Source organism: Procambarus clarkii, chromosome 35, assembly GCF_040958095.1.
Source record: "Procambarus clarkii isolate CNS0578487 chromosome 35, FALCON_Pclarkii_2.0, whole genome shotgun sequence".
NCBI lineage: Eukaryota > Metazoa > Arthropoda > Malacostraca > Decapoda > Cambaridae > Procambarus > Procambarus clarkii.
In genome coordinates, this window is record NC_091184.1 from 2,361,943 (window position 1) to 2,434,031 (window position 72,089).

Genomic DNA, 72,089 nt, shown 5'->3' on the forward strand with positions numbered 1-72,089 from the left:
ATTTGATTAGAGGATTTATTGCCAAACAGAATATAGAAAGTTTTGTCAATGTTAAGGGTGAGTTTGTTGGCAGTTAGCCACAGATGGACTTTATTAAGCTCAGTATTTACTGTGGCATTTAGAGCAAGGGGATCAGGACTGGAGTAAATGAAGGTTGTGTCATCAGCAAATAGAATTGGTTTGAGGTGTTGGGAGGCATTTGGAAGGTCATTAATGTAGATGAGAAAGAGGAGAGGGCCAAGTATGCTGCCCTGGGGAACACCAATGTTGATGGGTAGTGTGGGAGAAATTGTATTATTCACAGAAACACATTGGAGCCTGTCAGTAAGGTAGGATTTGAGGTATTGTAGGGAGTGTCCTCTGACACCATAATGATGTAATTTAAGAAGAAGGTTTTGGTGGTTGACAGTATCGAAAGCTTTACGCAGGTCCACAAATAACCCAACAGGGAACTCATTTTGATCAAGAGCTGTATGAATCGAGTTAAGCATACTAATAAGTGCATCGTTAGTGCTTTTTTTGGGCCTGAAGCCATATTGGCAAGGGCTAAGTATATTGAGTTTGGCTAGATATGAGTAAAGCTGCTTATAGATTAGTTTTTCAAAAATTTTTGACAAGTTTGGCAGGATTGATATAGGTCTGTAGTTGTTAACATCTGTGAGATCACCACATTTGTGGACAGGCGTTACTCTCGCTTTTTTTAGAATATCTGGAAAGGTTTGGAGTTCAAGTGACTTGTTGAAGAGCAAAGCAATAGCAGGGGCTAAAGATCTGGAGGCTTTTTTGTAGATTAAAGTTGGTATCTCCTCAAGGGCACCAGACTTGGTTTTAAGGGAAAGGATTATCTCATTGACGTCAGTGGAATTAATAGGCTTTAGGTACAGAGACTGTGGATAGTTACCTGTAAGATAGTTAGCTTATTTAAAAGTAACACCAAAAGTACCTAATTTGATCTTCATAATTTTCTACCTAATGCTTCACACTCGCATTGTATCGTGTGCTGCCCCAAAATGTGTCTAAGCCTTATAACCTCACCGTTGTAATCACTGCCATTAACATATATCATTGTTGTTATGTTGAACGCAAGTTTTACTACAATGTACCTAGAAATAATCTTCAAATTATGCTACAATGTACCTAGAAATAATCCTCAAATTTTACTAAAATGTACCTACTAATTTTCTTAAAAATGTCTTACAATGTTCCTGTTAACTTTTCTCAATTTTACTACAATTTACCTACTTAAACACTTTCGCATTCCGGGCAGGCGCCCGGTTGACATAGGGGTCATGTGCCTCGGCGTGCGGGTAAGCGCGCGGTGACACCCATATGTGTATACTCGTTCCAGCTTTCTTGCCTTAATTCTCGTACTACGTCGCTCGTTTTGGTATCATTGTGTTCGCAATTAAATTCGCTACAGATGTGCATGAATATAATGTACAAAAGCCTGGAGTGCCTCCCTGCAGGAAAGCCTAAAGTTACCCGTGAACGAGCACCAATTTGTACACTGCAACCTAATGTGTATACTCGTTCAATTTGATAACATCAAATTTCGTGTTACGTCTTTCATTTTGGTATCAAATTGTTCGCAATAAAAAGGCGCGCATTTTAAAACTAGTCCCAAGATTATTTGACAATAAATAGAATTTTAACAAATAATTTAATATTTTGACCAAAAGCCTATTTATAATCTTTCAAGAGTTCGGACATAAAGTTTCGTGTTATATCTTTCATTTTGGTATCAAATTGTGTGCAATCTAAAGGCGCATATTTTAAAACCACTACCAGATTGATCTGATAAAATTTAAATTTTTAACAAATATTTTAATGAGTGATTCAGTGCTGCGTCGTTGGAACCTATTCAGTAGAAGATTGAGTGACAAGATAGTCAGTCAGTGGAACCCGAAAGTGTTTTAAAATTATCTGATTAAGGACCTGCCCGAAATGTTGTGTGTGCTAGTGGCTTTACAAGAATGTAAAAACATCAATGCTATGTACTCTCATAAACCCATTGCACCTTCTTGTATATATATAAATAAATAAACTCCTGTGTATATAAATAAAATTAAAAAGTCAGTTTCGGCAAAGATCAGTAACCAAAGAAAATGTACGGAGCAAGATGGCGTGCAAGCGAGCGAGTGACGTCATCACAACAAAAGCAAGCTGCTACACGAGGTGTAGACGACGACCCGTGAGATAACACTGCCGCGCCTCAACTGATAAAAATGTCGCCACTCAATCACCACCAACAACAAGATAACAACTCTGATAAGAAGAACTGCAGCTACCATCATGAAGAAGATAACACTGATGCTCCTCAGTCTTAGAGACGGTCTCCTGTGACCACAATACCCGCCAAATTGTCCCTCCCACAGTACTCTCAGGACACTTATGGCAGTGTAAGTGTGTGGTGAGGCCACACCACTGAAGACATTGAGGATATACCACGAGGGAGAGACAAAACTGTTGAAGGAAGGAGTCACTGGCTCCACCTGACCACCTTGTTCCTCGCACTCTCATCATCCACCGTAAGTACTGGAGTACTTTCTGCTCCACCATTGTCTTACACCCCAACATGCAATTGTTGGGGTGTGGAAATAGGCCTATGGAATTGTTGAGGTGTGGACGTAGGCCAATGGCATTGTTACACACCCTCACTGTTGCTCTCCCCCCCACTCCCTCACGGTTGCACCGCCCCCCCCCCCAGGAGACCGTTCTGGTAGGAGGCTCAGTAGACTGCCAGCCAGAGATAGTCTGGAGAATTTCCATCTAATACAAAAAAACAATCATCTTGAGAGGTTATCTTGAGATGATTTCGGGGCTTTAGTGTCCCCGCGGTCCGGTCCTCGACCAGGCCTCCACCCCCAAGAAGCAGCCCGTGACAGCTGACTAACTCCCAGGTACCTATTTTACTGCTAGGTAACAGGGGCATAGGATGAAAGAAACTTTGCCCATTGTTTCTTGCCGGCGCCCGGGATCGAACCCAGGACCACAGGATCACGTGTCCAGCGTGCTGTCCGCTCGGCCGACCGGCTTCATGAAATAAGTATTTATATAACTTTATATTATTCTAATAATATTACTAAACATGATCTGTAACGGAAAATATATATGATGATGTACATGTAGAATTTAAGAAACAAATCTGGCTAACGGGGGTCGACGTGTGATAGGGTTATCGGAGAGAGCCGGCCCCCCCCCCCCACCCCCGACACACCCCCCCCCCTACATCCCATATTCACTCTCCCTGCTTCAAGGTCACGTACTTCAACTGTCTGTAACTCATTAGTAAAAATGGATTTGTTTAATAAACTTCCCAGCCTCCCTCCCTTCTTCACCCCCTCCCCCCTGCCTGCCTGCCTCCCTGCCTGCCTGCCTGTCTGCCTGTCTCTCCCTGCCTCCCTGCCTCCCTCCATCCTTCCCCCACCTACCTGCCTCCCTGCCTGCCTGCCTGCCTCCCTGCCCACCTCCTAGCATCTCTCCCTCCCTCCCTCCTTCTCTCACTAATACTCCCACTCTCTCACTTACTGCCTCCCACCCCAGCACCGACCAGTCAGCCTTCACTGACACAACGTGTACATTAGGAGCGGACACGGTGCACGGAGGCCGGCGCCACGCAGCTTGGTGGACCGCCTCCGCCGCCCGAACTTAGTTCGTGTAGTATGACTCACTAACCCAATCGGGAAACTGGAACTTTTAGATAACTTAAGTTTACAAACCAAGTGGATGTCGTTAATTATATTATTATTATTATAATAATAATTGCTGTAATTAATAATTATTACTGCTCCTTCTGCTGGGTCATGAAGGAAGCCGGCCTCGGGTGAAAGTGGGCTGTGACGATCTCTGTCAGGAACCCGTAGGTGCGGGGCTGGGACGTCCACCTCCTGGGGGTCGTGCAGCCCCAGGCTCTGCTTCAAGAGGCTGGGGTCGTTCATACCCTCGCTGGGGTGGTTCTTCTCCGGCCCCGACCACGGCGGTCTCCGGGTCTGGAGTCCCTGTGCCTTCTTTTACCAACCTCGAGATTAACTCCGGAGCTTGAGCTCTCCCTCGGGCAGTTCGTCGTTGCCTTCATCCTTGTTCTGACAGTACCTGCAACAGCGCTGGAACCAATCGTATTTGCTTCTGTCTTTCCATTGAAGACTTTCAAAGAAAGAGGGGACTTTCAGAGAGAGAGTGGAGAGAGGGAACCCGCTGCTTGGGTAACAGCTTTTCCATATCGACCTACCCAGGCTTTGCTCCCGGAGAGGCCACTCCAGACCGACAACCAGAGCGCAACTCAATAGTCTCCTGAGACTGATGGATGCCTACTACTATGTAAATTATGTTATGTAAATGATGTCAATTATGAATGAATGGTAGAAAATGTTTAAAACATTTCCATTGGTCAAAGAGTTGCTACATTCTGTTTTCTAGTTTATTCTTTATGTGCTTTTGTCACTCATTTTTGTTACATTACACATTTATATAGATGTTTATACACTCATAAACACACATTTACACCATCAAATTACATCTTTAAATGCTAAATATATTGATGTTTAAGAATTGAAAGATTTGGTATATCCAACTTTCTGACATGAAGGAAATGTTTGAAATTATATGGAGAGAGAGAGAGAGAGAGAGAGAGAGAGAGAGAGAGAGAGAGAGAGAGAGAGAGAGAGAGAGAGACAGACAGACAGAGAGAGAGAGGGAAGGGAATTATCAGGGGGGAAAGCACCAAGCTATTACGACTATATAGTGCTGGGAAGGGGTCCGGATAAGGATTTGGGATGGAACGGGGGAGGGAAAGGAATAATGCCCAACCACTTGGATGGTCGGGGATTGAACGCCGACCTGCATGAAGCAAGACCGTCGCTGTATCGTCCAGCCCAAGTGGTTGGACAAAGAGAGAGGGAGAGGGAGGGAGAGAGGGAGAGAGGGAGAGAGAGGGAGGGAGAGAGGGAGGGAGGGAGAGAGAGAGAGGGGGAGAGGGGGAGAGAGAGAGAGAGGGTGTGTGTGTGTGTATTCACATAGTTGTATTCACCTAGTTGTGTTTGCGGGGGTTGATCTTTGCTCTTTCGGCCCGCCTCTCAACTGTCAATCAAGTGTTTACTAACTACTATTTTTTTCTCCACACCACACACACACAAACACCCCAGGGAGCAGCTCGTGACAGCTGACTAACTCCCAGGTACTTATTTACTCCTAGGTAACAGGAGCATTTAGGGTGAAAGAAACTTTGCCCATTTGTTTCTGCCTCGTGCGGGAATCGAACCCGCGCCACAGAATTTCGAGTCCTGCGCGCTATCCACCAGGCTACGAGGCCCCTTAATATGTATGTATGTGTGTGTGTGTGTGTGTATATATATATAAATGAATGAAGATGTATGAGAATCACTCCAGCAAAATTCAAGCTAACGTATGTCATTGTATTATTTGAAGGTAAAATGCATTTGAATTTCCAAGTGGTCAATGAATCACATTACAAGAGTCTTCTCTATACTTTATTTGTTAGGTTCATTCTATTTAAATTTGTGATTTCAAATATGTAAATTGTGGTGTTTTTCCGTCTACTGTAGAGTTAGCCACATTTTCTCATTACAGAATCCTATATATTTTCTCATAAGATATTTAATTATGAATACCTGAATGTCTTATAATAAATAACTAACACTGGATACCTAACTTGTGATCGCACTTCCCTCCGTTAATTACACCTCTGCCTCTTGCACACTATTACGTGGGTTCTCAATGGTTAAAATAATCTGGCATTATTATGAGTGTTTTCATATGGAAAGATCAGAAACCTTTCATTCAGTGAGTGTGGCCTGAGTAGGCGTGGCTGACTTATATAAAGTATTCCCAGACAAGAGGTTTAATAATATAAGTGTATGTATGCCTTGTTTTGGACTTGAAATGAAGTATTAGAATAGTTGTAAGCAAGGTTAGTTATTAGTGCTAAATAATATGTAAAAATGACCTGAATATGCTTGATAGAGGTCATATATCCTGGATAATATATTATATATACTGTATGAACTCGATTATCCAGGCAATATGGGAAGGACCCCTATCCAGTTAAGCCCGACACCCGTATTAGCTGAGTTTTACCGGGGAAGAAAAACATAACATTCACAATCTTTATGTATCACAGCCAACGTGATTTGATTTTCCACACACACTATAATTAGTGTGTGGTGCTGGGAGGGTGGTGAGCTGGGTGGGTTGCTGCCTGGCAGGAAGGTGGGCAGGGCAAGTGGGCGGGCAGACAGGTGGGTGAGCTGGGTGGGTAGCTGCCTGTCAGAAAGGTGGGCAGGGCAAGTGGGTGGGCAGATGGGTGGGTGAGCTGGGTGGGTAGCTGCCTGGCAGGAAGGTGGGCAGGGCAAGTGGGCGGGCAGACAGGTGGGTGAGCTGGGTGGGTAGCTGCCTGTCAGGAAGGTGGGCAGGGCAAGTGGGTGGGCAGATGGGTGGGTGAGCTGGGTGGGTAGCTGCCTGGCAGGAAGGTGGGCAGGGCAAGTGGGTGGGCAGATGGGTGGGTGAGCGGGTGGGCTGGATGGCTGGCAGGAAAGTGGGCTGGATGGATGGATGGCAGAAAGAAGGGTTTGATGGTTGGCAGATGGGTGGATGAGCAGGTTTGCAGGTGGGTGGACACCCATCACACCCGCTCCTATTACACCCACTCCAGCCTCCCTGCTTGCCTACCCACCCCTCCCCCCTACCAGCTTCCCCTGCTTGCCTACCCACCCCTCCCCCCCTACCAGCCTCCCTGCTTGCCTACCCACCCCTCCCCCCCTACCAGCCTCCCTGCATGCCTACCCACCCCTCCCCCCTACCAGCCTCCCTGCTTGCCTACCCACCCCTCCCCCCCTACCAGCCTCCCTGCTTGCCTACCCACCCCTCCCCCCCTACCAGCCTCCCTGCTTGCCTACCCACCCCTCCCCCCTACCAGCCTCCCTGCTTGCCTACCCACCCCTCCCCCCCTACCAGCCTCCCTGCTTGCCTACCCACCCCTCCCCCCTACCAGCCTCCCTGCTTGCCTACCCACCCCTCCCCCCTACCATCCTCCCTGCTTGCCTACCCACCCCTCCCCCCTACCAGCCTCCCTGCTTGCCTACCCACCCCTCCCCCCTACCAGCCTCCCTGCTTGCCTACCCACCCCTCCCCCCTACCAGCCTCCCTGCTTGCCTACCCACCCCTCCCCCCTACCAGCCTCCCTGCTTGCCTACCCACCCCTCCCCCCTACCAGCCTCCCTGCTTGCCTACCCACCCCTCCCCCCTACCAGCCTCCCTGCTTGCCTACCCACCCCTCCCCCCTACCAGCCTCCCTGCTTGCCTACCCACCCCTCTCCCCTACCAGCCCCCCTGCTTGCCTACCCACCCCTCCCCCCTACCAGCCTCCCTGCTTGCCTACCCACCCCTCCCCCCTACCAGCCTCCCTGCTTGCCTACCCACCCCTCCCCCCTACCAGCCTCCCTGCTTGCCTACCCACCCCTCCCCCCTACCAGCCTCCCTGCTTGCCTACCCACCCCTCCCCCCTACCAGCCTCCCTGCTTGCCTACCCACCCCTCCCCCCTACCAGCCTCCCTGCTTGCCTACCCACCCCTCCCCCCTACCAGCCTCCCTGCTTGCCTACCCACCCCTCCCCCCTACCAGCCTCCCTGCTTGCCTACCCACCCCTCCCCCCTACCAGCCTCCCTGCTTGCCTACCCACCCCTCCCCCCCCTACCAGCCTCCCTGCTTGCCTACCCACCCCTCCCCCTACCATCCTCCCTGCTAGACTCCCTCCTTCCATCCCTCTCTGCTAGACAGGGTCCCTCCTTGCCCTCCTTGCCTTCCTTACACCTGCCCACCCTCCTTACTCCTGCCCACCCTCCTTACTCCTACCCACCCTCCTTACTCCTGCCCACCCTCCTTACTCCTGCCCACCCTCCTTACTCCTGCCCACCTTCCTTACTCCTACCCACCCTCCTTACTCCTGCCCACCTTCCTTACTCCTGCCCACCCTCCTTACTCCTGCCCACCCTCCTTACTCCTGCCCACCCTCCTTACTCCTGCCCACCCCTCCTTACTCCTGCCCACCCTCCTTACTCCTGCCCACCCTCGTTACTCCTGCCCACCCTCCTTACTCCTGCCCACCCTCCTTACTCCTACCCGCCCTCCTTACTCCTACCCACCCTCCTTACTCCTGCCCACCCTCCTTACTCCTGCCCACCCTCCTTACTCCTGCCCACCCTCCTTACTCCTGCCCACCCTCCTTACTCCTGCCCACCCTCCTTACTCCTACCCACCCTCCTTACTCCTACCCGCCCTCCTTACTCCTACCCACCCTCCTTACTCCTGCCCACCCTCCTTACTCCTGCCCACCCTCCTTACTCCTGCCCACCTTCCTTACTCCTGCCCACCCTCCTTACTCCTGCCCACCCTCCTTACTCCTGCCCACCCTCCTTACTCCTGCCCACCCCTCCTTACTCCTGCCCACCCCTCCTTACTCCTGCCCACCCTCCTTACTCCTGCCCACCCTCCTTACTCCTGCCCACCCTCCTTACTCCTGCCCACCCCCCCTTACTCCTGCCCACCCTCCTTACTCCCGCCCACCCTCCTTACTCCTGCCCACCCTCCTTACTCCTGCCCACCCTCCTTACTCCCGCCCACCCTCCTTACTCCCGCCCACCTTCCTTACTCCTGCCCACCCTCCTTACTCCCGCCCACCCTCCTTACTCCTGCCCTCCCTCCTTACTCCCGCCCACCCTCCTTACTCCTGCCCACCTTCCTTACTCCTACCCACCCTCCTTACTCCTACCCACCCTCCTTACTCCTGCCCACCCTCCTTACTCCTGCCCACCCTCCTTACTCCTACCCACCCTCCTTACTCCTACCCACCCTCCTTACTCCTGCCCACCCTCCTTACTCCTGCCCACCCTCCTTACTCCTACCCACCCTCCTTACTCCTGCCCACCCTCCTTACTCCTGCCCACCCTCCTTACTCCTGCCCACCCTCCTTACTCCTGCCCACCCTCCTTACTCCTGCCCACCCTCCTTACTCCTGCCCACCCTCCTTACTCCTGCCCACCCTCCTTACTCCTGCCCACCCTCCTTACTCCTACCCACCCTCCTTACTCCTACCCACCCTCCTTACTCCTGCCCACCCTCCTTACTCCTGCCCACCCTCCTTACTCCTGCCCACCCTCCTTACTCCTGCCCACCCTCCTTACTCCTGCCCACCCTCCTTACTCCTACCCACCCTCCTTACTCCTACCCACCCTCCTTACTCCTGCCCACCCTCCTTACTCCTGCCCACCCTCCTTACTCCTGCCCACCCTCCTTACTCCTGCCCACCCTCGTTACTCCTGCCCACCCTCGTTACTCCTGCCCACCCTCCTTACTCCTGCCCACCCTCCTTACTCCTACCCACCCTCCTTACTCCCGCCCACCCTCCTTACTCCCGCCCACCCTCCTTACTCCTACCCACCCTCCTTACTCCCGCCCACCCTCCTTACTCCTACCAGCTCTTCTAAACTTGTTCACACTCTCAACTTCCGCTCAAAGCACAATACCTTAAATTTCGTTTTTAATTTTTCTAAACATTTACTATGTTTTGGTGGGAGAAATTTAGTCATAGAAACCTTAAATTTGTTTTATTTTGCCTTAATAGGTAATACTGCTTCCAGTCTCTGCTCGGCTACCCAGGACGATAGCAAACACAACTTCTGCCCATTAATGATGGTAAGGACAATTTTATTCTTACTGTACTACCAGTGTGTGTGTATCATGATATTGATGTCATTACCCAGTGATGGAGAGTGTATTAACCCTCTGAAATGTTATTATTTTCATTATATATATATAATATATATAATGCAATATATATAATATATATATATATAACTGAAAACTCACACCCCAGAAGTGACTCGAACCCATACTCCCAGGAGCAACGCAACTGGTATGTACAAGACGCCTTAATCTACTTGACCATCACGACCGGACATAATGAGGTGATAGCCGAAGCTATTTGAACCACCCCACCGCCGGCACTCGGATAGTAATCTTGGGCATAGCATTTTACCAAATCACCTCATTCTTTGGGGCACACGTGAGGAACACAAATGCGAACAAGCCTGAATGGTCCCCAGGACAATATGCAACTGAAAACTCACACCCCAGAAGTGACTCGAACCCATACTCCCAGGAGCAACGCAACTGGTATGTACAAGACGCCTTAATCCACTTGACCATCACGACCGGACATAATGAGGTGATAGCCGAAGCTATTTGAACCACCCCACCGCCGGCACTCAGATAGTAATCTTGGGCATAGCATTTTACCAAATCATTATGTCCGGTCGTGATGGTCAAGTGGATTAAGGCGTCTTGTACATACCAGTTGCGTTGCTTCTGGGAGTATGGGTTCGAGTCACTTCTGGGGTGTGAGTTTTCAGTTGCATATTGTCCTGGGGACCATTCAGGCTTGTTCGCATATATATATATATATATATATATATATATATATATATATATATATATATATATATATATATATATATATATATATATATATATATGCAATATATATAATATAACCCTCTGAACTGCACATAGCACCTTGACCCTTTAACAGCACAAATTGTTTGTATACACTTTTGGTCTAACTGCCTGCACATCGTACATTGTATATATACATGTTAAAGTACCGCGTAAGATTTAAAAGTATTAAACACAGGGTTCACGCAGCTACACAGGGTTCACGCGGCTACACAGGGTTCACGCGGCTACACAGGGTTCACGCAGCTACACAGGGTTCACACAGTTACACAGGGTTCACACAGCTACACAGGGTTCACGCAGCTACACAGGGTTCACGCGGCTACACAGGGTTCACGCAGCTACACAGGGTTCACGCAGCTACACAGGGTTCACACAGCTACACAGGGTTCACGCAGCTACACAGGGTTCACACAGTTACACAGGGTTCACGCAGCTACACAGGGTTCACACAGCTACACAGGGTTCACGCAGCTACACAGGGTTCACGCGGCTACACAGGGTTCACGCAGCTACACAGGGTTCACGCAGCTACACAGGGTTCACGCAGCTACACAGGGTTCACACAGTTACACAGGGTTCACGCAGCTACACAGGGTTCACGCAGCTACACAGGGTTCACGCAGCTACACAGGGTTCACGCAGCTACACAGGGTTCACGCAGCTACACAGGGTTCACACAGCTACACAGGGTTCACGCAGCTACACAGGGTTCACGCGGCTACACAGGGTTCACGCGGCTACACAGGGTTCACGCGGCTACACAGGGTTCACGCGGCTACACAGGGTTCACGCAGCTACACAGGGTTCACGCAGCTACACAGGGTTCACGCAGCTACACAGGGTTCACACAGCTACACAGGGTTCACGCAGCTACACAGGGTTCACACAGTTACACAGGGTTCACGCAGCTACACAGGGTTCACACAGCTACACAGGGTTCACGCAGCTACACAGGGTTCACACAGCTACACAGGGTTCACGCAGCTACACAGGGTTCACACAGCTACACAGGGTTCACACAGCTACACAGGGTTCACGCAGCTACACAGGGTTCACGCAGCTACACAGGGTTCACGCAGCTACACAGGGTTCACGCAGCTACACAGGGTTCACACAGTTACACAGGGTTCACGCAGCTACACAGGGTTCACGCAGCTACACAGGGTTCACACAGTTACACAGGGTTCACGCAGCTACACAGGGTTCACACAGCTACACAGGGTTCACGCAGCTACACAGGGTTCACACAGTTACACAGGGTTCACGCAGCTACACAGGGTTCACGCAGCTACACAGGGTTCACACAGCTACACAGGGTTCACACAGTTACACAGGGTTCACGCAGCTACACAGGGTTCACGCAGCTACACAGGGTTCACACAGCTACACAGGGTTCACGCAGCTACACAGGGTTCACACAGTTACACAGGGTTCACGCAGCTACACAGGGTTCACACAGCTACACAGGGTTCACACAGCTACACAGGGTTCACACAGTTACACAGGGTTCACGCAGCTACACAGGGTTCACACAGTTACACAGGGTTCACGCAGCTACACAGGGTTCACGCAGCTACACAGGGTTCACACAGCTACACAGGGTTCACACAGTTACACAGGGTTCACGCAGCTACACAGGGTTCACACAGCTACACAGGGTTCACGCAGCTACACAGGGTTCACACAGTTACACAGGGTTCACGCAGCTACACAGGGTTCACACAGCTACACAGGGTTCACGCAGCTACACAGGGTTCACACAGCTACACAGGGTTCACGCAGCTACACAGGGTTCACACAGTTACACAGGGTTCACGCAGCTACACAGGGTTCACACAGCTACACAGGGTTCACGCAGCTACACAGGGTTCACACAGTTACACAGGGTTCACGCAGCTACACAGGGTTCACGCAGCTACACAGGGTTCACACAGCTACACAGGGTTCACGCAGCTACACAGGGTTCACACAGTTACACAGGGTTCACGCAGCTACACAGGGTTCACACAGCTACACAGGGTTCACGCAGCTACACAGGGTTCACGCAGCTACACAGGGTTCACACAGCTACACAGGGTTCACACAGCTACACAGGGTTCACGCAGCTACACAGGGTTCACACAGTTACACAGGGTTCACACAGCTACACAGGGTTCACGCAGCTACACAGGGTTCACACAGCTACACAGGGTTCACACAGTTACACAGGGTTCACACAGCTACACAGGGTTCACACAGCTACACAGGGTTCACGCGGCTACACAGGGTTCACGCGGCTACACAGGGTTCACGCGGCTACACAGGGTTCACACAGCTACACAGGGTTCACACAGCTACACAGGGTTCACACAGCTACACAGGGTTCACGCGGCTACACATGGTTCACACAGCTACACAGGGTTCACGTGGTTACACAGGGTTCACGCGGCTACACAGGGTTCACACAGCTACACAGGGTTCACATCAGCTTCCTCAAGGCTCTAGTAAACAGACGCCATTTAAAAGAAAATCGTGGGTAACATTCCCAGGTGTGAGAGCCTCAGTACTGAGTGAGCCACCAAGGCTGGTGCACGCAGCATGAGTTAACAGCACTGCTGTTCAGCTTGTGACCACAGCATCAACTAAAAAAAATATATATGTAACTGCTATTATCTAGTGATGATGTATTCGTTATGGTGAACACAAATTCTTTTATATAACGTGTGCATATAGCATGATAACAGCAAAAATATTTTTGTATTGTTTAAGGCACTTGTAGGCGTATTATAGGATTCAAAGTTTGGGTACAAGAATGAGTCTTATGGACTCCAGTGAGCGTCTGCCAGGTTGCCAGATGGGCGGCCGTGGGCAGGCTCATGTTGAAGGTAACAACCATGTCAGACGTATCCACAGCAAGCTCCCAGTCCCCAGCCAGCTGTGTTGTTGAGAAAACACTTTCTGATGGTGACATACAGGGCATATTGCTGGAAGATAACCATGCCAGTGATATTGATAACACAAATCTGGACCAAGACCTATCACAGGTGTCTGATACTAGTGAATATGGATATTGAAGTGGACGATGTAGAGTGTGTGTACAGTACACAGCTCTCACCAGCCCTGCCCTGCCGACCGAGGTCAACACCATCATTCAACTGGAATACAAATAATTAGCCAAGTTAAGACTTAAATTAATATTGTAATAATTAGTATCATATGGTAATAATGCAAGCTGGGCAAGGATATGCAATGTAAACAGGCGAAAAAAAAGAAGAGAGAGGAGAACAAAGTGAGAATTAAACAAATAATTAAAATTATGAATAAATAAATGGATTCAGATTCATAATAGTTAATAAAATAGTATACATATAATTAATGAAATTAAAAATTCAGTAATCTCTTAAGATTGTAATACAGTAATATCATATGGTAATAAGACAAGTTGGATAAGGGTATGCAATAGAAACAAACACATATGGGCTGGAAACACTGATGTACTTAAAGCTTAAGAATCCATTAACAATACTGGAATATTAGACAACAAACAAGACTAGTAGCTAATATTAATGGGCAGATATATAAGTGAGAAATTAAATTATTAATTTTTAATTCACAAAGTAATGAATTAAAGATTCAGATAATTTGACAAATTAAGAGTTCAAGGTTTATAACATTTTGGGAAATTGAAGTGTTAGTAGTGACAGATACATGGATAAGTTGCCAATATTTTAAGCTAAGAATCAGATAACTAGACATATTAGGCACTCAAAGAATTATTACATTTTATAAAATTGAAGTGTTTGTAGTAACAGTTATAAGAGGGTAAATTACATGTAACTGAAGCGAATAATATAAAAAGGAAGCATTTAGTAACTTACAAATATAAAAAGTCTAAATATAAATATGGTTAAGGAAGGTAAGGCTTGGTCACTCGTGTGTTACTCTCAGTAAGGCTTGGTCACTCGTGTGTTACTCTCAGTAAGGCTTGGTCACTCATGTGTTACTCTCAGTAAGGCTTGGTCACTCATGTATTACTCTCAGTAAGGCTTGGTCACTCATGTGTTACTCTCAGTAAGGCTTGGCCACTCATGTGTTACTCTCAGTAAGGCTTAGTCACTCATGTGTTACTCTCAGTAAGGCTTGGTCACTCATGTGTTACTCTCAGTAAGGCTTGGTCACTCATGTGTTACTCTCAGTAAGGCTTAGTCACTCATGTGTTACTCTCAGTAAGGCTTGGCCACTCATGTGTTACTCTCAGTAAGGCTTAGTCACTCATGTGTTACTCTCAGTAAGGCTTAGTCACTCATGTGTTACTCTCAGTAAGGCTTAGTCACTCATGTGTTACTCTCAGTAAGGCTTAGTCACTCATGTGTTACTCTCAGTAAGGTTTGGTCACTCGTGTGTTACTCTCAGTAAGGCTTGGTCACTCATGTGTTACTCTCAGTAAGGCTTGGTCACTCATGTGTTACTCTCAACAATAACATTGGAAGTTTGCTGGCTTCCAGTTCTGTCACAATCAACAAAGAAAGCCAGTAATTGTTGGACACTTTTTATTTCATGTCTTTTGCCTGTTCTTTCTTAGCAATGACCGTTCCATTCCTGGTGTAGCACTGCTTGATAAGATTTGGGTTTTGTTTGTGAATATGAGGCCGTCTGTAGAGGAGGATCAACGCTGCTTGGTAAGGCACTCATTAATATAATATGAGGCCGTCTGTAGAGGAGGATCAACGCTGCTTGGTAAGGCACTCATTAATATAATATGAGGCCGTCTGTAGAGGAGGATCAACGCTGCTTGGTAAGGCACTCATTAATATAATATGATGCTGTCTGTAGAGGAGGATCAACGCTGCTTGGTAAGGCACTCATTAATATAATATGATGCTGTCTGTAGAGGAGGATCAACGCTGCTTGGTAAGGCACTCATTAATATAATATGATGCTGTCTGTAGAGGAGGATCAACGCTGCTTGGTAAGGCACTCATTAATATAATATGAGGCCGTCTGTAGAGGAGGATCAACGCTGCTTGGTAAGGCACTCATTAATATAATATGATGCTGTCTGTAGAGGAGGATCAACGCTGCTTGGTAAGGCACTCATTAATATAATATGAGGCCGTCTGTAGAGGAGGATCAACGCTGCTTGGTAAGGCACTCATTAATATAATATGATGCTGTCTGTAGAGGAGGATCAACGCTGCTTGGTAAGGCACTCATTAATATAATATGATGCAGTCTGTAGAGGAGGATCAACGCTGCTTGGTAAGGCACTCATTAATATAATATGATGCCGTCTGTAGAGGAGGATCAACGCTGCTTGGTAAGACACTCATTAATATTAAGATTGGTTTTATATTTGTAGCTGATTGAATGACGTCTTACTTATCATTGGGATGAGCTAGTTTAGTGAGCATCTGCCTGGTGCTGTGGTGATTGTTTTTATCTATTCTGATAGATTTAATAGTATCATTAAAGTTTATCTCTGATGTAATCAGTTGATGGGCAGTTTTGACCTTCTTGTTCTTCAGGCAGTTCAGTAGAGCTGATGATGAGCAAATCATGGAGTTTTTGTTAATACTGTTATCTGGAATGGATGGATGGATAAAGATTAAGCCAACCAAAAGGTGGTACGGGCATGAATAGCCCGTAAGTGGTGGCCCTTTGGAGCCATTACCAGTATCAAGAGCTGATACTGGAGATCTGTGGAGGTGCGACTGCACCCTGCGTGACGGGAGATGTCTCCCGTTGTTGTCTGGAGAGCCTGAAACACTTATAATTTCAGTACTACCTACCTAACTACACATGCTGTATTGCATATTAATGGGTTATAAGGCAGTCCAAACATGGTATAAGTATGGAATACTATAACTCTCATACTGGGTGGGGTGGATATTATGAGGGACTGGTGGCTCATAACAGTTGTCACTAACCTGTGTTGGTGAGTGTATTAATATACCTGAGTCTTGTCTGCCCTTACTCATAACCTTTGTGTACCTGAGTCTTGTCTGCCCTTACTCATAACCTTTGTGTACCTGAGTCTTGTCTGCCCTTACTCATAACCTTTGTGTACCTGAGTCTTGTCTGCCCTTACTCATAACCTTTGTGTACCTGAGTCTTGTCTCTTGTTGTCATCCTTAGCTGTTCATGTTCAAAAGTTTGTATGCTCAATACTGAGCTGCGGTGCTTTGTGATGTTTGTCAGCAAATTAACCCATAAACAACACTGCACTACTACTGGCACATCAAAGAAGACCGATGCAATCATATCCCAGACGTAACGATCTGAAATACGACAATATAACAACCAATCTTCAACTAACCTATCCCAACCAGACCTAACCTTATACACATGTTACTTAATGTACCGTAACTTACCCTACCCTAACCTCTCTGAATTGCGACTAACTCCAAACATACGTAGACTCACAAACTCGGTCTCCTGACAACACTACACACTTTTCATAGAGCAGCAACACTTCTCTACCACCATCAACACAACTCCTCATCTTTGCCATCCTGAGTCTGTTTCCACACATTTGTTAACTGTTATCTTTATCCTCACACAAACAGAAGACATCAGTAACTTCCAACCTCTGCCATATTATCAATATTGATGCGCCACTGTTAGTGACAAATAATAATAATAATAATAATAATAATAATAACAACAATAATAATAATAATAATAATAATAATAATAATAATAATAATAACAATAATAATAACAATAATAATAATAATAATAATAATTTATTCACAATAAGGTACAATGGGTATGTGAGATTACATAAGATTGGTATCTTTACATTCTCGGAAATCCAGTAGCACGCATAGTGTTTGGTGCAGGTCCTTGATCTAACACACCAGGTGGGATGATAAGATACACTGCAACATAGTGTTTCTGGCAGGTCCTTGATCTAACACACCAGGTGGGATGATAAGATACACTGCAACATAGTGTTTCTGGCAGGTCCTTGATCTAACACACCAGGTGGGATGATAAGATACACTGCAACATAGTGTTTCTGGCAGGTCCTTGATCTAACACACCAGGTGGGATGATAAGGTACACTGCAACAAAACTGAACATCAACATATAACTACAATATAAATTGAGAGCAGTGATTACACTGGTACAACAGTGTAATTATGACAATGATATATAAGTCTCAAGTACTAATATTGGGGAAGTGGGTAGTACATGATACAGTGCAACCTCGCTTCTCGTAATGTTTAGTACTCGTTGTTTGTCTCGGTGCTCGTTGTTTGTCTCGGTGCTCGTTGTTAGTCTCGGTGCTCGTTGTTAGTCTCGGTGCTCGTTGTTTGTCTCGGTGCTCGTTGTTAGTCTCGGTGCTCGTTGTTAGTCTCGGTGCTCGTTGTTTGTCTCGGTGCTCGTTGTTAGTCTCGGTGCTCGTTGTTAGTCTCGGTGCTCGTTGTTTGTCTCGGTGCTCGTTGTTTGTCTCTGTGCTCGTTGTTAGTCTCGGTACTCGTTGTTTGTCTCTGTGCTCGTTGTTTGTCTCGGTGCTCGTTGTTAGTCTCGGTACTCGTTGTTTGTCTCGGTACTCGTTGTTTGTCTCGGTGCTCGTTGTTAGTCTCGGTACTCGTTGTTTGTCTCGGTGCTCGTTGTTTGTCTCTGTGCTCGTTGTTTGTCTCGGTGCTCGTTGTTTGTCTCGGTACTCGTTGTTTGTCTCGGTGCTCGTTGTTTGTCTCGGTACTCGTTGTTTGTCTCGGTGCTCGTTGTTTGTCTCGGTGCTCGTTGTTTGTCTCGGTGCTCGTTGTTTGTCTCGTTGTTTGTCTCGGTGCTCGTTGTTTGTCTCGGTGCTCGTTGTTTGTCTCGGTGCTCGTTGTTTGTCTCGGTACTCGTTGTTTGTCTCGGTGCTCGTTGTTTGTCTCGGTACTCGTTGTTTGTCTCGGTGCTCGTTGTTAGTCTCGGTGCTCGTTGTTTGTCTCGGTGCTCGTTGTTTGTCTCGGTGCTCGTTGTTTGTCTCGGTGCTCGTTGTTAGTCTCGGTGCTCGTTGTTTGTCTCGTTGTTTGTCTCGGTACTCGTTGTTTGTCTCGGTGCTCGTTGTTTGTCTCGGTGCTCGTTGTTTGTCTCGGTGCTCGTTGTTTGTCTCGTTGTTTGTCTCGATGCTCGTTGTTTGTCTCGTTGTTTGTCTCGATGCTCGTTGTTTGTCTCGGTGCTCGTTGTTTGTCTCGGTGCTCGTTGTTTGTCTCGGTGCTCGTTGTTTGTCTCGTTGTTTGTCTCGGTACTCGTTGTTTGTCTCGGTACTCGTTGTTTGTCTCGGTGCTCGTTGTTTGTCTCGGTGCTCGTTGTTTGTCTCGGTACTCGTTGTTTTTCTCGGTGCTCGTTGTTTGTCTCGGTACTCGTTGTTTGTCTCGGTGCTCGTTGTTTGTCTCGGTGCTCGTTGTTTGTCTCGGTGCTCGTTGTTAGTCTCGGTGCTCGTTGTTTGTCTCGTTGTTTGTCTCGGTACTCGTTGTTTGTCTCGGTGCTCGTTGTTTGTCTCGGTGCTCGTTGTTTGTCTCGTTGTTTGTCTCGGTGCTCGTTGTTTGTCTCTGTGCTCGTTGTTAGTCTCGGTACTCGTTGTTTGTCTCTGTGCTCGTTGTTTGTCTCGGTGCTCGTTGTTAGTCTCGGTACTCGTTGTTTGTCTCGGTGCTCGTTGTTTGTCTCGGTGCTCGTTGTTAGTCTCGGTACTCGTTGTTTGTCTCGGTGCTCGTTGTTTGTCTCGGTGCTCGTTGTTTGTCTCGTTGTTTGTCTCGGTGCTCGTTGTTTGTCTCGGTGCTCGTTGTTTGTCTCGGTGCTCGTTGTTTGTCTCGGTGCTCGTTGTTTGTCTCGTTGTTTGGCTCGGTACTCGTTGTTTGTCTCGGTGCTCGTTGTTTGTCTCGGTGCTCGTTGTTTGTCTCGGTGCTCGTTGTTTGTCTCGGTGCTCGTTGTTTGTCTCGGTGCTCGTTGTTTGTCTCGGTGCTCGTTGTTAGTCTCGGTGCTCGTTGTTAGTCTCGGTGCTCGTTGTTTGTCTCAGTACTCGTTGTTTGTCTCGGTGCTCGTTGTTTGTCTCGGTGCTCGTTGTTTGTCTCGGTGCTCGTTGTTTGTCTCGGTACTCGTTGTTAGTCTCGGTACTCGTTGTTTGTCTCGGTGCTCGTTGTTTGTCTCGTTGTTTGTCTCGGTGCTCGTTGTTTGTCTCGTTGTTTGTCTCGGTGCTCGTTGTTTGTCTCGTTGTTTGTCTCGGTGCTCGTTGTTTGTCTCGTTGTTTGTCTCGGTGCTCGTTGTTTGTCTCGTTGTTTGTCTCGGTGCTCGTTGTTTGTCTCGTTGTTTGTCTCGGTGCTCGTTGTTTGTCTCGTTGTTTGTCTCGGTGCTCGTTGTTTGTCTCGGTGCTCGTTGTTTGTCTCGTTGTTTGTCTCGGTGCTCGTTGTTTGTCTCGTTGTTTGTCTCGGTGCTCGTTGTTTGTCTCGTTGTTTGTCTCGGTACTCGTTGTTTGTCTCGGTGCTCGTTGTTAGTCTCGGTGCTCGTTGTTTGTCTCGGTGCTCGTTGTTTGTCTCAGTACTCGTTGTTTGTCTCGGTGCTCGTTGTTTGTCTCGGTGCTCGTTGTTAGTCTCGGTGCTCGTTGTTTGTCTCGGTGCTCGTTGTTTGTCTCGGTGCTCGTTGTTTGTCTCGGTGCTCGTTGTTTGTCTCGTTGTTTGTCTCGGTACTCGTTGTTTGTCTCGGTGCTCGTTGTTAGTCTCGGTGCTCGTTGTTAGTCTCGGTGCTCGTTGTTTGTCTCAGTACTCGTTGTTTGTCTCGGTGCTCGTTGTTTGTCTCGGTGCTCGTTGTTAGTCTCGGTGCTCGTTGTTTGTCTCGGTGCTCGTTGTTAGTCTCGGTGCTCGTTGTTAGTCTCGGTGCTCGTTGTTCAGAATTCGTTTATGCTCGTCCAGGTCCACCAAGCACGTGGTTATGTTGTGCGGGACGAGGGGCCGGGACGAGGCGGGACGAGGCGCCGGGACGAGAGGCCGGGACGAGGGGCCGGGACGAGGGGCCGGGACGAGGGGCCGGGACGAGGCGGGACGAGGCGCCGGGACGAGGGGCCGGGACGAGGGGCCGGGACGAGGGGCCGGGACGAGGCGGGACGAGGCGCCGGGACGAGGGGCCGGGACGAGGGGCCGGGACGAGGCGCCGGGACGAGGCGGGACGAGGGGCCGGGACGAGGCGGGACGAGGCGCCGGGACGAGGGGCCGGGACGAGGGGCCGGGACGAGGGGCCGGGACGAGGGGCCGGGACGAGGCGCGCACAGTTTACCAAGGTCTCCCGCCCAGTGACCATCCCGCCTGACTATTGTATTTGGGAGGCCAACAGGATGGATGGTGGGGACTGGATGGATGGATGGTGTGGGGACTGGATGGACGGATAACAGAGGGGCGGGCGGCAAAGTAGGTGGATAGGCTGGCAGCAGCCTAGTGGACTGGCAGGTGTCAGTGTGCTGGCAGGCAGTAGTGAGATGGTTGGCAGGGCTAGTCACCCTCCCCACTACCTCCATCCCCCCATCCCATACCCTCCCCACTACCTCCACCCCCCCATCCCATACCCTCCCCACTACCTCCATCCCCCCATCCCATACCCTCCCCACTACCTCCATCCCCCCATCCCATACCCTCCCCACTACCTCCATCCCCCCATCCCATACCCTCCCCACTACCTCCATCCCCCCATCCCATACCCTCCCCACTACCTCCATCCCCCCATCCCATACCCTCCCCACTACCTCCACCCCCCCATCCCATACCCTCCCCACTACCTCCATCCCCCCATCCCATACCCTCCCCACTACCTCCATCCCCCCATCCCATACCCTCCCCACTACCTCCATCCCCCCATCCCATTCCCTCCCCACTACCTCCATCCCCCCATCCCATACCCTCCCCACTACCTCCATCCCCCCCTTCCCCCGCCCACTCCTACACCCTCCACCCCCTCATCCCCCACACCGGACTCTTCCAGCTGTATTCCTCCCAGCCAAATGGACGATATTCATTTTTTTATTAATACGTTGGTCTTCTTTTTTACCAGCTGAGGCAGACTTCCTGAGTGCCTGTCATTAAACTTTTATTTTTCACTGACTGGATGCTACTGTGAGTGCCTGATTGACTTTGAGTGGCTGATTGACTGTGAATGGTAGATGTTATGACCCCACGTAGCCTGGGTGGAACGAGTCTACCCTTGGAAGAGTTATTCTGCCTTCCAGACCTGATTGAGAGGTCAGAGGAAAGATGTATATATTGAATATTTAATAAACGTCTTTGAATGATTTATGAATACTAGCAGAGGACGAGCATTTAAATACGTGACATGAAATGAGATGTCGATACTTTGGTGACGTGAAGTGATACTAGCCGGACGTCATGACCTCACTTGAGTCACAGCAGTCGTCAGAGATGGTAGTACTTCGTTGATTCTCCTGAAGGAGGAATAATATAGTTCCCTGTGTCAGGGGTGAAGTGAAGGCTACTTGACTGCAAGTGTGAGGAAGCTGTTGGGGACTTGTACACCATTTCCCTGTGGTTTAGATAATTAAGAGGAGACCTGGGAGTGAGTGTTGGTCGTGCCTTTGTGGAACTCTGATGGTGTGGCTTCTTCAAGAGGAAGGAAGCAAGCAGGCGTTTCTGTGTGAAGCCTGAGCCTGAAGTCGCCCAGTTGGGTGACTTAGTGTACTCAAGTCAGGAGCAGAGGAGCTGTGAGGCAGTCTTAAAGAAACACTTTGTTGGATGTCTTAGAGGACGCCATCTTGGAGGGCCGCAGTTGAACGCCCTCGAGCTACGAATTTTGCGGTTTGTGTGGGAGAACTGCAACGTTTGTGTGGGAGAAAGGTAACGTTTGTGTGGGAGAAAGGTAACGTTTGTGTGGGAGAAAGGTAACGTTTGTGTGGGAGAACTGAAACGTTTGTGTGGGAGAACTGAAAAGTTTTATGTGGGAGAAGTTAGTGAAATTCGTACCGGAGGAGGAGTATAAGCTGAACTGCAAGATGGTATAGGACTTCGAGTTGAGGAGTGGAACTCGAGTGACATAGTGAAACTTCAAGGAGTGTTGGGAGCTACACGTATCTTGTGTGAAGCCGGTGGAGGAGCTTTACTGACATTCAAAGAGGACTTCATGTGCAGCTGATTGGAGGAACTGCGAGAGTACCTTGTGAGATATTATGAGGACCCAGATTGATGATTGTACTTGGAGACTGTGAGTAAAGGAACAGAGGATCTTATGGACGTGTTGATGTTTAAGGGAGTGCGTGATTGCGTTTTGGCATGAAAGGCGCAGTGCAAGGTGAGAGATTGATGCTTTACGAAGAGTAGGAAATATGTGAATATTTAATGTGCCATGTATTGCAGTAAAGGGAGCGATATTGGAGGTAAAAGTAAAGATTTATTGTTATTGGAAGTAAAGATAAGGCGATATTGAAGTGTTATCAGTTGGTAGCAGCCTCGGAGATTGCATTGTTTTATAACTATATACGTATGTATATTGTGTATGTTCTTATGTATTAAATGTAATATTTGTTAGCTGACTTTTGGTCTTGTCCCGGTGAGGTTTCCTGGCTAGAGAGAGAGAGAGAGAGACGCGGCAATAACTTGGGTGACAGTGGACTATAACTAACTAAGGGGGATTGAGAGATCGTCCTACAGTAAAGAGAGTGCGGGGAGTCATGGCGGCTCGAGAGTCTGTATGTACTCATGACAAATACGCAGTGTGAGTCGTACCCCAGAATAAAGGTGATGCTGAACTCCACTACCAGAACCAGACACTTATCAGGGTTATCTCCCAAATAATTGCAAACACTCCATTGTCCATTGCTGGTCGACCGACGGTAGCAGAGTGTGGCTGCTGAGGTCGGCTGTTTGTTCTGTCAGGGAGTGGTTGGCGTCTCTGTTCGACGGTAAGCTTGTATCAGGTTGATTGAAATAACCAAAGTTACATTGTATAACCCCCAACACCCCCCCCCCCCCGATTCTGAGTTGACTGTGAATGGCTAATTGACTATGAATGCTTGATTGACTGTGAATGCCTGATTGACTGTGAATGCCTGATTGACTGTGAATGATTGATTGACGGTTAATATGTGACTGACCGTATATGCCTAACCAGTTAATACTACAATTGTGAATGCTTGACTGCCTTTGGTTATGACTGCCTGAGACTGGTCTTAACTGACTACTTGACTGACATGTTGTTACTGTAACTGACTTGTTCTGACTGGCTGCCACATAACAGAGGCAGTGAAATGTGTGAAAAGAATTCTGAAACCAGTGATGCAGATATGAATGCGCTTAAGGCAAGCAAAAGGGGATGGTCTCTCCACCTCCTCCATCCCCTCCCCCTCTTCCCTTCTCCCCCACCCCATACACCAACACCGCTCCTCCCTCCCGCTTCACGTCTCCCATGCGCCAACAAGAGTCCCCAGTAAAGGACAAGTGCAGTTAAATGTTCACTTATTTTATTTATGGTTTAAATATATATACCTGATTGTGTTGTATATGAAAATATGAGTAGTATTCTGCATGAAAAGTATTTTTAAGTTAATATATTTGGGGGTGTGGAATGGATTATTTAAATTTACATTATTTTTATGGGAAAATTTGTTATTGTTTTCATAATTTTTGGTTTTCGTACCTTCTCTGGGAACGGATTAACTACGAAAACAGAGGTACCATTGTACAACCCCATCCACACAACCTATATATTATGTGAGAAAGCTTTAAAGAATTCTGATAAAGAAAGAGATTTAGGGGTGGTTCTAGATAGAAAACTATCACCTGAAGACCACATAAAGAATATTATGCGAGGAGCCTATGTTACACTTTCTAACTTCAGAATTGCTTTTAAATTCATGGATGGTGATATACTAAATAAATTGTTCACGACTTTTGTTATGCCAAAGCTAGAATATACAGCGGTTGTGTGGGTGCCCATATCTTAAGAAACACATCAACAAACTGGAAAAGGTGCAAAGACATGCTACTAAGTGGCTCCCAGAAATGAAGGGCAAGAGCTACGAGGAGAGGTTAGAGGCATTAAATATGCCAAAACTAGAAGACAGAAGAAAAAGAGGTGATATGATCACTACATACAAAATAGTAACAGGAATTGATAAAATCGATAGGGAAGATTTCCTGAGACCTGGAACTTTAAAAACAAGAGGTCATTGATTTAAACTAGCTAAACACAGTTGCCGAAGAAATCTAAGAAAATTCACTTTCGCAAACAGAGTGGTAGATGGTTGGAACAAGTTAGGTGAGAAGGTGGTGGAGGCCAAGACCGTCAGTAGTTTCAAAGCGTTATATGACAAAGAGTGCTGGGAAGACGGGACACCACGAGCGTAGCTCTCATCCTGTAACTAAACTTAGGTAAATACAATGTGAGTTTGAAGCACATGGTAGAAAACTATGAAGATCAAATTAGGTACTTTTTGGTTATACGGTAGAATAAGGCATTGGTTGGACAATTTTTTAATTTATTAGGGAGGGAGTTCCATAGACTGGGTCCTTATTTGCATGGAGTGTTTGCCCAGATTTAGTTTGACTCTGGAGATATCAAAGTGACATTTATTTCTGGTGTGGTGCTCATGGGTTCTGTTACAGCTATCAAGGTTGCTTGAGCAAGCCCGTGAGCTCCTGCCTGTAGAGAGTTACCTCCCTGGGAGGATGACTCATGCAAGATCATCATCAATGAAATGGCAACGAAAAAATCCAACATGATACCACAAGAAATGAGGCACAAGTATCTCGAGGAAATTTATAAAGAAGCCGGAGATGAACTAGATCAAATCTACACTGACGGGTCATCTAATCCTGTCAATGGCAGGGCTGGTGCAGCATGCACGGTAATCAAGGATAATACTTTCCAACGCAGAAATGAAGAAAAAGCACCTATTGAGAACTATGCCTCTTCAACGCAAGCAGAGCTAACTGCCATTGTAATGGCGTTAAGGTTTCTAGAACGGAACACTAATGGTGCAGTGATTTGCACCGATTCAAAAGCAGCACTGCAAAGCCTAAGTAAAAATCGGGCAGAAAATCTTGCAATAGTCGCTGAAATTAAGAGAGCTGTGAGAGTACTTACCAATCAGGGAAGAGTCATCAAGTTTCTGTGGATCCCCTCCCATGTTGGAATATGTGGAAATGAACGAGCAGATGTGCTGGCTGCTGAAGGCGCTGAAGGAGACCATATTGAATACTTCATATCCAAGACTCTACTACAAATTAGAGGTATTGTCAGGCAACATCACCGTGACAAGGTAACTGAGGAAAGGAGGATAGAAGCACAAACTAGTGAATCTATACGATGGTACAACATGGGTGCAGCTGGCAATCCCAATCCTTATGGCCGAAGAGGAGGAGGACGAGGGAGGGAATCAGTAATAGCAAGAATCCGTCTTGGATACAAATATCCTTGGAGGTATGGAATGGAAACAACAGTTGATCAGCGAAGTTGCAGAATCTGTGGTGAGAGTGACGGACACCGCCTTGACCACTATCTACGTGAATGTGAACACCTGAGAGATATCAGAAATATGTGTAGAATAATAAACCCCACATTGTTTGAGTTAGGAAAACACTATTTGTCAAATATTGATGCTGTTCTTAAAAGATTTCCCCATTTTGCACCCGCAAGATAACGTAAGCTTTCAAGGGTTGATAGATGTTAATCTTCTTGTTTGAAGAGCTGTTCACTTGAGACAGTTAAGCAAGTCCCAGCTGTGTCTGGGTACAAGTGACAGGATGAACAACCCAGCGGGTTTTCTTCCTATTGGGGAGTGTTGTACATGCTGCTATGGCGGTGTGTCCACTCACAAGATGAGTGGCGCTGCCCAATAAACTCGCCCCTCGGGGCAAAATTTAAAATTTTAATTTATCAAGGAAAAATTTCAGATCAAGATTAGCATTTAGGAACAAAGTTTTATACATGTAAATAGCACATGAGAATGTGGGGAGTGAGTGCATGTTTAGCATGTTAAGGGACTTAAACAGAAGGGCTGTGTGTTGTCTTAACACAAAGTTTGTTACAGTTCTGATAGCAGATTTTTGATGTGATGATAGGCTTGAGGTAGTTTGCAGTTTTTGAACCCATGCACAGATACCGTATGTAAGATAGGGATAGATTAGCGTGTAGCATAATGAAAGGGGAGCAGAGTGGGGAACATAATATCTGATTTTAGAGAGTATACTGACCCTGTTTGATACCTTTTCTGAGGGGAGCCCGTCGGCTCCCTCCCTGATACACATGGAAAATACTGGAGGGACAGGTCCCGAATCTACACAGTAAAATAACAACGTACTGGAGTGAACGATATGGAAGAAAATGCAAGATTGAACCAGTGAAGAGCAGAGGTGCCATAGGCACAATCAGAGAGCACTGTATAAACATCAGAGGTCCGCAGTTGTTCAACGTCCTCCCAGCGACCATAAGAAATATTGCCGGAACAACCGTGGACATCTTCAAGAGAAAACTGGACTGTTTTCTAAGAGAAGTTCCGGATCAGCCGGGCTGTGGTGGGTATGGGGCCCTGCGGACCGCTCCAAGCAAAAGCCTGGTGGACCAAACTCTCACAAGTCGAGCCTGGCCTTGGGCCGAGCTTGGGGAGTAGAAGAACTCCCAGAACCCCTATCAAGTAGATATCAAGCAGGCTCCCTGGAGCTATAGAACCGATATTAGCCATATTAGTCTGGGGCTAATTATATTATTATTATAATAATAATATATTTAATTAATATTTATCACTCTTGCTTGGTCTTGAAGGATGCCGGCCTCGGGTGAAAGAGGGCTGTGACTATCTCTGTCTGGAACTCTTAGGTGTGGGAATGGGGCGTCCAATTCCTAGGGGTCGTGCGGCCCCAAGCTCTGCTTCAGGAGGCTGGGGTCGTTCTGGCCCTTGATGGGGTGGTTCTTCTCCGGCCCCGACCACGGCGATCTCCGGGTTAGGAGTCCCTGTACCTTCTTTCACCAACTTCAACTGTGAGCTCTCCGGAGCTCACAGTTCCTGCGACGGCGCTGGAACCAATCGTATTGGCGTTTGCCTTTCCATTGGAGACTTTCAGCGCCGTGGAAAGGGAGAACCTGCTACTTGGGTTACAGCTTCTCCTCTGTATCAGTTTACCCTAGTTTTGCACCCTGGAGAAACTATTCCAGAATGACAACAAGAGTGCAACTCCATGGTCTCCTGAGACTGACAGATACTAGTCTGGGGCCTCAGTCATATGGGGTTTTCATGCTTACCGGGAACCACGAGCCAGAAACTGGTTCCCACAGAGAGGCGGAGGGAGCAATTGCCTATGAAAACTTCACTCTTTGAGAGTATATTCATGTCTGCCATCGACAGAGGTTAGGCACCCAGAAAAATAGGCGCCCCAAAACAGACCCCCAACTTGTAGAATATTGCAACCGGACACCAAAACAGAGGTTAAAACTCCCCCTAAGAAAAACAAAGAAAACACGCAAATCATCATCAACCTGATACACCGCTTGCCTACACAGAGCCAGCCGTCTGCCCCCAATTTGTTGACTGGGGCGGACGTCTACTCTGGTCTCGATTGCCTGTCTGGATTTTGTCAGGATTTTCACCCTAGCGGTGATGCCTGCTGTGTGTTGGAGTGTTGGCCAGACGTTTCAAGTACTAGGGCTGTATGCGCTGAGGGTTACCTGCTTGATGGAGTTCTGGGAGTTCTTCTACTCCCCAAGACCGGCCCGAGGCCAGGCTGGACTTGAGAGAGTTTGGTCCACCAGGCTGTTGCTTGGAGCGGCCCGCAGACCCACATATCCACCCTAGCACGGTTGGTCTGGCACTCCTTGAAGAAAATTATATAGTTTTCTCTTAAAGATGTCCATGGTTGTTCCCACAATATTTCTTATACTCGCTGGGAGGATGTTGAACAACCGCGGACCTCTGATGTTTATACAGTGTTCTCTGATTGTGCCTATGGCACCTCTGCTCTTCACTGGTTCTATTTTACATTTTCTTCCATATCGTTCACCCCAGTAAGTTGTTATTTTACTGTGTAGATTTGGGACCTGTCTCTCCAGTATCTTCCACGTGTTCTCTTCCCTGGGCACCTTGTAAGTACTTTCCTTGGTTTTCACGGTTCTCTTCCATGCAGCTTTCGGGTCTCACTCCTGTAGGGGTAGCGGGAGCTTTTCTTCTGCCTTGCTCTGGCGGTCAACTGGATCTTGTTCCTTTTGTTTGGCCCTGGGTAGGGAGTGTTTGTTGCTGGTTGGTGCACACGGTACTGCACAGCTCGCATGACAGTGGCGGCCGTGCCTCTCTCTGGCCACTTGTTGTAATGGCACACTTTCAGGGTTCTTTTCATTCTTTTTAGTTTTTCCTGCCTGGTGGAGAGCTGCCTAGCTTCCCATTAGTATGCCTAGGTTCCATTTGGTTATCCTCCCCTTGGCCCATGAGGTTGCTCCCTGTTGAGGGAGGGTTGCTCCCTGTTGAGGGAGGGTTGCTCCCTCCCTCCCCTTGGACCATGAGTAGTAGGATTTATGCCAAATCCCGACCGTTTTGCATTTTTCAGCGGTCGCAATTTGGCATATGTGTTTTTAGTTACATTTGGTGGTGGTCATGATTTGGGATAGGTGTATTTTGATACCCCAGTGAAGCTTAGCTCTCGTCCTAGTCCGTTTTCTTGCGACAGCTTATTTAACTCCATATGCCAAGTCCCGACTGTTTTGCTTTTTTCAACGGTTGCGATTTGGCATAGGTGTTTTTATTTAAATCAGCGACAGTCGCGATTTGTCCCAGTAAACTTTTCTATTGGGATTAAATGATCGCCTCCTGGCATACCCGAATTTCGTTACCACGGTGACCCTTGCAGTCATCGCTAATGGACAATGACGTCAGGCAATCTTCATCTTCCCTGTGTAAGTCTGTTTTCTGGTATGGAATATTTATTCCCATTATCAATATGTTGGAAACATGAATGATATTATGACGGGAAATGGGAACAAACCCATTATATGTATTAGTGCAGGGGGAAATGATGTTGGACGAGTTAGGAGTGAGGAACAAATACAGAGATTCAAGACAGCTATAGAATTATTTAGGAGCAAGGGAGGAATTCCGATCATATGTGGCATTCTTCCAAGAAAGGGAGTGGGAAATGAATAGATAGTGAGGGCACTTGGTGTCAATTGGCGGCTGGAAAGATATTACAAATCAAATGCAATATCTTTCATAGACAACTGGGAACACTTCTATGGAAGAAATGAAATGTATGCTCGGGATGGGGTGCATCTATCGAGGGCTGGGGTTGTTGTTGTTGCGAACTCGTTGGAACCAGTGGTTAGAGGCGTTTGTTTGGGTTTAAACTGTTAGTTGATAGTTGTATGGGAATTGATTTGGAGGAAGGAGGTAATAAAAGTATGTGTTTGTGGGACAAAAGAATTGGCAAAATGATCAGGGAAAGAGAAGGGCCTCAAAATAACAATTCACTTAGGGTATATTACATTAACAGTAGAAGTCTAAGAAATAAAATAAATGAATTAAATGCTCTTGTCTGCACAAAAAAAAAATATATATTATTGCACTTATCGAAATGTGGATGAATGTAGAAAATAGAGAACTATTAACTGAATATCAAACAAATGGATTTAAACTACTTCACACAGACAGATATATTAGACGAGGAAGGAGAGTAGCCATATATGTTAGGGACAATTTGTAATGTCCCTAACATATATGGAAATGTCCCTAACAGAGGAAATCCAAACTGAGCCGCACACAGAAACTATTTGGATATATTTAAGCGAAACAGCAAATAATATTATAATAGGAGTTATATATAGGCCACCAAATTTAGACAGAATGGAAGCAAAGCACCTATGGGATGAAATATCTAGAGCATCTAGATCTAACAGTATTTATGTCATGGGTGACTTTAATTTTAGTGGAATAAACTGGGTGAACAAAACAGGGAATAATGAAGCAGAAGGTTTTCTAGAATTAATTGACGATTGTTTTCTTACGCAACATATTAAGGAACCAACGCGGGGAAATAATATTTTAGATTTAGTGTTAACTAACAGGGAAACACAAATTAAAGACATCAAAATAGGGAGTGAGCTAGGGAACAGTGATCATAAAGAAATCAGATTTAGCATTGAATGAAATAGATCTGTAGAAAAAAATTCTGTTAAAGTGCCTGATTTTCGAAAAGCTGATTTCAATAGCCTAAGAAATTTTTTGGGTCAAATAGATTGGAAAGTCTTGGGTATGGGGTGTGGGCCGGTCTTGGAGCTATACGTGAACCCAGCGATAGGTGACGTAAAAGGGGTTTTCGATGTGGATTCAAAATATAAACTATTTAAAAAATATTCTAAGCAAAACACAGGAATGTAGTACCTTAGTTTGAGGTTACCATGAGGTGCTTCCGAGGCTTAGCGTCCCCGCGGCCCGGTCGTCGACCAGGCCTCCTGGTTGCCGGACTGATCAACCAGGCTGTTGGACGCGGCTGCTCGCAGCCTGACGTATGAGTCACAGCCTAGTTGATCAGGTATCCTTTGGAGGTGCTTATCCAGTTCTCTCTTGAACACTGTGAGGGGTCGGCCAGTTATGCCCCTTATGTGTAGTGGAAGCGTGTTGAACAGTCTCGGGCCTCTGATGTTGACAGAGTTCTCTCTCAGAGTACCTGTTGCACCTCTGCTTTTCAACTGGGGTATTCTGCACATCCTGCCATGTCTTCTGGTCTCATGTGATGTTATTTCTGTGTGCAGGTTTGGGACCAGCCCCTCTAATATTTTCCACTTGTAAATTATTATGTACCTCTCCCGCCTGCGCTCAAGGGAGTACAGTTTTAGGCTCTTTAGTCGGTCCCAATAGTTTAGATGTTTTACTGAGTGGATTCTATCAGTAAAGGATCTCTGCACGCTCTCCAAGTCAGCAATTTCACAAGCTTTGAATGGGTCTGTCATTGTGCAGAAGTATTCCTCTCTAGAGAGCACTAGCGTGTTGAAGAGTATCATCATTGGTATAGCATCTCTAGTGTGAACGGTTCTTTTTATCCATCTTATCATATTTATTGCAGTTGTGACGGCTTCTTTATTGTGTTCTTTAAAGGTAAGGTCTTCCGACATGAGTAAATCCAAATCCTTTACATTGCTTTTTTGTTCTATGTTATGATTTGACTTGTGTTTTGTACATTGTTTCCGTTTTTAGATTTTAATTTTTTCCGTGGCGTATAAGCTGGAACTTATTTTCGTTAAACACCATATTATTTTCTGTAGCCCCTAGAAAGACCTGATTTACATCTGGAGGTTTGCTGTGTCCTCTACGTTGTCTACTCACATAAAAATCCTAGTGTCATCTGCAAAGGATGATATGGTACTATTGATTGCGTCCTTCTCGATGTCCGATATGAAGATGAGAAAAGAGTACTGGAGCAAGACTGGATTTTATTTTGTTGACTATTACACACTGGGTTTTGTTAGTCACGAAATTGTAGATCCATCTGCCTATTTTTCCGGTAATTCCTTATGAACGCATTTTATATGCAATAACACCATGTTCACATTTGTTGAAAGCTTTTGCGAAATCTGTATAAATTACATCAGCGATTAGTCTGTCTTCATGGCATCTAATGCCGTGTCATAGTGGTCCAGCAACTGTGATAGGCAAGAGCGCCCTGTTGATAAATCATGTTGTCCGGGGTTATGGAGATGCTGGGATTCCATGTGTTTTGTAATCATACATCTTAGCATTCTCTCAAAGATTTTTATGATGTGTGATGTTAGTGCTATCGGTCTGTAATTTTTTACCTCTGCCTTATTTCCTCCTTTATGGAGTGGTGCTATCTCTGCTTTTTTTAGTATGTCAGGAATAACGCCAGTATTTAGGCTTTGTCTCAAAAGAATGTGAAACGCCTGCGATAATGTTTTTTTACAGTTGTTGATGAATATAGGGTTCCAAGAATCCGGGCCTGGTGCAGAGTGCATAGGCATACTGTTTATGGCTTCTTCAAAATCCAGTGGGGATAGGGTGACATCTGATATATGATTTGATGTTGGTATCATATCCATGAAAATTTCATTTGGGTTATTTTACGTTGTGGTAGTCGTAATAATATTATTATGTTGTGAGTCGATAGATTGTCTCTCCCGGACAACCCACCAAACCCAAAACCTCTGTAGTGTGATTACACTTAAATCAGGAGATCACCCTGCACGCTTCTTATTTTTGGAGAGGGGCTCAGCGTCACATCTCTAGGGGATGTGGCTCCAACACCAGCCTCGTTGTCATGTGCACACACCCACTTGAGCCGCCGTGACTCCCCACTATCTCCTCGGATGGTATGATCTCCCCAATCCCCTTTCCTGAATTATGATTCTGTACTACTCTGTCCAAAGCTGTGGGGCTTTCTTTCTCTCTCTTGCTTCCTGGGAAGCCTCACTAGGACAAGGGCAAACACCTGATGATTATGAACATTTAATAACAACACAGAACATATATAAAACACTCACATGCAGTATATAAGTATATAAATTTCAACACCTTATGATGTTATAACCTGGTTGCAAACCACTACCATCAGGATTCTTATCAGTTGCTTATACCAAGTGGTAGCCCAACTACTGGCTTGCCACTTATGCTACCAACCTCATTTAGTGAGTTAAACCTTGTAAACCAAATATGGCACTATCAGCCCTAGAACATATATATATGTACGGCACTATCAGCCCTAGAAAATATTTATCTCTGCAGGTACTCCAGCCTACAGTTGTAACTCTATAATGAGGTCCATTTCCTCACTATGGGACTTGCTCTTCCACAGAGTACATCATCTACTCCTACAGTCTTGGAGTTCCACTTATTAACTTCTTCTCTGGCCTCAGAGTACTCCCATCAACTCCTTCCTCAGAACAAACCTGCAACCCATCGATACGCCAATAAAAATGTTACTCTACAAACATATAACTTTAATGAACTACACACAATAAATGTTTCACCCGACATCTCCCTGCTTCCCGAACACCGTAAGTATGGACTCCCCCGTTCGGGCGAATCCATCCTCCGCCTCGCCTGCTGAGCAGTTCCTCCGCCTGCCGCCACGAGGCAGCTACTCTGCCAGGAGCTAAGCTCTCTCAGTCACCCATGAGTGCGTGGAGGGGATGGACATCGTTCCGCCCTCCAGGACGTTCCTCTGTCTTTACTCTCTGTTTTGAACTTTCTGCTTCAATAAAATTTGCCTAACATATCAATAAATACTGGCTACGGCCGCTGGGCACACGACCAACTACAGGCAATCACTGTTAACTGATTAAAACTGTGCCTTCCACAAAAGTGTCTCTTGCGAGGGTGCTCACTTGATGATGCCTGACCAGGGCGCACACACGGCTGCCCACGAAAATGTTTCAGGACGGCTTCACAATTCTTCCTGCCATCCAGGACTTGTGACCACACGTTTCCAGATTAATTCCACAGCTGAAACGTCTGCACACTTCCTTCCTCTTGAAGGTATATCAACTAGGGGGTTCTTCTCTAACTGGAACCCAATGGAGCTCAACTTCCCCTCACAATTTCTGGTGCTCAAGTGAGGTCAACGTCCTTATAAGCGAGCCTCACACCTCCAGCAAATTCTCCACATCTCATGACCAGTCATTTATTTATATCCTTATTCAATGCCATACATGCAAACCGTTTGTCAAATTCAATCGAATGTCTAATATATAAATATCCAGGTCTACATCTCTTTAACCTCTTAGATCAAATCTGGTAGAATGACTCAAGGGGAGACTCATTTCTCCTGCAAGCTGAGATCATAACAGTTATCAATCTTCAGTGTGTTTAGTGGCTCGCATACTGCTTCCTCAGTATTTCGCTCATTTCTTTGTTGTCATCTGTGAAAGTTCCATATCTCTTTCGCAGGGGCCCGATGCTAGATGTGGTTTTTTATCTTGATTTTGCATAGGAGAAAAAATATTTTGTATTTCCCTCTATTTCACTGATGGCCTTTTGCTCTCTTTGCCTCTCCTGGGTTTTGTATGATTCTTGTAGCTTTAGTTCAATTGCTTTTATTTCTCTTTCTCTACCTAACCTTCTTCGCCGTTCATGAGATAGGGTGACTCTCAAGTTGTTCTGCGATTTGTTTTCTTCGCCTATAGAGGGAACGACGTTCCCGTTCCAATCTGCATCTCTTCCTGTTTTTTTCTTAGGGATATGCGGTTTGAGCATATTTCTAGTGCTACTGAGCTTATTTTTTCAGGCACTGGTTCAGGTTTGCACTTTCTAGCTGTTCTTCCCAGCTTATTTCTGTGAAGTCTTGGCTCATTTGCTCCCAGTTTATCTGCGTATTATTGAAATTGAATTTGCTGAAATCTCTTCCACTGGAAATCGAGACTGGTTTTGAAGGTCTATTCCCCATGCTTGTCAAAACTTAAATTAAGTTGTGATCTGAGTAACAGGTATTTGTAATCATTATGTTCCTGATCAATTCATCATTATTAGTGAAAATGAGGTCCAGCGTGTTCTCCTTATTAGTTGGTTCAACTATTTACTGATTTAAGGCAAACCTGTCGCACATTCGTAGCAGGTCATTTGCATGTGACTGTTCATTTAGGCTACTTCCAGGAATTCTCTCTGATAAAACTGTATTGGTCTTCCGTTTCAGGTGCCATAGGTTGAAGTCCTGAAGTAGGATGATGCTTGGGGCTGGATTTGTGAGATTTTCTGAGCAGTGTTCTATTTTCATTAGTTTGTCCTTAAGCTGCTGATGATTTGCCTCTGGTGACTTATATACAAGGACAATAACTACATTTAGGATCCGTATTTTGATTATCAGCACTTCCACCATATTGTTTGTGGTGGCATCTATAATACCCACTGTCCAATGCTAACTAAACAAGTCACAACTAAAAGGTTAAACAATCCATGGCTTACTAAGGGTATACCTAAATCTGTTAATAAAAAACATGACCATGAGAAGTACCAGTATAGGTTAGGGGTCATCTCCAAAGCAGTTTCAAGGAGATACTCATCAATGTTGTCCAAAACAATTAGGAGAGCCAAAATAAAAATACCCAACCATATCTTTCTTATAAAATCTCTGTGGCTAGATCCTAGAAACTGAGTAAATTTGTTACACAGGATTTTCCAGATCCAAAACCGTACTGTCTGTCTGTTATTATATAGTTTTTCTCCAGGGGTTCTACCCATTTAGTTTTAATTATTTTTTCTAATATTTTAACAATTACACTTGTCAATGATACAGGTCTATATATGATGGGATCATCCCTGCTGCCACTGTTGTAGAGTGCTGCTGCAGCCTCTAATATCAACTGGGAGTCTGAAATAGGTAGCATAGTGAATATCAACCGTGTAGTGCAAACATTTCTTCTGTGTTAGCCTTTTTCCACACATCTGCTAGGACTCCTGTTCACGGGGATGCCTGAAAAATCTGTTGAAGTGGAATGCTGAGCTCAGGTGCACATTCTCTCAGGACCCATGGTGAAACTCCATCTGGGCCAAATGCTTTGTTCTTACTTAGCTCCTTTAGCATTTTTTTCACTTCATATCTAGACACCTCTATGAAATGTGAGAAATCGATAAAGAATTTGGATAAAGAAAGAGAGCTAGGAGTGGTTCTAGATAGAAAACTATCACCTGAGGACCACATAAAGAACATTGTGTGAGGAGCCTATGCTACACTTTCTAACTTAAAAATTGTGTTTAAATACATGGATATCAAGATACTAAAGAAATTGTTCACAGCTTTAGTTAGACCAAAGCTGGAATGGAATGCAGTATCCACTCAATTTAACGGCCTATATGGGGGTTGTACCCTGGTCGTTATTTCCGGAGCTCCGTTATTTCGGAAGTTAAGTTGGGTCGAGTAATTTTTCAAGTAACATTCAGGTAGGATATATTTTATACTGTATAACTAAAATTAAATAAAGTTCATTGTGTAATGGTGTTCCAATTTAGTGCCACGCCGACGATTAAGCCAGCTGGTGGCTGCTGCATGGATGATGTGTGAACACGCTCTGATCAAGTCCAGATGGGTGGGTAAAAATTGGTTCATTCCTTTGTATTGCAAAATATTTCATGTATCAATCAGTAATTGTTAATATTTTCTCAATAAAATTTTAGAGATGTGTTTTGTTTTACCCTGAACAGTGCAGGTAATGTATTTTTAATGTTATGACGCAGGCTGTGGCCGCCAGGCTATACAATGGTGATCGAGCCTTGTCACTGAGAGCTAGCCAAGACGAAATATTTTGAGCTCACCTTTATTCTGCTAATGATAGAATATACATTTGCAGAAATTAATATGTAGCTTTTGTTGAAAAAAAACAATTAATATGTTGAAATACTATAATAAAATTGGTAAATTGACTAACTTGTAATGAAGCTGAAGATTAGGAAGCTGTGAAGATTACGTCATCCTCTGCAGCGCTTGTTTTATATTGTTCAGTACTGTATACAGGGTATATAGAGTATGTACACTTATTTTCAGGCATTCACTTCACACAACAACTAGCCTTAACACTAATTCACATGAGTTCTAATTCTAATTCACAATTGAAAATTATTTCTACTGTATATTTACACTGTACAGTATCTTTTCGTCAAAGCTTAAATAATCATTAACACTTACAATACTGTACTCTATCAACACTTCTTACACTAATTGATATGCCTTTCAATCATATTTTATATCGTTAGTGGAGGCTACACGACTTTTGATGGGAATTCAGCATCGGCGAGTGCAACATGGCTTGCAGAGCATTCGTTGCCGGCGGATGCTCCATGCATTGTCGATGGGAATTCAGCATCGGCGGGTGCAGCATAGCTTGCAGAGCATTCGTTGCCGGCAGAGGCTGCACAACTTGTCGATGGGAATTCAGCATTGGCGGGTGCAGCATACCTTGAAGAGCATTCGTTGCCGGCGGAGGCTACACGACTTGTTGATGGGAATTCAGCATCGGGGGGGGGGGTGCAGCATGGCTTGTAGGGCACTCGTTGCCAGCAGATGCTGCATGACTTGTTGAATTCCCAGTGGGTGCTTTTACGAATCGTTGAAATCATGAATTTATCTATTTTTTTCTGAATCTGATTTTCTCTGGCTAATATTCTGAGACATTGTTCTCAGCCATGCGAGTTCACAGTAAACAATGCGGTCACATGGCCAGGCGCAGTACATTCTAGGTCCGTGGGAAAAAAAATACCTATTGCCTATACTATAAAAGGTATTTAATAAGAAAACAAAGAATTTTGCTTAATAACAATTCTTTTAAAATATTTTATTAATAATAATTTAGAATTTTCTTCATAGAACTAAATCATTTTAAAAGAAAGTTAAGATTTAATATACCACTCTGGATAATCGAGGTCGGTGGCCTGGTCGCCATGTGAGGGGCTGCCGATGCCAAAACAAACCTAATACTGACCGTCGGTAATATCGACCACCAGAATGGTATCTGAGGCTGCAGATACCAATCTCCCAAACCGGTCGTTATTACCGGCAGATCGGTATAAAAGAGGTGGTTGTATGGTGCCCCTATCTTAAGAAGCACATCAACTGGAAAAGGTGCAAAGACATGCAACTAAATGGCTCCCAGAACTGAAGGACAAGAGCTACAGGGAGTGGTTAGAGGCATTAACCCCTTAACTGTGCGGCCTACAAATATGATCCCCTAATGCGCAAGAAAAAAATTCTCAGAAGAAACTTCTTTTTTGTTCTAAAAGTGTCAAAAACCCCTCCCAGTATATGGGTATAGCAACGGAATGTCGAAATTGTACTTACTTTGGCTGCTATGGGGTCCGTAAGGTGGCACGTGACGTCATCATTCCCCGTGCGCATGCCATAAGCTCCTGGGGCCAGTGGGGCGCCCAGGGCGGGATGTGCATGCTGCTGCGAATATAATTTTGCTCATTTTTTGCGCACAGTTCCAAATACAATGTTTTAGATTTTACGTGCCGATCCAGTGTATGGTGAACACGTACACTATATTATGGCAGTAGAACATCCGTACTGTCTGTAGACACTGTGTTACGTGTATCACAAACAAGTACACTTATCCTGCACTTATTTCCAATTTATCACGCTGATATATTTATATTTACATTATATATACACACTGTACAGTATCACACAATATATACACACACTCAGTACTCCGCAAGTGTGTGATATGCTGTGAAACAGCCAACGGGGCAGAGTGGCACCTTGCACTCCACGCACCAGGTGCCGATGTATCTTCGCTTTTGTGATCTGCGTGTAGTATTCCTGCATACTATGCACTCACGTTTACCCTTCTCCCATGATGCTGTGCCTGGCATATACCCCAGCATGTGTACCCCAAAGTTCTCATTACCCCGCAGTCTGTCTGGAGCTGCGTGTGGCATTGTTGCTTGCACCCCACGTGGTACTATGGAGCCCTCTTTGCCATACTTTACCAGCAGCTGTGACACAACGCTGGCTCTGAAGGTATGTATAGACGGTTTCCTGCCAGACTTCACTAGGTACATATTGAAGCAGTTGAGCACTGCAACATCCATGAAGTGGAAGAAAAACTTTTCCGTCCACTTCACAGACCTGTGCACGCACTCCACACCACCAAGCATCATGTCACATTTATCGACGAGGCGCATGTTCACGTTATAGTCTATGACACAGTCCGGCTTATACATGGGGTTGTACTTCTGAAAATGGACATTCCCACTGTTCAACATGGCATCGGTGTGAGTCGTCGTCAGTATATTCACCTCGCGTCTGTCCTTCCACCGCACTGACAGCATATTGTCACACTTGCGCATCTGGCACTCGCCCACGTATATACCTATACCGAACACTGGCATTTCCTTCCTGTGGGCCTTCACAGTGCCACATTCGCCAGTGTTGTGGACAAGGAGGTATCTAGTCAACAGGGGGCTGGTGTAATAGTTGTCGGTCAACAGTACATGCCCCTTGTTCAGCAACGGTTCCATCAGGGTTTTTACGACACTGCCGGAGAACCCGTGTTCATCTTGAGCTGGTATATATATGTCGACGTCTGTACCAGAATAAAAGATCGTGTCCAGGACGATACCAGTCTCACAGTAGCACAGCACGAAAAACTTCAGTCCAAAACGGTTCCGCTTGGAAGGGATATACTGCTTGAATGCCAGTCTGCCCTTGAACAGTACAAGCGACTTGTCGATAACGACATTCTGTCCAGGTACTAAATAATCCCTGAACTTCCCTCGCAGGTCACTAAATACCTTGCATACCTTCCACAGTCTGTCGTGTCTATCCTCATTTGCATTGTTCTCGAAATGCAGGCACCTGAGAATCAAGTGGAACCTATCCTGCAACATATATCGGTTGATGACGGGTGATGGAACAAGGCTGTCTATGTTCCAATAGTCCTGGACGACAGCTTTCTCGGAGTGTTTCATCATCATGCATAGTGCCAGAAATACGTACATCTCGTCGATTGTTGTATCCTTCCATCGCGTGAGGCATGAGGCAGGTAATATGCCGCCGTCTATGAGGGTGTGGGCGTACATGTTTGTCTCGGTCACAAGATGCCTCATGAAGACATTGTCAAAATATGCCTGGAAATATTCCATGTCCGCCATATCATCACCGTTATACGAGAATATAGCTTTAACACCAACATCGGTATCATCAAACGTTGGTATTTGAGGGACAAATGTGGCGCAATCCTCCCACACAAGTACACCAGGGAGTTTGGTGTTGGCGCCAACACCACCACGAGCACCAAAATCACGGCTACGTCGTCTGCTGCTGCTGCTGGAGCTGCGTGAGGGTTTGCTTGGCGCTGAGGCAAATTTTCGTACCGTAGGCCTACCACAAACATCTGATGTTGAGGGCCCACTGTCGTCATGCTGCGAGACATGCTGTCACCTGCCTCGACATGTTGCTGAGGCAGCAAAGCCTCGCCTGGTACCACCCCCGCTGCTAGTACTCGGGTCGTCCACACTACTCGTATCAGAGCCAATGTCACTGAAGCCCAAGAAAGATTCGTCACATGCACTGTCATTGAATAAACTAGCGTCTGGGGACATACATGATGGTGGTGAGGATAAGGGTGTTGACCCAGGGCGGCGAGACAGGCCGGGTGAGGAGGGTGTACCATACATGCTCGCCACATCATCCACTTGCGTCTCTCCCTCACTTGTATCATACCTCTGTGTCAGATCTTTCTCTGGATCATAGTCCAGGTCATCATCCATAGCACCGTCGTCGTACAAAATATCGCGAATCTCCTCCTCAGAGTCAATTTCCGTGACCGCGGGTCACTGAGGAGCGGGAGCTCGTTGACGATGTGTCAGACATGGTTGCTGTTTGGGAACTGGGGCTCCCCACGGCCGCGGGGCATGCTGGGAATTTTTTTCAAGATAGTGGACGATCACTGGGGCCCCCAGCCATCCATTCCATACCCGCGTCACCGTGAGCCACTTTTAAATCGAACGTGAAAAATACAAACACCCGGAGGCGCGTAGTGCACCCCAAGCGTAGGCCTGCAGGCACGTTGTGTAGTTAAAGGGTTAAATATTCCAAAACTAAAAGATACAAGAAAAAGAGGCGATATGATCACTACGTACAAAATAGTAATGGAAATTGATAAAATTGATAGGTAAAAATTCCTGAGACCTGGAACTTCAAGAACAAGAGGGCACAGATTTAAACTAAACAAAGGTGCTGAAGAAAATCTAATTTTTTAGAAGTGAATAAGAAAATTCACTTTCACTTTGGGGTAGACGGTTGGAACAAGTTAGGTGAGAAGGTGGTGGAGGCCAAAAGCGTCAGTAATTTCAAAGCGTTATATGACAGAGTGCTTGGAAGACGAGACATCATGAGCATAGCTCTCATCCTGTAACTACACTTAGGTAATTATATAATTTATAGGTTGTGTGGGGTCTATGTTCTCCTATTCCACATTCTATAGCATGGCATTTGTTCACATTAAATTCCATTTGCCAAGTGGTGCTCATACACTTATTTTGTTCAGGTCTTCTTGAAGGGCAGGACAATCATGAATTTATGATTTCTGCCAGTACAATAGTCAGTTCTGTACATGTAAAGCACAGTGACTTAGAAAGGAAAATTATCATTATTAATAATTATATATCTTCCCCAAAGCAATGGAATAGTATAGGAAACACTTATTTAAGACATTCACTGGTTGAAAATATACATATAGAAACAGCAGTGTTAAATGTTGAAAACAGTCTGGAACTCTATAAGATATACAAATGACCAATTTTGGCATATGAGTTGTGTGTGGAACATTATTGGAACCAAGGGAGTGCACACAGAGTGGAGAGCGGCACCAAGTAGTCCACTCAGGTGGCGACTACTCCAGTGTCCAGTAGACGTCAGTGCAACACTTGGGTGGTCTTGTACAGTTACGATAAGTGCATTAACTGTACTAGTGCTTTTTTCTTTGTTAGTTTATGGATAGGAATTTTAGGAATGTGTGTTAGTAGAACCCTGTGTGTCTTGTGTTATTTTGGACTCATTCACCCACTTTAAGTGTTACTGTAACGTGGTTTAACCCTTTAACTGTGCAACGCGCCTGCAGGCCCAGGCTTCGGGGTGCACAACGCGCCTCCGGGTGTTTTTATTTTTCACGTTCCATTCAAAACTCCCGCGGCTATATGGAGTTAACATCAGCTTCCTCAGGGCTCTTGTAAACAGACGTCATCTTTAGAAAAAATCATGGTCCACGTTGCCGGTTGCGAGAGCCTCAGTAGTGAGTGAGCAACCAAAGCTGGCGCTCGCAGCATGAGCGCACAGCTCTGCTGTTCAGCATGTGACCACAGCATCGCCTAATAATGTCAAAATATATATATAACCAGTATTATTTAGCCATGATAATACTGTTTTATAGAAGAGCCTGAGTGTGTTAATGACTGGGTACAATGTTAAAAAATCAGTGATTCAATGCTGTTCACGATGTTCACAGCGCTAGCCACAGCACCACAGCATTATTTCGTCCATCTAGGAATTTTCAAACGACTTCTTAGGTTCCTTCTCAAAATAAACTTGTGGTCAATTATTCATTTACAGAAATTAATGACCAGGATTGTGGTTATAATTAGCGTTGTGCGTAGTATTGTGGAAGGAGGAATTTTGGTGAGGTAGGGAGTAGAGAATTGAGGTAGCCTCACTGTGTGGCAGCCATTCTCGTTTTGCTCACCACACTAGCTTCGTGGTTCGCTATGGGGAACACACATGTACATGGGTATGTACAGTGTGTGTGTATAGTGTAATAACAGCAATAGGAGTATGTTGAGTGGAGCTATTTTGGTGAGGGAGGTAACGTTGTAATCGTAGAGTCGTCTGCTGTCTGATTTCTCATGGAGTGTATGGTGGCCACTGTACTGTTTGGACACAATACCGGCTTACTTGCATAGTTCTGGTAAATAAAACATGTAGATAAGTATATATAACATGTATAAATAGTGTAATAAAAACAACAGTATGGTGGGAGGAGCAATGTTGGCGAGTAAGATGTTGGAGTGAGGGAGGGCCTGTCTGGGTGTGGTTGCTCACACTCGCGGTGTTCTGAATGTGTTGATGGTGAATGTATATAGTGTGACAGTGTATAGTCTGTAAATAGATTGTATATATACATAAATTAGCATGATACATGGTAAATATGTGCAACATATGTGTACACAAGTGTCATGCACGTAACACAGTGTCCTTGGACAGTATGGATGTTTTACTGCCATAATATAGTGTACGTGTTCATTATACATAGGATTAGCACGTAAAAACAAATAAAATGTATTTGGAACTGTGTGCAAAAAATGATCAAAAATATATTCGCGGCAACTCGCGCGCCCCGCCCCGGGCACCCCACCGGCCCCGGGAGCTTACGGCACGGGCGCACGGGGTATGATGACGTCACACGCCACCTTACGGACCCCATAGCAGCCAAAGTAAGTACAATTTCGAAATTCCGTTGCTATACCCATATACAGGGAGGGGTTTTTGACACTTTCAGAAGAAAAAAGAATTTTTTCCCGAGAATTTATTTCTTGCCCACTAGGGGAATGTCATATTTATAGGCTGCGCAGTTAAAGGGTTAAACTTCATCAACCTTGGTCCCCGTTAGTAAAGTGATTAAGTTTAGAGACCTTATATTGTAAAAATCCATGCTACATATCTATATTACCAAGAGAGTCTACAGTAAATTAACGAGTAAGCCCAGATTTGTGTGGGACCAATAGTCAATCCATCCATCATGTTTATGTTTGGTGAAGAGTATCACTCAATCTCAACAATCTAGTAATGTAACCGTGTGTTCATCCAGTAACGTAATCATGTGTTCCCATAGTTAATAAGTGTACAATAATCTGGAGTTGTTCAATAAAACCCATTTGTAAAGATTTAACTCACAGTGCACTTATTGTCCAACTTAGACTAAAAATACTTGACCCTTCCCCAATTATCACATACGATACATACATTCCCTTCTATTATTCATAAGAAAGTAAGGATAGGTATTGTTAGTCTGTACTCTCGGGTACGTCTTACAAACAGCTCTGCTGCTGCAATATGTTACCAAAAAATATTATCCCATACTCCGGGATATATTTATAAAAAATATTGGCCCTTGTGTGAATATGTTAATCTGTAAGTAATATTAACTCTGCTCTAGAATAGCTAATGCAAAGAATGTATATAGATATTATGCAATTTGTATTAGTAAATAAAGTACGGTAATATTACTTTTTTGTTGTAAATACATCTAGTTTAACCAAATATTCTTTTCCACAGGATAACAAGCCAGAGGCATGTTCAGTGTGTTTTATCGATTATGATGACAATCAGCTACGACCTCGCAATCTGCCGTGCGGCCACACATTCTGCTCCCAGTGTATTGACAATGCTATCAAGAATGGTCAGCTGTCCTGCCCCAGCTGCCGTGCCCAGCACACTGCCACAGCTGCTACTCAGTTCCCAATTAGCTATGCTGTGGAGGCATTTGTTAGGAAACTCAAAAACATCCAGCTAACAACTGAGGAAGTAGTGCCAGCAAAACCTTCTGAAGGTCCTGCCAGAGGCATCAGTAAGACGTTACGTTCCCTGGTGCAGGAGCAGAAGAACATCATCAGCAGCCTCATTACTAGCTGTGAAGAGGTACTGTCCCAGCTGGGGAAGTACCGGGGGCAGCTGGGGGACTGGAAGACTCACCACCTCCAGCTCCAGGACAGACTCTATGCTCTATTAGAGGAGAACAAGTCAGCAATGAAGCTCTTGGAACTGGAGGATACCAGTGTGGTGGATATGACAACACAAGGAGAGGAAGGGAAGACTCAGCTGCAGGCCATGTTGGGGAGCCTCGACACAGTCAACACCCCACAGGAGGTTGGCACAACCATAGACACAGCTGATGGGTGCAAGATGAAGGTAGAAGATTGGCTCCAGAAGTGCCAGGAACTCTTCCCAGATGTCAAGACTGTCCACACCTCAGTGAAGGTATGCTGCTGGTCACACTGCTCTCGTGCAACTGTGTGTAGTATTGCCTCTATATAAACACTTTTGACATGGAGACACATCAAGATTAGAGTTGACTTTATATATAGGAAACATTTTGCTCTAACACCTGATACATTTTTATAAATAAAGTCAACTGTCATATTGTTGTTTCTCTACACTGTGGTCAGTGTAGAGAAACACCATTACTTATATTGTTCAGTTACAGTACTTTACTCAGAGCCTGATGCTTCATTATAATCCAGTTACTTTACTCAGAGCCTGATGCTTCATTATAGTCCAATTACTTTACTCAGGGCCTGATGCTTCATTATAGTCCAGTTACTTTACTCAGAGCCTGATGCTTCATTATTGTCCAGTCACTTTACTCAGAGCCTGATGCTTCATTATAGTCCAGTAGCATCAGAGCCTGATGCTTCATTATAGTCCAGTTACTTTACTCACAGCCTGATGCTTCATTATAGTCCAGGTTCCACTATTAATGTTTGTGTTGGTAATGACAGGTGCAGGAGACCATCAGGGAGGCCCTGGAGATGATGACCACAGAGACAGGTGCCACAGCTGACCCCGTACACCTGGGAGACTCAGCCTCCACCATTAATGTTTGTGTTGGTAATGACAGGTGCAGGAGACCATCAGGGAGGCCCTGGAGATGATGACCACAGAGACAGGTGCCACAGCTGACCCCGTACACCTGGGAGACTCAGCCTCCACCATTAATGTTTGTGTTGGTAATGACAGGTGCAGGAGACCATCAGGGAGGCCCTGGAGATGATGACCACAGAGACAGGTGCCACAGCTGACCCCGTACACCTGGGAGACTCAGCCTCCACCATTAATGTTTGTGTTGGTAATGACAGGTGCAGGAGACCATCAGGGAGGCCCTGGAGATGATGACCACAGAGACAGGTGCCACAGCTGACCCCGTACACCTGGGAGACTCAGCCTCCACCATTAATGTTTGTGTTGGTAATGACAGGTGCAGGAGACCATCAGGGAGGCCCTGGAGATGATGACCACAGAGACAGGTGCCACAGCTGACAACGTACACCTGGAAGACTCAGCCTCCAGCATCATGAATAAAGTTCAGGAAATCACTGGAGAGATCCCCCGGAAGCCATTAACAGTAAGTTTTTTATTTTCTCTCATAGGTCATATCTCAAGATAATGAATTGCGTTTTGAGGAGAGGAAGCCTGTTCTTAGGTTTATTGAGGTTCCCCAAGGTCAACTACTAACTTTCCTTAACATACAATCCACAATAGTTGCCTAACTCCTGGATAAATATTTACTGGTTGGTGAACAGGCACATTAGGTGAAAGGAAACATGATAACCATTTCTGTGCTGCACAGTGATTGAACCTGTGATCCTCTATTGAACCCAGGATCCTGGCCCTCCCCACCTCACAGAGGTGCAGAGAACGGTTGACACTCCACCAACCTACAGCGAATCAAAACAGACCACTGCTGGGTTCCAAGAGACTGAAGCCTTGAAACTGCCAACAAACTCCTAAACAATGCCAGCACTAACCCCCTGCCAGTAGAAGGAGGGCTAGAGCTAGATGTGCAGCACCAACCCTCTGCCAGTAGAGAGGGGCTGGAACTATATGTCCAGCACCAACCTTCCCCCCTTCCCTGCCAGTAGAGGGGGTTACCTTACCTTGAGGTTACCTTGAGGTGCTTCCGGGGCTTAGCGTCCCCGTGGCCCGGTCGTCGACCAGGCCTCCTGGTTGCCGGACTGATCAACCAGGCTGTTGGACGCGGCTGCTCGCAGCCTGACATATGAGTCATAGCCTGGTTGATCAGGTATCCTTTGGAGGTGCTTATCCAGTTCCCTCTTGAACAATGTGAGGGGTCGGCCAGTTATGCCCCTTATGTGTAGTGGAAGCATGTTGAACAGTCTCGGACCTCTGATGTTGATAGAGTTCTCTCTCAGAGTACCTGTTGCACCTCTGCTTTTCAACGGGGGTATTCTGCACATCCTGCCATGTCTTCTGGTCTCATGTGATGTTATTTCTGTGTTCAGGTTTGGGACCAGCCCCTCTAAAATTTTCCACGTGTAAATTATTATGTACTTCTCCCGCCTGCACTCAAAGGAGTACAGTTTTAGGCTCTTTAGTCGGTCCCAATAGTTTAGATGTTTTACTGAGTGGATTCTAGCAGTAAAGGATCTCTGCATGCTCTCCAGGTCAGCAATTTCTCTAGCTTCGAAAGGGGCTGTCATTGTGCAGCAGTACTCCACTCTAGAGAGTACAACCGTTTTGAAAAGTATCATCATCGGTATAGCATCTCTAGTGTGAAAAGTTCTTGTTATCCAACCTGTCATTTTTCTTGCAGTTGTAACGGCTACTTTATTGTGTTCTTTAAAGGTAAGGTCTTCCGACATGAGTACACCCAGATCCTTTACATTGCCTTTTCGTTCTATGTTATGATTTGCCTGAGTTTTGTACGTGGTTTCCGTTTTTATATTTTCAATTTTTCCATAGCGCATGAGCTGGAACTTATCTTCGTTAAACACCATATTATTATCGGTAGCCCATAGAAAGACCTGATCTACATTTGACTGGAGGTTTGCCGTGTCCTCTATGTTGCCTACTCTCATGAAGATCATAGTGTCATCTGCAAAGGATGATACAGTGCTATAGGTTGTGTTCTTGTTTATGTCCGATATGAGGATGAGAAAAAGTACTGGAGGAAACACAGTACCCTGGGGGACTGAGCTCTTCACGGTTGATGGGCTGGATTTTATTTTGTTGACTATCACACATTGGGTTCTGTTGATCAGGAAATTGTAGATCCATCTGCCTATTTTTCCGGTAATTCCTTTTGAACGCATTTTATGTGCAATAACACCATGGCCACATTTATCAAAATCTTTTGCGAAATCTGTGTAAATTACATCAGCGTTTTGTTTGTCTTCCATAGCATCTAATGCCATATCATAGTGGTCCAGCAACTGTGATAGGCAAGAGCGCCCTGTTCTGAAACCATGTTGTCCGGGGTTATGGAGATGCTGTGATTCCATGAATTTTGTGATCTTACTTCTTATCACTCTCTCAAAAATTTTTATGATGTGCGATGTTAGTGCTATCGGTCTGTAATTTTTTGCCTCTGCCTTATTTCCTCCTTTATGAAGTGGTGCTATCTCTGCTGTTTTTAGTATATCAGGAATAACGCCAGTATCTAGGCTTTGTCTCCACAGAATGTGGAGGGCCTGCGATAGTGGTTTTTTACAGTTCTTTATGAATATGGAGTTCCAAGAATCCGGGCCTGGTGCAGAGTGCATAGGCATACTGTTTATGGCTTCTTCAAAATCCAGTGAGAATAGGGTGACGTCTGACATATGATTTGATGTTGTTATCATATCCGTGAAAAATTCATTTGGGTTATCAATCTTTAGTGTGTTTAATGGCTCGCTGAAAACAGAGTCGTACTGCTTCCTCAGTAGCTCGCTCATTTCTTTGTTGTCATCGGTGAAAGTTCCATCTCCCTTTCGCAGGGGCCCGATACTACATGTGGTTTTTGATCTTGATTTTGCATAGGAGAAAAAATATTTCGGATTTCTCTCTATTTCACTGATGGCCTTTTGCTCTCTTTGCCTCTCCTGGATTTTGTATGATTCTTGTAGCTTCCGTTCAATTGTTTCTATTTCTTTACCTAACCTTCTTCGCCGTTCTTGAGATAGGGTGCGACTCTCAAGTTGTTCCGCGATTCGTTTTCTTCGCCTATATAGGGAACGACGTTCCCTTTCCAATCTGCATCTCTTCATCTTTTTTCTTAGAGGTATGCGGTTTGAACATATTTCTAGTGCTACTGAGCTTATTTTTTCCAGGCACTGATTCAGGTTTGCATTTTCTAGCTGTTCTTCCCAGTTTATTTCTGTGAAGTCCTGGTTTATTTGCTCCCAGTTTATCCGTTTATTATTGAAGTTGAATTTGCTGAAATCTCCTCCACCGGGAATCTGGACTGGTTTTGAAGGTCCGTTCCCCATGGTTGTCAGAACTTCAATTAAGTTGTGATCTGAGTAACAGGTATTTGTAATCATTATGTTCCCGATCAACTCATCATTATTAGTGAAAATGAGGTCCAGCGTGTTCTCCTTCCTTGTTGGTTCTACTATTTGCTGGTTTAAGGCAAACCTATCGCACATCCGTAGCAGGTCATTTGCATGTCCCTGTTCATTTAGGCTACTTCCTGGTATTCTTTCTGATATTACTGTATTAGCCAGGTGCTTCCATTTCAGGTGCCGTAGGTTGAAGTCCCCAAGCAGGATGATGTTCGGAGCTGGATTTGTGAGGTTTTCCAAGCAGTGTTCTATTTTCATTAGTTGGTCTTTAAACTGCTGAGGGTTTTCCTCCAGTGACTTATATACAAGGACAATAACTACATTTAAAATCTCTGGGGCTGGAGCTGCAGGTCCAGCACCAACCCCCCTTCCAGTAGAGGGGGGTGGAGCTACAGGTGCAGCACCAATCCCTCTGCCAGTAGAGGGGCTGGAGTTACAGGTCCAGCACCAATCCCCCTGCCAGTAGAGAGGGGCTGGAGCTACAGGTCCAGCACAAACCCTGTGCCAGTAGAGGGGCTGGAGCTACATACAGGTCCAGAACCAACCACCTGCCAGTAGAGGAGAGCTGGAGTTACAGGTCCAGCACCAATCTCCCTGCCAGTAGAGAGGGGCTGGAACTACAGGCCCAGCACCAACCCCCCCTGCCAGTAGAGGGGGCTGGAGCTGGAGGGGGCGGGAGCCGGTCGGCCGAGCGGACAGCACACTGGACTTGTGATCCTGTGGTTCTGGGTTCCATCCCAGGCGCCGGCGAGAAACAATGGGCAGAGTTTCTTTCACTCTATATCCCTGTTACCTAGCAGCAAAATAGGTACCTGGGTGTTAGTCAGCTGTCACAGGCTGCTTTTTGGGGGTGGAGGCCTGGTCGAGGACCGGGCAGTAGGGACACTAAAAGCCCCAAAATCATCTCAAGGTAACCTCAAGGAGCTGCTTGTCTAGCACCAACCCCCTGCTAGTAGAGGGGGGCTGGAGCTACAGGTCCAGCACCAACCCATTGCCAGTAGAGGGGGACTGGAGCTACAGGTCTAGCACCAATCCCCTGCCAGTAGAGGGGGACTGGAGCTACAGGTCTAGCACCAACATCCTGCCTGTAGAGGGGAGCTTGATATTCGGGCCCAGCACCAACCCCCTGCCAGTAGAGAGGGGGGGGGGGGGGAGCTGGATCAACAGGTCCAGCACCAACCCCCTGCTAGTAGAGGGGGGGAGCTGACACTGACCACAGGTGATAATGGGGCTGACACTGACCACAGGTGATAATGGGGCTGACACTGTCCACAGGTGATAATGGGGCTGACACTGTCCACAGGTGATAATGGGGCTGACACTGTCCACAGGTGATAATGGGGCTGACACTGTCCACAGGTTGAGGACCTCCGCAGGATGAGTGAGCCCATCAAGAGGCTGGTGGAGGCTAGCCGGGTGCTGGCCGTCAAGAGGCTGGTGGAGGCTGGCCGGGTGGTGGCCGTCCAGGAAGACCAAGATGGCCGCCGCTCCGCCAGGATAACTCTACAAGACGGACAGCTGTACCTCCACCCACTCCTGCGTCAGCCCACGCCCGCCGACGCTCACACCCTCCAGGTTACTTTATTACACCCACTAGTCTTACTGACATTACTAACTCACTGAGTTATGATAACTAATATGATAACATTTTGTTATACAGTTATCAGCATGATTTATTTAATTTACTGCAGGAGAGTGAGGTTGTGGGCGTGCTGGACCCCTCCTGCACCCTGGCGTTCCTTGACCTCGGGTGGGCGGGGTCAACAAGAGGGCGGGTCACCATCCGGCTGACCCCTGACACTCCGCTGGCCAGACAGTTTGTGTTGTTGTGTACGGGCCAGCGGGGCCACACCTACCGCAACACTAAACTGTTGCAGGTAGAGGACAAGGGTGAGCCGGGGGAGTGTGTGGTGGGCGGGGACTACGAGAGTAATGATGGTGAGGGAGGAGCCCCACTGCTGCCTGACCTCCAAGGGCAGTACCGGGAGTCAGCCCAGGCAGGAGCTGTGTTGGCCTGGTGTGAGCTGGGGGGTCCCTGGAGTGCCCAGTTCGCCATCATCACCAGGGACGACCAGGATGGTGACCAGTGGTCAGATGTCTTCGGTGATGTGGTGAGCGGCCTGGATGTGGTGAGGGCAGCAGTCAACCACAGTGACATTACAGAGGTGACTGTGGTAGACTGTGGTGTTGTGCTGCCACTCTAGTTCACTGTACCATCACCATCACTACTGTGGTGTTGTGCTGCCACTCTAGTTCACTGTACCATCACCATCACTACTGTGGTGTTGTGCTGCCACTCTAGTTCACTGTACCACCACTACTGTGGTGTTGTGCTGCCACTCTAGTTCACTGTACCTCCACCATCACTACTGTGATGTTGTGCTGCCACTCTAGTTCACTGTACCATCACTACTGTGGTGTTGTGCTGCCACTCTAGTTCACTGTAGCACCACCATCACTACTGTGGTGTTGTGCTGCCACTCTAGTTCACTGTTCCACCACCATCACTACTGTGGTGTTGTACTGCCACTCTAGTTCACTGTACCACCACCATCACTACTGTGGTGTTGTGCTGCCACTCTAGTTCAGTGTACCACCACCATCACTACTGTGGTGTTGTGCTGCCACTCTAGTTCACTGTACCATCACCATCACTACTATGGTGTTGTGCTGCCACTCTAGTTCACTGTACCACCACCATCACTACTGTGGTGTTGTGCTGCCACTCTAGTTCACTGTACCACCACCATCACTACTGTGGTGTTGTGCTGCCACTCTAGTTCACTGTACCACCACCATCACTACTGTGGTATTGTGCTGCCACTCTAGTTCACTGTACCACCACCATCACTACTGTGGTTTTGTGCTGCCACTCTAGTTCACTGTACCACCACCATCACTACTGTGGTATTGTGCTGCCACTCTAGTTCACTGTACCACCACTACTGTGGTGTTGTGCTGCCACTCTAGTTCACTGTACCACCACCATCACTACTGTGGTATTGTGCTGCCACTCTAGTTCACTGTATCATCACTACTGTGGTGTTGTGCTGCCACTCTAGTTCACTGTACCACCACCATCACTACTGTGGTGTTGTGTTGCCACTCTTCCCTCACTATCACTGATATATCACTATCACCTCACTATCTCTGCTATATCACCATCACCTCACTATCACTGCTATATGTCACCATCACCTCACTAGCACTGCCCTATCACCATCACCACACTAGCATTGCCATATCACTATTCACTAGCATTGCCATATCACCATTACCTCACTATCACTGTTATATCAATATCACCTCACTATCACTGCTATATCACCATCACCATCACTGTAATATCACACTACCACTACTAAATCATTATCATCTCACTATCACTGCTATTTCACCATCACCTCACTATCACTGCTATATCACCACCACCTTACTATCACTGCTATATCACCATCACCTCACTATCACTATATCACCATCATGTCACTATCACTGCTATATCACCATCACCTCACTATCACTACTATATTACCATCACCTCACTATCACTGTTATATCACCATCACCTCACTATCACTATATCACCATCATGTCACTATCACTGCTATATCACCTCACTATCACTGTTATATCACCATCACTTCACAGTCATTGCTATATCACCAACACCTCACTATCACCATTACCTCAATATATCTATCACCATCACCTCACTATCACTGCTATATCACCCTCACCTCACTACTATATTACCATCACCTCACTCTCACTGCTATATCACCATCACCTCATTATCAGTGCTATATCACCATTGCCTCACTATCACTCATGTTCCACACATAGGGTCAGACACTGACCAATTTGAGTAACAAAACTTAGCTGTGGATAAGTTGCCATGTATATATTTTACACCAAATATGACAATGTAATATATATTATTTCATTATCCATAGTGTTACTGGTCCATGATGTGTTGTGATATTACCATACTGGACCATGGTGTGTTGTGAGATTACCATACTGGTCCATGATGTGTTGTGTCATTACCATACTGGACCATGGTGTGTTGTGATATTACCATACTGGTCCATGATGTGTTGTGATATTACCATACTGGACCATGGTGTGTTGTGAGATTACCATACTGGTCCATGATGTGTTGTGTCATTACCATACTGGACCATGGTGTGTTGTGATATTACCATACTGGTCCATGATGTGTTGTGATATTACCATACTGGTCCATGATGTGTTGTGATATTACCATACTGGACCATGGTGTGTTGTGATATTACCACACTGGACCATGGTGTGTTCCCAGCAAACACAAATCATCTACACAACGTTCGCCTATCTCTTCCCATAGGTGTGGGAATGATTTGCATTGAGAATGGTGCAGGAGAGCCTTTGAGAAACTTTTACTCAAAAAATCCAAACACAAAGGTTTAATTATAAATTGTTTTTCTACAATTATTTTCTTCCAAATGTAAAACAAATAGTTTTTACATGTTTAAATATAAAATTTATGGTGTTTTTTTGTAAAATTCATTAATAAATTGTGAATGATATATATTGGCTGAGTGAAACCTTTAAAATCCATTTAGTTATAATTTGAACAGAAAAAAGTATTTTTCCAAATTTTCTAAAAATCGCTCTTTTTAACACAATTTGACTCCTTATACATTCCACTAAACACTATATCATGTTTAAATATATAATTTATGTATTATTCTCTAAAATAATTTATATAAATTATATAAGTTGCTGGAAAGTGGTGTTAAAGATTCTGAAAACTTTTTGTTGTGTTAATATGTTCTTATTAACTATGTCTCAAGTTCACAGTTTATCAAACAAAAATATTAACATTCGTCAACTCTTAAAATCTTATATGTTATCTTGCTGGTGCAAAAAAGGGTGAATCTTTAGGAACAGCTATAGTATCTATATATCACAAATGGTGTTTTCCCTAACTCAAACAATGTAGGGTTTATTATTCTACACATATTTCTAATGACTCTTAGATGTTTACATTCTCTGAAGTATAATTGTGAAGGCTGTGTCCATCACTCTCAACACAGATTCTTAAACTCGTCTCTGCAGGTTCAACTATATAATTAGTTTCCATTTTGAATCTCCATGGACATTTGTATCCAAAATGAAACCAATGTGGTTTCCTTCAGCGCCTTCAGCCAGCACATTTGCTCATTCATTTCCACAGATTCCAACAAGGTAGGGGATTTACAGAAATTTGTATATTCATATTGTTATATATTAAAAATATGAATGCAGTTCAATATGATAAGACAAATACATGAGTTTATGATAAATTCGTTTTCTGTGATATACCATTGATATGCTCTTTTTTTCTTTAAACGGCAGACTAAACTAAAGTGCTCACATCAACAGATTTGATGTATAAATGGTCAACGCTCAACAGAGTTAGTATAAATGTATTAGTATAAATCTTACTTGTCTCATTGTTAATTCACATTCAATGTCAACTTGTGGTTGCATTGTACAAGGCCAACACAGATGATCGAAAGAAACTAACTCTGCTCTAGTTCCATGAAGTTGCTATTTGGTCTTTACTCAATGCATTGTACATGCATTGTACAAGGCCAACACAGATGATCGAAGGAAACTAACTCTGCTCTAGTTCCATGAAGTTGCTATTTGGTCTTTATTGAAATTTGACAAGGCAGAGTGGCCTGCAACAACTACACCATCTCCACATCTAGTTCATGCTCCAGACATAAATCATGACACTGGTCCTGTGTATCCTGCTGCTGACCCGTCAACACCTGGCCCGTCCGGTGTGAGGCGCCCTCTCTTCACGTCTACACCTAGTGCTGAAGCTGAATCTGATGAAGATAATTCATATTCCACATTAGTGTTTGAAAACAATAGTGAGAGCGACGATTCAGACAGTAGTTTATTGCCAACCCAGAGACAACAGCGACGTGTTGTTATAGCAGAGACTCGCCTGAACTATAAATTGAAACATGAGCTGGTAAAAATCCCCAAACGTCGCAGGTGTGAAGTGTGTTCAAAGTCGGGTATCAGGAAGGAAACTGGTATAGCGTGCAAGACATGCGATGTTCCACTTTGCGTCATACCTTGTTACACCACTTATCACAGGAAAAGGGTGTATTGGGTGGACAAGAAATAACCATCTACATCAGCTTCACTCCACCTAGGAACATCTGTTGAGCAACTTCAGGAATCAGTACCTGAAGGAGGTGGAGTGGAGATAAAATGCTCAACTTATTTTACTACAATCGTCTTTGCTTTGGTAAGTACACATAATTGTCTTAGATTGTTTCAGTATTGTAGTCTATTTTCTTAGGAATATTTTGATACCTAAATGAGAACTGTAGCACGAAAACTAAAGTAAGTATACATGAAACAAGAGAAACTTTTTTTGTGGGTGTTGCGGGTGTGAGTTGGAGTGTCAAGAGCGGGTTCCGGTTGTGTGTTTTCCGTCATCTCTACAGCTGTGAATTCCAAGGAATTGTATTTGATATGCATATGTCTGTGTAGGGAATTTTATTCCGAACACTATACAAAAAAAACGGTGTGAAACAAGTATAAACTTGAAAAACATGAGCAAAGTAAAAACTTTTGACGCTCACGGGTACAAACACGCGTAAGATTTTATTCGCCGCAAATTTATTTGACGCTGTGTTGGCCAACTCTACCCATGTTCTTATAGAACTTTCTATTGCGAACACATTGCTATAAAAATGAAATACGTAGCTCCAGAAATAATGTCAGGACAGTTTAATAAGTATAAACATTCAAAGCCCTGCATCACACCAGTGTCGTCCCTGCTGAAATCACGGCTAATGCTTCGCCCAGTTCCCACACTCGTGCGGGTCACCCGATACCATAATTAGACATTGATAGGCATATGTCTGGGTGGGGAATTTTATTGTGAGTTCAGTGATATCAAAATGAGCGCTGTAGGATGACTGTGAGGCTGGCAACAAACGAAAGAGTATGAACATTTACTTCCTGTTTGGGTGTCACGGCGAGTCATCTTCGTGTTTATTTACTTCGTGGTGGGATACCAAATGCTTCGGTGACATTTTATGCATATGATCTTGTAGAGAATTTTATTGCCAACGCATTGATACCAAAATGAAAAACGTAGCTCGAGAATTGAGGTTAGGAGCGTGAAAAGATTATAAACTTTTTTGTGTTTACGCTTGAGCACAACCCGCTTGTTTTTCCAGCTAGTGCCGCGCGCACTAAAGTGTGCATTATACACACCATAATGCACCAGTACACACAATAAGGTACCAGTACACACTATAAGGCACCAGAACACACACCATAAGGCACCAGAACACACCATAAGGCACCAGTACACACCATAAGGCACCAGTACACACCATAAGGCACCAGTACACACCATAAGGCACCAGTACACACCATACGGCACCAGTACACACCATAAGGCACCAGTACACACCATAAGGAACCAGTACACACTATAAGGCACCAGTATATACCATAAGGCACCAGTACACACCATAAGGCACCATTACACACCATAAGGCACCAGTACACACCATAAGGCACCAGTACACACCATAAAGCACCAGTACACACTATAAGGCACCAGTACACACCATAAGGCACCAGTACACACCATAAGACACCAGTACACACCATAAGGCACCAGTACGCACCATACGGCACCAGAACACACCATAAGGCACCAGTACACACCATAAAGCACCAGTACACACAATAAAGCCCCAGTACACACCATAAGGAACCAGTACACACCATAAGGCACCAGTATACACAATAAGGTACAAGTACACACCATAAGGCACCAGTACACACCATAATGCACCAGTACACACTATAAGGCACCAGTACACGCCATAATGCACCAGTACACACCATAAGGCACCAGTACACACCATAATGCACCAGTACACATCATATGGCACCAGTACACACCATAAGGCACCAGAACACACACCATAAGGCACCAGTACACACCATAATGCACCAGTTCACACCATAATGCACCAGTACACACCATAAGGAACCAGTACACACTATAAGGCACCAGTATATACCATAAGGCACCAGTACACACCATAAGGCACCATTACACACCATAAGGCACCAGTACACACCATAAGGCACCAGTACACACCATAAAGCACCAGTACACACTATAAGGCACCAGTACACACCATAAGGCACCAGTACACACCATAAGACACCAGTACACACCATAAGGCACCAGTACGCACCATACGGCACCAGAACACACCATAAGGCACCAGTACACACCATAAGGAACCAGTACCCAGCAAACAATTTTAGGTTGCCACAACATATCTGGAAAGTATTTGAAAGTATTGGAAACGTTTGTTTTATCGTATCAGATACGATATTGTGTGTGGACTTAAATAGGTTTCCAAAACTTATAACCAAGACATATGTATCTAACACTAATTTGAGATGTTGTGGCAACTTTACACTCCTAACATGAGTCATTCATAATCCATTCATATACCAATATGAATCTCTTATGAAAGGTTTGAGCCAATAATCTGAACCCTTTTTACATCTTTGTGTTTAAAGTTAAATTTCTTGAAATTAAATTATATTTTATATTATATTATTTTTATTATATTTTATATTATATTATTATTTTCAATTTAAATATTAAAACCAATTTAAGGGTAAAAAAAATCTAATAATTTATATTTCTTTTATTATTTACTAACAATTATAATTATTTACTAACGGAGAGAGGGGAGGCTGTACGGCAGAGAGTGGCGGCTGTGGCGGACAGTGGCGGCGGTGGCGGATAGTGGCGGCAGGCGGACAGTGGCGGCGGGCGGACAGTGGCGGCGGCGGGCGGACAGTGGCGGCGGGCGGACAGTAGCGGCGGTGGCGGACAGTGGCGGCGGGCGGACAGTGGCGGCGGTGGCGGACAGTGGCGGCGGTGGCGGACAGTGGCGGCGGGCGGACAGTGTCGGCGGGCGGACAGTGGCGGCGGGCGGACAGTGGCGGCGGGCGGACAGTGGCGTCGGGCGGACAGTGGCGGCGGTGGCGGATAGTGGCGGCGGGCGGACAGTGGCGGCGGGCGGACAGTGGCGGCGGTGGCGGATAGTGGCGGCGGGCGGACAGGGCGGCGGCGGGCGGACAGTGGCGGCGGGAGGACAGTGGCGGCGGGCGGACAGTGGCGGCGGGCGGACAGTGGCGGCGGGCGGACAGTGGCGTCGGGCGGACAGTGGCGGCGGTGGCGGATAGTGGCGGCGGGCGGACAGTGGCGGCGGGCGGACAGTGGCGGCGGTGGCGGATAGTGGCGGCGGGCGGACAGGGCGGCGGCGGGCGGACAGTGGTGGCGGCGGGCGGACAGTGGTGGCGGCGGGCGGACAGTGGCGGCGGTGGCGGACAGTGGTGGCGGTAGCGGACAATGGCGGCGGTGGCGGACAGTGGCGGCGGTGGCGGAAAAGTGGCGGCGGTGGCGGACACTGGCGGCTGTGTCTGGCGGGCGGTGGCGGGGTCTGTGATGAGTGGTGGCGGCTGGCGGTGGTGGGTGGTGGCGGTGGTGGTGGTGGGTGGTGGTGGCGGTGGCGGCGGCTGGTGGTGGCGGCGGTGGTGGTGGGTGGTGGTGGTGGCGGCGGCGGCTGGTGGTGGTGGGTGGTGGCGGCGGTGGTGGTGGGTGGTGGCGGCGGTGGTGGTGGGTGATGGTGGCGGCGGCGGCGGGTGGTGGGTGGCGGCGGCGGCTGGTGGTGGTGGGTGGTGGCGGCGGGTGGTGGTGGGTGGTGGCGGCGGGTGGTGGTGGGTGGTGGCGGCTGTGGTGGGTGGTGGCGGGCGGTGGCGGGCGGTGGCGGGCGGCGGCGGCTGTGGTGGGTGGTGACGATCGGCGGTGGGGGGGGCTGGTGGCGGCTGGCGGTGGCGGCTTGCGGTGGCGACTGTGGCAACGGGCGGTGACTGCTGATAGCGGGCGGTGGTGGCGGCTGGTGGCAGGTGGTGGTGGCGGCTGGTGGTGGCGGCTGGTGGTGGTGGCAGCTGGTGGCGGTGATGGCGGCTGGTGGTGGTGGCAGCTGGTGGCGGTGATGGCGGCTGGTGGTGGTGGTGGTGGCGGCTGGTGGTGGTGGCAGCTGGTGGCGGTGATGGCGGCTGGTGGTGGTGGTGGTGGTGATGGCGGCTGGTGGCGGGCGGTAGCGGGCGGTGGCGGCTTGTGGCGGCTGGTGGTGGCGGCGGTGGTGGGTGGTGGTGGTGGTGGTGGTGGTGGGTGGTGGTGCCGGCTGTGGTGGGTGGTGGCGGTGGTGTCGGCGGCGGCTGTGGTGGGTGGTGGCGGCGGCGGCGGTGATGGGTGGTGGTGGCGGCGGCGGTGGTGGTGGCGGCGGCGGTGATGGGTGGTGGCGGCGGTGGTGGTGGGTGGTGGTGGTGGCGGCGGCGGCTGGTGGTGGTGGGTGGTGGTGGTGGGTGGTGGCGGCGGGTGGCGGTGGTGGGTGGCGGGTGGCGGCTGGTGGTGGGTGGTGGCGGCGGGTGGTGAGTGGCGGTGGTGGGTGGCGGTGGCTGGTGGCGGGTGGTGGTGGGTGGCGGTGGCTGGTGGCGGGTGGCGGTGGCTGGTGGCGGGTGGCGGCTGGTGGTGGGTGGTGGCGGCTGGTGGTGGGTGGTGGCGGGTGGCGGGTGGCGGTGGTGGGTGGCGGTGGCGGGTGGCGGCTGGTGGTGGGTGGTGGCGGGTGGCGGCTGGTGGTGGGTGGTGGCGGGTGGCGGCTGGTGGTGGGTGGTGGCGGGTGGCGGCTGGTGGTGGGTGGTGGCGGGTGGCGGCTGGTGGTGGGTGGTGGCGGGTGGCGGCTGGTGGTGGGTGGTGGCGGGTGGCGGCTGGTGGTGGGTGGCGGCGGGTGGCGGGTGGTGGTGGGTGGCGGCGGGTGGTGGGTGGCGGCGGGTGGCGGCTGGTAGTGGGTGGCGGCTGGTGGTGGGTGGTGGCGGGTGGCGGCTGGTGGTGGGTGGTGGCGGCGGGTGGTGAGTGGCGGTGGTGGGTGGCGGTGGCTGGTGGCGGGTGGTGGGTGGTGGCGGGTGGCGGCTGGTGGTGGGTGGTGGCGGGTGGCGGCGGGTGGCGGCGGGTGGCGGCTGGTGGTGGGTGGTGGCAGGTGGCGGCTGGTGGTGGGTGGCGGCGGGTGGCGGCTGGTGGCGGGTGGCGGCGGGTGGCGGCGGGTGGCGGCTGGTGGTGGGTGGCGGCTGGTGGTGGGTGGTGGCGGGTGGTGGCGGGTGGCGGCTGGTGGTGGGCGGCGGGTGGCGGCGGGTGGCGGCGGGTGGCGGCGGGTGGCGGCCAGCTGGGACACACCCTTCTCCACTGTAGGTCTGAGTACAACTAACCATATGTCTCTCTCACCCACCAGAACAGTGTTGCCAGCTTGCGCTCTCAAAATGTTTCCTTCAAAGATTGTATATTATCTTTGAACAACAAGTTTGATTATCAAGGAAATAATGCATATATTATTGTCACATTAATACTGTGCAATATCTTATTACATTCCTGCTAAATAATTATAATTTGAAACAGGACAAAAAATCCCACATATATATAAAAACCAACATTAGAGATCACGAGGCCTAGGCCTCGCCTGTGACCACACATCCTGCCTCCCTGGCCTGCTACACTCACACACCTCACACTCTTAACTCTCTCATAATCACTCTCACTCTCTTACTCTGTCACTCTTACTCTGTCACTCTTACTCTCTGTCACTCTTACTCTCTGTCACTCTTACTCTCTGTCACTCTTACTCTCTGTCACTCTTACTGTCACTCTTACACTCTGTCACTCCTACTCTCTGTCACTCTTACTCTGTCACTCTTACTCTCTGTCACTCTTACTCTCTGTCACTCTTACTCTGTCACTCTTACTCTGTCACTCTTACTCTCTGTCACTCTTACTCTCTGTCACTCTTACTCTCTGTCACTCTTACTCTCTGTCACTCTTACTCTGTCACTCTTACTCTGTCACTCTTACTCTCTGTCACTCTTACTCTCTGTCACTCTTACTCTGTCACTCTTACTCTCTGTCACTCTTACTCTCTGTCACTCTTACTCTGTCACTCTTACACTCTGTCACTCTTACTCTGTCACTCTTACTCTCTGTCACTCTTACTCTCTGTCACTCTTACTCTCTGTCACTCTTACTCTCTATCACTCTTACTCTCTGTCACTCTTACTCTGTCACTCTTACTCTGTCACTCTTACTCTCTGTCACTCTTACTCTGTCACTCTTACTCTCTGTCACTCTTACTCTCTGTCACTCTTACTCTGTCACTCTTACACTCTGTCACTCTTACTCTGTCACTCTTACTCTCTGTCACTCTTACTCTCTGTCACTCTTACTCTGTCACTCTTACTCTCTGTCACTCTTACTCTCTGTCACTCTTACTCTGTCACTCTTACTCTGTCACTCTTACTCTCTGTCACTCTTACTCTCTGTCACTCTTACTCTCTGTCACTCTTACTCTCTGTCATTCTTACTCTCTGTCACTCTTACTCTGTCACTCTTACTCTCTGTCACTCTTACTCTCTGTCACTCTTACTCTCTGTCACTCTTACTCTGTCACTCTTACTCTCTGTCACTCTTACTCTCTGTCACTCTTACTCTGTCACTCTTACTCTCTGTCACTCTTACTCTGTCACTCTTACTCTGTCACTCTTACTCTCTGTCACTCTTACTCTCTGTCACTCTTACTCTGTCACTCTTACTCTCTGTCACTCTTACTCTCTGTCACTCTTACTCTCTGTCACTCTTACTCTCTGTCACTCTTACTCTGTCATTCTTACTCACTCTCAGTCACCCTTACCCATTCATACTCACTCTCTCACTCTTACTCTCATATTCTTACTCTCAATTACTCTTACTCTCAATCACTCTTACTCCCAATCACTCCTACTCCCAATCACTCCTACTCTCAATCACTCCTACTCTCATTCTTACTCTTACTCTTACTCCCAATCACTCTTACTCTCAATCACTCTTATTCTCATTCTTACTCTCACTCTTACTCTTACTCCCAATCACTCTTACTCCCAATCACTCTTACTCTCAATCACTCTTACTCTCAATCACTCTTACTCTCAATCACTCTTACTCTCATTCTTACTCTTACTCTCAATCACTCTTATTCTCATTCTTACTCCTACTCTCACTCTAACTCCTACTCCCAATCACTCTTACTCCCAATCACTCTTACTCTCAATCACTCTTACTCTCAATCACTCTTACTCTCAATCACTCTTACTCTCACTAACTCTCAATCACTCTTACTCTCACTCTAACTCTCAATCACTCTTACTCTCATACTCACCCTTACTCTCAATCACTTTACTCTCACTCTTACTCATTCTGTCACTCTTACTCACTCTGTCACTCTTACTCACTCTCAGTCACTCTTACTTATACTCACTCTTACTCACACTTACACACTCTCTGGCACTCTCACTCACCTTCATTCACTCTTACTCACTCTTACCCACTCTCGCTCACTCTTACTCACTCTAGTTAATAAGAACACGCCAATATAAGACAACAAAACGTTTTCAGATTCGTTCTCACCACTTTCCAGCAACTTTTATAATTTATATAAATTATCTTAGGGAATAATACATAAATTATATATTTAAACATGATATTAGTGTTTAGTGGAATGCATAAGGAGTCAAATTGTGTTAAAAAGAGCGATTTTTAGAAAATTTGGAAAACTACTTTTTTCTGTTCATATTATAACTAAATGGATTTTAAAGGTTTCACTCAGCCAATATATATCATTCACAATTTATTAATGAATTTTACAAAAAAACACCATAAATTTTATATTTAAACATGTAAAAACTATTTGTTTTACATTTGGAAGAAAATAATTGTAGAAAAACAATTTATAATTAAACCTTTGTGTTTGGATTTTTTGAGTAAAAGTTTCTCAAAGGCTCTCCTGCACCATTCTCAATGCAAATCATTCCCACACCTATGGGAAGAGATAGGCGAACGTTGTGTAGATGATTTGTGTTTGCTGGGTACACACTATAAGGCACCAGTATATACCATAAGGCACCAGTACACACCATAAGGCACCATTACACACCATAAGGCACCAGTACACACCATAAGGCACCAGTACACACCATAAAGCACCAGTACACACTATAAGGCACCAGTACACACCATAAGGCACCAGTACACACCATAAGACACCAGTACACACCATAAGGCACCAGTACGCACCATACGGCACCAGAACACACCATAAGGCACCAGTACACACCATAAAGCACCAGTGCACACAATAAAGCCCCAGTACACACCATAAGGAACCAGTACACACCATAAGGCACCAGTATACACAATAAGGTACAAGTACATACCATAAGGCACCAGTACACACCATAATGCACCAGTACACACTATAAGGCACCAGTACACGCCATAATGCACCAGTACACACCATAAGGCACCAGTACACACCATAATGCACCAGTACACATCATATGGCACCAGTACACACCATAAGGCACCAGAACACACACCATAAGGCACCAGTACACACCATAATGCACCAGTTCACACCATAATGCACCAGTACACACCATAATGCACCAGTACACACCATAAGGCACCAGTACACAATAAGGCACCAGTACACACAATAATGCACCAGTACACACCATAAGGCACCAGTACACTCCATACGGCACCAGTACGCACCATAAGGCACTAGAACACACCATAAGGCACCAGTACACACCATAAAGCACCAGTATACACCATAAGGCCCCAGTACACACCATAAGGTACGAGTACACACTATAAGGCACCAGTACACACCTACAGGTATTTGTTTCTGGTGTGGTGCTCATGGGATCTGTTACAACCTTCTAGGAAGCTTTTAGGGTCAGGATTGACATTACAGTGCAGCGTTTTATATATATAAAATACACATGAGAGTATGTGCAGGGACTTAATATCTAACATATTCAGAGATTTGAGTAAGGGGTCCATATATACTGCCCGGTTGCCTGAAATGCTATATGCCTACTATATTGGCTTTAGGTATTGTATGCACTAGCTCTATCTATAAATCCAACATTATGTTTGTAAATCAACTATGTATGTACTTTCCTGAATAAAATTGACTTTACTCTACACTTATATGCTCTGTGGATTTGTTATCCCCTATCGTTTGGGAGAAAAAAAATGACTAATACGTTCGGCGAATGACTTTGACTTCAACTTCACTTTGACTTCGTTCATGTCATCGTATTTTCCGTAATATATAAAGGTTATGACAATGCAATTATATTATTGTGTGCAAATAAGTTGGAAATTTCATGTACCCTAAAAATAGTAAAATAAAGAATAAGAATAATTAAATAATTGTTGTAGTAAATTGTCACACGTTCATCATACGCAAACGAACACACAGTGTGGAGTGTCAGTAGACCAAGGTCCGCGCCATTTTAAAACACGGCTTCGAATGTAAGTAATGTTTTTCTCGTACTAACACTGTGTTATGCAATAGATTAGGTCTTAAATTCACAAATTTAGTTGTTACATCTGACAGAGTGTGTTAGACGGTGTAATGCTGGTCCATGTTGACGTATTTGTGGTCTTGGTTGGTTTACATGTGATGGCACACAATATCGGCACCCCACAACATGCTGTTGAAGTTGGAATGCATGGCATAGGCTCCTCACACAATGTTCTTTATGTGGTCCTCAGGTGATAGTTTTCTATTTAGAACCACCCCTAGATCTCTTTCTTTATCAGAATTCCTTAAAGATTTCTCACATTGTTTTCCTAATGATAGATTGTGGGCTGTAAGGGACAGGTTTGATGTATGGATTAGTTGATAGAAGTTCCAGTCCACCTGTAGACAGGGATCTCACATCAGCTTGTATATTATACAAGGATAAGATTTGATAAATTCAGTTATTTGACTGAACACTGGCTCTAACCTAGCCTAGCCTATAATCTAACCTAGCTCCATAACTAACAGCCATTAGCCGGCTCTGTTTAAATCAGAGATTTAAACATACATAGTCTAACCTAGCTCCATAACTAACAGCCATTAGCCATTAGCCATCCATGCACAGCCATCAGCCGGGCCATAGACCGGCTATTTTGCTTTTTTCCCAAGCCGGTCTATTTTTTTTCGATGCCTCAGTGGCCCATGCACAGGTCCGTTCAAGGGGATTAAATAGCCGTTCTATGGTCCCAGGGTTTGTATTTTATCAAACTCTTATTAGAATAATAGATCTCGTAATAATTTTGCAAAAATAGTGGCATTTACTATTTTAAAAAGCTCGGGTGCAGGGGGGGGGGGGGGGTTGTGTAAAAGCCTGGTTTGTGCCTCGGAGAGGCTATGGGATCCAGTAAGATCGTCCTTCCTTTCCTCCCTAGAATCTGGATGTAGCAGGTGCTCAATTGTCAAAAGTGAAAAATTGGGTTTGTCTTCCGAATGCACCATATCTGTAAATTTTCTAATAATCTTTTAAAAATAGTAAATGCCATTATTTTTGCAAAATTATTACGAGATCTATTATACTAATAAGGGTTTGATAAAATACAGTAGACTGCCTACTGGATAATAGTTCCAGTCCACCTGTAGACAGGGATCTCACATCAGCTTGTATATTATACAAGGATAAGATTTGATAAATTCAGTTACTTGACTGAACACTGGCTCTAACCTAGCCTAGCCTATAGTCTAACCTAGCTCCATAACTAACAGCCATTAGCCGGCTCTGTTTAAATCAGAGATTTAAACATACATAGTCTAACCTAGCTCCATAACTAACAGCCATTAGCCATCCATGCACAGCCATCAGCCGGGCCATAGACCGGCTATTTTGCTTGTTTCCCAAGCCGGTCTATGTTTTTTTTCGATGCCTCAGTGGCCCATGCACAGGTCCGTTCAAGGGGATTAAATAGCCGTTCTATGGCCCCAGGGTTTGTATTTTATCAAACTCTTATTAGAATAATAGATCTCGTAATAATTTTGCAAAAATAGTGGCATTTACTATTTTAAAAAGCTCGGGTGCAGGGGGGGGGGGGTTGTGTAAAAGCCTGGTTTGTGCCTCGGAGAGGCTATGGGATCCAGTAAGATCGTCCTTCCTTTCCTCCCTAGAATCTGGATGTAGCAGGTGCTCAATTGTCAAAAGTGAAAAATTGGGTTTGTCTTCCGAATGCACCATATCTGTAAATTTTCTAATAATCTTTTAAAAATAGTAAATGCCATTTTCGGAGCCATTTTACATTAAGAGAAACGGAGGAGATGCATAACCTAAATATAACCAAATAAGCGACGTGAATAGACTGCAAGAGCCAAGCGAAAGTACTGTAACTACTGAGGAAACTAGGCAAAATGCAAGGCCAGGGAACGTAAAGCGAATTAAGGGCCCGCAAATACTGCAAATAGCACCTCCTGGCTGACATACTTAATAAATTACTTATAACTCTGCAAATAGGACATCCTGGCTGACTTTACTTAATGACGTAAGACAAGGAAAAGTGAACAAGCATACTGTAACACAGCGAACACGAAGATTTGAACGTGCGACATGCACAAGGCTACGAATGCCTGAGTAAAAAGTTAGGCTGGGGCAAAGTGAATCCGAGGTGATCTGAAAGCAGAGGCATGTCAGTGCTGAAATGTAGAACATAAATATGAATAAGGGCAAGGCATGTCGCGAGATGTCTGCTAGTACAAAATAAGAAACCTTCCATATTTTCTCACACCAAGTGTGAGAACGTCTTAAATACAGTGTCTTAGGAAGGCAAAGAATGGGAATCATTAAATATACGACGTTCCCGACGACGCTTCGACGCCGCCATCTGCTGGAGGATACCGTGCCCCAGGCAACATGGGGGCCACCCCCCTGTCCAGGGCACGGCCCCTGGAACTGGACGCCGAGGACTTAACGAACATAACGAAGTCATCCTGGATTGCCGGCGGCAACGCCGAACCAGGGCCTGTGGTGCGTACCGTTAGACGTAAACCTGCCGTCGTCGTCGAGCTGATCTCAGGTCCTTGCTCCAACGCCGGCGTCTCCCTCCGACGAAGAACAACAACAGACGACACAGGCGGACGGGCAGGCGGACGAACGCTGAACTTACGACGTAGGAGGAATCCCTGCTACAACGAACGGGCAGGGCGCTTAAGACAAACACACCAGGCTACACTGGCCAGGCGGGAGCGCCTGGGAACCAACCTGCCGGCAACACCGGCCAGACGGAGGACATGGAGTAACGGTCCTGGCTACCCCCCAGGCAAGCAGGGCACGTGCCTGAGGGCCTGGACGGCGGAAAGCTTGAAATAACACACCGGCCAACACCGGCCAGACGTACGTCTGGGGACTACATGCCGGACTTACACCGGCCGACGGACGTCTGGGGACATCTTGATCGGCGCCACTCTGGGGAAGACGTACCTGGGGACTCCGGGACACCGAAGGGCCTGGGGCTAACACCCCGGGCAACACGGCCGGGCGAGACGTCCGATGGCGACGTGCCTAGCAGAGAACAGACCACACACGGCAAGGACCCCGTGGCCTACCAACCACGCGTTGCCACACGGCATGCTCAGGGCCTAGACGAAAAGGGGAGGGGGTGGGGCCGCACACAGGCGCGGCCGTACGGGCGCAAGACAGCCCGAGCCCCGACGTGGGAAGCTGTGGCGCAAAGCCACGTGGATTAGCACCCAAAAGGGGACAGGAAGGGCGGGACACAGCCCCACCGTGCGCGCCACGGAACGCCGTGCCACGTGGCAGCACGACCAGGCGCGTGCCCCGTAGCAGGCCCGGGCGGAGGCTGGACCTGTCCACGAGTCGTCGCCAGGGGCGACGCTTGTCCGCTCAGGGGGACCCGACCCCTGGGGACATCCCAGGGAAGCCGGCAGACCGGCAACAGGGAACACCCGAGGGAAAACGGGAAAGACGCAGAAGCACGCCCTGCCGGCCAGGCACGTGACGCCCGGCAAGGCATGCATGGTCCCCAAGGCGGGGCCCGCCATAGGGCCGCCCACGCCTGGCCACGTGTCGCCGCCGCCGAGAACATGCGCCCCGGGCGTAGGACCGAACATGGCCACAAACCGTCGCCGACGGCGACACATGTCCTCGGACAAGGCGAAGCCTGGCCCCCTGAGACACCCAGGGAAACCCGGCGGGCCGGCGCCAGGGAGCCCCGGAGGAAAGGCGGGAAGGACGCCGAAGCCCGCCCAGACGACCCCAAGGCCAATTAAAGGAGACGGCCCCTAGGCAGAGCACAAAGGGCGTAGGGCCCACCACGCCTGGCCACAAGGCGACGCCGGCAGGGGCACGCCTGGCCGCCGACGGGGCCCCGGGCAGGGCGCGCGCCAGGGCACGCCGCGCGGCGGGGCCCCTTGGACACGGACGGGCACGGCTGGACGGGGCCCCACATGAGAGGAGACCGAACGCAGGCCACTAGGGACGCGGCCCAGGGCACGCCGACCCTAAGCCAGCCACGCGACCAGCACGGCACGGGGGCGCCCGGCACAGGCCCAAGGAGGGCGCCCCAGCTCTCCGGGAACAACAGCAGAGAGCCCGAAGGACTAACTAAGGCGGCACACACGTACCGCGACGGGAAGGCGCTTGGCACACGCCGCACTGGGGAGACCTGACTAGAGATGAACAGAAAACCTCACCTTGGGTTTAGAAGTGTAGGGCAGGAGGAGCCTGCCGGAACAGTCTGGGGTGTCGAGGGCCCCAGGATGTCCGTGAGAGAGAGGCCAGGTACCGAGTCAGCTGGCGTGTTGTCCATCTCGTGCGAAGTCGGGCGGCCGGGGAGTGGTTGCGAGGGCAGCGGCGAGGGCAGGCGGAGTCTCTCCGGAGGCGGAGGAAAAATATATATATATATATATATATATATATAAATATATATATATATATATATATATATATATATATATAAATATATATATATATATATATATATATATATATATATATATATATATAAATATATATATATATAAATATATATATATATATATATATATATAAATATATATATATATATATATAAATATATATATATATATATATATATATATAAATATATATATATATATATAAATATATATATATATATATATATATATATATATATATATATATATATATATATATATATATATATATATAAATATATATATATATATATATATATATATATATATATATATATATATATATATATATAAATATATATATATATATATATATATATATATAAATATATATATATATATATATATATATATATATATATATATATATATATATATATATATATATATATATATAGATATATATATATATATATATATATATATATATATATATGTCGTACCTAGTAGCCAGAACTCACTTCTCAGCCTACTATTCAAGGCCCGATTTGCCTAATAAGCCAAGTTTTCCTGAATTAATATATTTACTATAATTTTTTTCTTATAAAATGATAAAGCAACCCTTTTCTCTATGTATGAGGTCAATTTTTTTTATTGGAGTTAAAATTAACGTAGATATATGACCGAACCTAACCAACCCTACCTAACCTAACCTAACCTATATTTATAGGTAAGGTTAGGTTAGGTAGCCAGAAAAAACTAGGTTAGGTTAGGTTAGGTAGGTTAGGTAGACGAAAAAACATTAATTCATGAAAACTTGGCTTATTAGGCAAATCGGGCCTTGAATAGTAGGCTGAGAAGTGCGTTCTGGCTATTAGGTACGACATATATATATAAATATATATATATATATATATATATATATATATATATATATATATATATAAATATATATATATATATATATATAAATATATATATATATATATAAATATATATATATATATAAATATATATATATATATATATATATAGATATATATATAAATATATATATATATATATATAAATATATATATATATATATATATATATATAAATATATATATATATATATATATATATAAATATATATATATATATATATATATATATATATATAAATATATATATATATATATATATATATATATATATATATATATATATATATATATATATATATATATATATATATATATATATATAAATATATATATATATATATATATATATATATATATATATATATATTTATATATATATTTATATATATAAATATATATATACCCTTATATATTACACTAATATATATATATATATATATATATATATATATATATATATATATATATATATATATATTATATATATATTATATATATATTATATATATAATTATATAGGTCATATGTTTTTGTATTTTTGCTGATTTGTTAGTAAATAATAAAATAAATATAAATTATTTGATTTTTTTACCCTTAAATTAGTTTTAATATTTAAATTATGAACAATAATATATAATATAACAAAATATAAGAAAAATAATAATACATAAAATAAAATATAATAAAAATAATATAATATAAAATAATATAATTTAATTTCAAGAAATTTAACTTTAAACACAAAGATGTGAAAAGGGTTCAGATTAGGCTCAAACCTTTCACAAGAGATTCATATTGGTGTATGAATGGATTATGAATGACTCATGTTAGGAGTGCAAAGTTGCCACAACATCTCAAATTAGTGTTAGATACATATGTCTAGGTTATAAGTTTTGGAAACCTATTTAAGTCCACACACAATATCGTATCTGATACGATAAAACAAACGTTTCCAATCCTTTCAACTACTTTCCAGATATGTTGTGGCAACCTAAAATTGTTTGCTGGGTTGTGATATTAGCATACTGGTCCATGGTGTGTTGTGATATTACCATACTGGTCCATGGTGTTTTGGTCCATAGTGTGTTGTGATATTTCCATACTGGACCATGGTGTGTTGTGATATTACCATACTGGACCATGGTGTGTTGTGATATTACCATACTGGTCCATGATGTGTTGTGACATTACCATACTGGTCCATGGTGTGTTGTGACATTACCATACTGCTCCATGGTGTGTTGTGATATTACCATACTGGTCCATGGTGTGTTGTGATATTACCATACTGGACCATGGTGTGCTGTGATATTACCATACTGGACCATGGTGCGTTGTGATATTACCATACTGGACCATGGTGTGTTGTGATATTACCATACTGGACCATGGTGTGTTGTGATATTACCATACTGGACCATGATGTGTTGTGATATTAGCATACTGGACCATGGAGTGTTGTGATATTAGCATACTGGACCATGGTGTGTTGTGATATTACCATACTGGTCCATGGTGTGTTGTGATATTACCGTACTGGACCATGGTGTGTTGTGATATTACCATACTGGTCCATGGTGTGTTGTGATATTACCATACTGGTCCATGGTGTGTTGTGATATTACCATACTGGACCATGGTGTGTTGTGATATTACCATACTGGACCATGGTGTGTTGTGATATTACCACACTGGACCATGGTGTGTTGTGATATTAGCATACTGGTCCATGGTGTGTTGTGATATTACCATACTGGTCCATGGTGTTTTGGTCCATAGTGTGTTGTGATATTTCCATACTGGACCATGGTGTGTTGTGATATTACCATACTGGCCCATGGTGTGTTGTGATATTACCATACTGGACCATGGTGTGTTGTGATATTACCATACTGCTCCATGGTGTGTTGTGATATTACCATACTGGTCCATGGTGTGTTGTGATATTACCATACTGGTCCATGGTGTGTTGTGATATTACCATACTGGCCCATGGTGTGTTGTGATATTACCATACTGGTCCATGGTGTGTTGTGATATTACCATACTGGTCCATGGTGGGTTGTGATATTACCATACTGGTCCATGGTGTGTTGTGATATTACCATACTGGTCCATGGTGTGTTGTGATATTACCATACTGGTCCATGGTGTGTTGTGATATTACCATACTGGACCATGGTGTGTTGTGATATTACCATACTGGACCATGGTGTGTTGTGATATTACCATACTGGA

At 45.8% G+C, this 72,089-nt stretch overlaps 1 protein-coding gene across 1 annotated transcript; it reads left to right on the forward strand.

Moving 5' to 3' along the window:
* Positions 1-2,323: 2,323 nt before the first annotated feature.
* LOC138371340 (tripartite motif-containing protein 5-like) lies at positions 2,324-53,598 on the forward strand. Its single transcript, XM_069336128.1, has 6 exons — positions 2,324-2,528; positions 9,635-9,705; positions 44,244-44,945; positions 45,943-46,089; positions 50,387-50,602; positions 50,719-53,598. The coding sequence occupies exons 2-6, from the start codon at positions 9,700-9,702 to the stop codon at positions 51,229-51,231; spliced, it is 1,584 nt and encodes a 527-aa protein (XP_069192229.1). The 5' UTR covers positions 2,324-2,528; positions 9,635-9,699; the 3' UTR covers positions 51,232-53,598.
* Positions 53,599-72,089: the final 18,491 nt, after the last annotated feature.

Bases quoted from the DNA above. Each gene is read 5' to 3' on its own strand.
- LOC138371340 (XM_069336128.1), top strand. The intron at 46,090-50,386 runs GTAAGTTTTTTA...CACTGTCCACAG, and splicing joins TCCCCCGGAAGCCATTAACA to GTTGAGGACCTCCGCAGGAT. The intron at 50,603-50,718 runs GTTACTTTATTA...AATTTACTGCAG, and splicing joins CCGACGCTCACACCCTCCAG to GAGAGTGAGGTTGTGGGCGT.